General features: G+C 41.5%; 2 protein-coding genes across 5 annotated transcripts; both read right to left on the bottom strand.

Annotated features, from left to right (window-relative positions):
* Nucleotides 1-5,506: 5,506 nt before the first annotated feature.
* On the bottom strand, nucleotides 5,507-39,742 carry radil (Ras association and DIL domains). The gene is made up of 18 exons (XM_036542838.1): nucleotides 39,557-39,742; nucleotides 38,027-38,143; nucleotides 36,426-36,991; nucleotides 29,299-29,415; nucleotides 28,472-28,761; nucleotides 26,069-26,773; nucleotides 24,343-24,380; nucleotides 23,674-23,831; nucleotides 19,077-19,189; nucleotides 16,630-16,870; nucleotides 12,260-12,432; nucleotides 10,573-10,723; nucleotides 9,896-10,086; nucleotides 8,583-8,620; nucleotides 8,266-8,525; nucleotides 6,995-7,131; nucleotides 6,113-6,252; nucleotides 5,507-5,839 (listed from the first exon to the last, which is right to left on the bottom strand). Exons 2-18 carry the CDS (start codon nucleotides 38,053-38,055, stop codon nucleotides 5,740-5,742), a joined length of 3,447 nt encoding a protein of 1,148 aa, XP_036398731.1. The 5' UTR covers nucleotides 38,056-38,143; nucleotides 39,557-39,742; the 3' UTR covers nucleotides 5,507-5,739.
* Nucleotides 39,743-41,847: 2,105 nt separating this feature from the next.
* On the bottom strand, nucleotides 41,848-63,807 carry LOC118780441 (monocyte to macrophage differentiation factor 2-like). Of its 4 annotated transcripts, XM_036532913.1 has the most exons (8): nucleotides 60,129-60,357; nucleotides 59,205-59,315; nucleotides 52,976-53,057; nucleotides 51,707-51,867; nucleotides 47,945-48,019; nucleotides 46,763-46,864; nucleotides 45,991-46,060; nucleotides 41,848-45,461 (listed from the first exon to the last, which is right to left on the bottom strand). In XM_036532913.1, exons 2-8 carry the CDS (start codon nucleotides 59,303-59,305, stop codon nucleotides 45,258-45,260), a joined length of 795 nt encoding a protein of 264 aa, XP_036388806.1. In that variant the 5' UTR covers nucleotides 59,306-59,315; nucleotides 60,129-60,357; the 3' UTR covers nucleotides 41,848-45,257. The 4 variants fall into 4 exon arrangements, with proteins under 4 accessions (XP_036388806.1, XP_036388824.1, XP_036388815.1 ...); XM_036532931.1 differs by lacking the exons at nucleotides 59,205-59,315; nucleotides 60,129-60,357 and adding an exon at nucleotides 63,491-63,807; XM_036532922.1 differs by lacking the exons at nucleotides 59,205-59,315; nucleotides 60,129-60,357 and adding an exon at nucleotides 62,745-63,041.
* Nucleotides 63,808-64,762: the final 955 nt, after the last annotated feature.

Below are 64,762 nucleotides of genomic sequence, written 5' to 3'. Positions count from 1 at the left end.
TTTATGGCAGCGAAGTCACACATCAGGGGTGAGCCACCTGCACCAACAGCCCTGGTACACTACTGCTGATCCAGTCAGCATGCCTCAAATCACATTGTATTGGGACATTAAGCTGGAAATGCAGAACTTTGGATGAGACAGGGGTCCAGTGATGGTCTTCTGTGTCCCACAGTGCCTTCTCACAACAGGAAAATCCAAACTGAGTGATGCTGGAGGAGTTCCTTTTACGGTAACATCACAGAGAGGCAGCTTGTATCAGGTGGGCAGTTTCCGATCACTGTCCTGTGGGTCCTAGAGATCCCTCCTTGACATGTATGAATCATCCAGCTGGTGCACTGAGGCAGAGAAGGGAGAATTCATTGACAGGCACTGCAAATGGAAAAGCAAAGCCCACTGAATTACTGAATTGAATTCATTTTTTTTGGCCAACCAGGGAAATTTTCTAATTCGTATTCATATTTTACTAAAGTAATTCAGGTTTTAATACCTTGGTAAATGGGACTGTGGGACTATGCTTGTCCTGGACATAAATTAGTTACAAGCCCAGCTTTTCAACCATTGTACCACTATGCCACCCTAGTGTAGTGAAAACCTGGCTGATATTTGAATGGAAGCAGAGGGACATGCGATGCTTGAGCATGTGCATAACCTGTTACACCAACTCCATTACTGCCCACATCATTGGTCAGGACAGATTAAAGGGGGGTCCGCATTATACCCGGGTGGCACGCATCTCTCTCACAGGGCACTCACGGACCCCCCCAGCATGCTGAATATTCAGTCTTCACCAACACAGACCAGGGTTAGGGTTGGGGTTGGGGTTGGGATTGGGGTTAGAACATTTCCATACTACAGTGATGTCTGACCTTCCTTCTGCCTACCTCCCCATGGAATGCACTGACAGCCAACATTTATATTAAATTCAACCTGACCCAATAGGCACCAGCACTGCTGTAATTTCTCGCTCTCCCAATAATGTAGATATTTGGCCCCACTGAAGTCCATGGTGATACGTTCTTCTGTGACTGTGAGAGCAGCAGCAAAATTTGTGGAGGAAATAGTAGTAAACTCTTTGCGTTTTACCCAAGTCAGCCCCCAGTTAAATACCATGACCATCCTTGGAGGTAAATGCTTTGGAGACGCCTAACCTTTTGCAGTGGTTTTGATTTTTAGGTCGAGTGCAATTCGTCCTGGTTGGGAAGGATTGCTGCACAGTGCACTCGAATGTCCCAGTGCTCCTGCAGGTCTTTTGTAACACCGTTGCCCAGGTAACGGCCTTTGCAGAGAACACAGCATTCACACACAGACACACACACACACACACATCTTATAATATGGAAAACACTGGGCTAAGCGATTGTCTTATGCCCCTGTTTACATGCAGCTACTGGCGAACAGCAGAATTATGATTTTGTATCCAATGTCAAAGGATCAATAGCTTGACTAGATAAAGATGAATTGTGCTGTCAATTCTCATAAGAAATATTCAAAATATCTTATTGATTTTTTGTCGTCATTTGATTTTCATTTGTTTGCAAAACAGTCATCATGAAAACAAAGGCTTGAGTGTCACCCACAATGGCCCAGGGCACAGAAACAGACAGGCAGACAGGCATCAGTCTGTGCTGAGAGATGCTGATATGAGGTGCAGAGCTTGCAGACAGTGATGCGTTACGCAGGTTTGAAAAACAGAAAACTGCACACTGTTTACTCCCAGTACCACTTCATTCTTCTGGTGCACACTAGCCATTTCCATCAACGTTTAGAGCTAGAGCTCCATCGGAACAAAAACTAAGCGCCTATATTAGTGGGTTTGACGCACCTGAAGCCAGTCACCAATCAGTTTAATTACTGACATGAGGACGATATTGTTATAACTCATTACACAGATTCACCTTCCAGTGACAAGCTAATGCTAATGGCATACATCTCCATTTGATTTATTTCCCACCGATGATATTTATTGCTGGAAAGTGTGAAACAATTCAGGTGCGTTTGTCAGAGTTAGTGTGCTTCCTGAAATATGCACTGGCACAATGCCGCAAGCTACTCAGGTATTCAACAAAGCGATTTGCAGGAATACATTGCAGCATGTTTATATATTAATCAATCTGTTCATTTAAAACACGCATGCACACACACACACACACACACACAGTTAATATGATGTTGCAAACAATAATTTAGTTAGTGGATTGATAACTCTTCACACACCAAATGCTGCGTATAGCACAAATACACAAATATTCTTATGAATAGTCTGGACTTCCTCCATGGTACACTTAATGTCAACACTACACCAGAAAGGAAGCACAGCACAGTTAACCTGGGACTCCTCATTTATTTCAGTCTAATAAATCCTCTCTTTCGACTGTATCCCGCTGTGGCCTAAAGGAGCCTCCAACAAGCCCAGACCGCATCACTTTACAGCAAGCTCTCTGAATAGAGGCTGAGCTATAAGGTGCTTTGGCCAATTAAACTAACTCCCTGCTGTCTTTGACCCTTGTTCAGTTTGCCAACAGATAGCTGATAAACCAGGTCCATAACACCGTAGTGCAGAAATCTGCTCTTTAACATGAAGAAATGTAAGACTGAGATGCAGGGAGAGGTCATTACTGTATAATTTGGCATTTTTGGGAGAATGCACTGAATTTACAGGTTACCTCAGTGTACAGTATGTCCTTCTGCTCTTTAAGAGAATCTTAAATCTTAAGAGAGAGGAGAAAAGAGCCTCTGAACTCACCCACAGGATAAGAAACTCACCATCTGTGTTCTTTGCATTGGTGTCCAAAATATTTATGGTCCTGAGGGGTTTACATGAGCTCCACCCTAAAACCAGTGTGTGTGTGTGTCAGTCTTGTAGGGTGGTGCTGCAGTTTCCTCCTCCAAGACCCTGCAGACAGTGCTATTTGAGATGGGACAGGTGTGGTGGTTGGACAGTCCCCACTGACTGAGGCTTGTCATGGTGCTCAAGGACACCTTGTCCAACCGGACCTCCATCATGCATGCAGCAGCATGCTCAGTGTCCAGAGAAAAGACTCTGTCCTTGGCTCTCTGCATTACATCACTGCCCTGTTGCATGTCTGCCGAAGGCAATGTTTGCATTATTTATTGAGGATGCTTAATTGTTCCTGGACTCCAGCTCAGCAATGCTGCCCAAGTATGATGGGACTGTAGAAACTGAAATGACTTTGAGGTAGTACCTTTGTGCTAATTGTGAGGTCTGGGCATAAGAATCATGTTACAGAAACATTGTACAGTACACAAATGTACACAGATGTGAACTCTTATTGAAAGATACTCTGATTTGCCTGAGATCCACACCCACGAGCTCATGAACCTGTACCAGCTGCCTAACACAGGCTAATTTGGTCTGGCTTGATTGGTACCAGCAACTACCCATCCTTCAGTAGCCGATAGCTGGTATATTCATTTAATTTACAAACTAATTTCAACTGTCCTATCTTACGAATTCTTGAAAATTGAAGAAAAAGTGAAAAACAACTTACCTGCATTTAATCAGAGGCTATAGTGACCAATTAGAGTAAACATCATTTATTGGCAAAGAGACACTCTTATCCATGGTAAATATCAATTAAGTGAAGACAGAAAATGATAGTTACAAAATGCCCCCCCCCCCCCAATATTATTTCCTCTATTTTGAGAATTCATAGGAACATGCACAGGCTCCATCCAGATGCTCAGAGTTCATAACAGCCAACATGGGCTGTATTAGCGTCCTCTAGTGGGCAATAACCCAACGTTCAGTATGCTGCATTGTTAGATATAGCTTTGGTGGATGCTCTTAATCTGCACAAAGGTATTCAGACTGTGAAAGACAAAACATAACCAACAATCCTCAGAGATAATGGGATCTTTGGAAAAAAAATAACAATTATGATCAGGCTTAGTTTTTTGAATGTCTCTGAACACAAAAGAAGTGAGTCTTTCCCCTCCAGCATATTGAGAGAACCGCAGAGCTGGCTTAGTAACCCAGGGGGCTAACTGCTGTCCCTGGTTTTGCATACTCTACAGATGACACACTTGTGGGCTCACTCCCACTTTATCTGGGCTTTCAAGAATACAAATTAACATTAACATTACACATTAACATTATTAACCCTTTCAGACCCACCACTAGAAATAGTTGTGCAGAGCAGTGTTGAGTCTGTAGCAGTAATACAACCATCCTTCATTTGGTAGTGCTCAAGTGATATGGAGAAAGATCTGAGGGATTTAGAATAAGCTGTTGCACATCACAAGTGTTCTGTGCACGTTTGCTTGTCAGATGAGTTTCAAAAAAATCCTCACAATTTTCCCAACAGCCTCTCACTTAAAGAAGGGAAAAATCAGGTGCCATTTCTGCTCTAAACTAATTTTAATTGCACAGTCAACTGATACTCATATGGTGAAAACATTTCCTCTGAACATAACAGAGAGAAAGAATATTTTACAAACCATTACATGCACAAAAAAGGAAAAAAAAACATTTTACACGTTATTTGTCAATATATGCAGGTTATATAACAATTGTTGCTTTATTATAAAGCTGAATCTCAACTTTAAATAATATTCTTCAATAGAACAATTAATAGATATACCAATCAGATTTCAGATTTCCCAAATAAGCTTGTTTTGGACCTATGTCCATATGCCATTATATGCATTAGTTATACATACACATATGTAGAGGTATATATAATCAATGATGAAGTATACAATCATTTCCTTCCCTCCGTTTTCATCAAATTTCTGAGTGGTTAGTAAGGAATACATTCATTAAATCAAATGTAAACACACTAATGACAACATTACAGAGTACTGAAGGAACAGAAACAGCTGCTTCTGAAGCTTTAGAAGACTGGGACCGATGCTCTGCCCCATAACAACACTGAGGGATTGATGCTAGGTCAGTTCCAGTACAGCTTATCTCATACTTGGAAAGTAGTTTACAAAGTTACACTGGTAAATCTACCTCTCCATGTACAATCTGAAATGTGCTTTACACCAGTGGGTGCTTTACCCTACATAACAAAACATTAATTGTGTACTGCAGCATTTATAGCTAGGTCATCTTTTTCAGTAGTCATGGTGCTGTAGTAGGTATCGGTGATTACTGATTGGAGCCAGCATACAGATGTTTGTGTACAGTACGAACCCTAATAGGGCATGACATGATTGGGTTCGCTGGCTTTCACCTAACGGAACTTCCTGAGTTGTTAACTGCATGAATGTTTTGGGGGTAATATGTGTTCACATTTCTTTTATTTTACTTTCATAAATGAAAATTGAGAATAACAAATGATTTTTCATAAAAGAAAAATAACATGAATGTTACAACATGAATGAATTTATATGTCATGTTAATCAGGATTAGAGTGTATTTTCAAGCATGATATGAATACTGATGTGACAAAATGCCTGCTGCCAATGATAAGGAATATGAATTCATAAAAGTCTACTTATGAATTTTGTGCAGCACCTATTTTAGTATAAATATTGTGTAACCTTGTAGCCCAGCCTGAGGTGAAGACGAAAGAAGAGCTCAATCTGACCTTGAGATGTGTGTGATGGAGGTCGAGAGTTTTGCTGGGAAGTGTTTGTGTCAGTGATGACTGTTTAAGGTAGTGAGGTCGTGACTGCCTGTGCTGTCGAGGGAGAGGGGGCCCGCGGCGGCTCGCTAGCTCCGGTGCCCCAGGTGAGCAGCGGCGGGACGTCCCGCGCCGCTCCTGTCAGCGCTCAGCAGGAAGAGGCGCTGATTTTCTCAGACACCTCCAGATCCGACTTGGCCACGAGGAAGCGCAGCCGCCCGCCTCCCAGCCGGATGAGGTCCACCGCACTGGGGAAAGAGAGATGCCGCTGTCAGAGGAATCTAATTTCTGCGATCTCAGCACAGGCCCAATTGACTGTGGAAACCCCCCCCCCCCTTTTGCTTTTACAAGAGAAAAAAAAAAAATCATTGATCTTTTTTTTTTCTTTACTGCTCAGTAACCCAGGTTTACTGATCTGTGACTAGAGAAATGCTCGTATCCCGTTCCCTGGGCCTTCCTGAGCAGAGGTGTTTAAATCGCTTGCCCGTGTGGCTCCCATGGACGGCTGACATTGCGCTGACCTCTGGTAGTCGGCTCCGATGAGGCTGGTCCCGTTCACAGCCAGGATCCTGTCCCCGATGCGGAGCCGTCCGTCAGACGCTGCTGGCCCGTCGGGGATCAGGGTCCTGATGTAGATCCCGGGAGCGTTGAGGGGGGTGTGCTGGAGACAGGAGAGAAACTCAGTACTGCACACCTCAGCACCCTCTGGCAGGTTCACCTGCTCACTTTCAATCCCAAGCTCCCCACACCATTCACTCTGGGATGCTGCATATCACTCGTAATACTCAGAAAACGAGTAGCATTCAATGGCACTCATTCTACTGCAACTCATTATTTTCATAGACTATGGATTAACAAGGAAATCAAAGTGGTACTGGAGCCATGTTATTGCTGCCCAGTAAAATGGAACTGTTGGAAGGCATATGGCCACATATTTTCCTGTTTAAATGTTCGTAAGTGTTATTCCGTGTAAGTGTTTCTTTGTGTTGCAGCTGGTGTCCTCATCTGTTATACTTGGCTGGGATCAACAGCAGACCTGAGACAGAGCAAAGCGGACTGACTCCTCAGATACCCGGTCAGCTGCTGTGTGAATATTGGAAATTTCACATGTAAACAGACATGTGACCTTTGCTGGATCCTGCTTTGTTTAGCTTAGCTCCCGGGGAGATTCATTTTCTCGTGTCTCGCTGGGTTAAAGAGGTCAGCTTTCATTTTCCCAGTTAATTAAGCTGAATTTATGATGCTGGCCTTTCTTCAAAGAATACAGTGGCATGCGTAGCCACACACGGTTAAACAGGGAGATCCCTCTCAATCGGAGGATGGCCTCGGGACGTGGGGCAGCATTCTCTGCAGAATAACCAGCCTCCCCCCCGAGTGGGCCAGGAAAGCCCTGTGTGACTCACCAGTCCATCGATGAGGCCCATTCCCAGTCCGAAGGGTCCCTTGTCCAGCTCCACTACAAACACGTAACAGAAATCATCAGAGGCTGAGCCGTTACTGGAGGGGACTGGGAAAGGGAAGTCAGACCCACTCATGTTGCCTGCAGGGGGACACAGACACACAGACGGCTGTGTTTGTCTCCCGCTGCGTCTTGCGCTCGCCCTCCCTACTGCTGAGACTTCAGAAAAAGTACCCGCGGTTTACACCAGGGCTGGGTTACATGGGGGCCAATCTTATGTTAGTCCACTTGCGCATGTTTGCATTTTACATATTTGAGTGTTTCATCAACAAATTTACCATTTCGATGAGGAACAGTGAAAAGCAGAGCAGCTAAGAGGGCAGGAAAGAGCAACAGAGTGGGTGGCAGACAGAAGCTCAGCTGCATGCATTCTGATGTGAGGGGCAGCGGACAAGATGGAGCGTGATGTGACATTAGAGATGAAAGGACATTGCTAACTGCCTCCCAGCTCTTCTCCACAACCGGGCATACACGGCACGGCCACGTGCCGTCACCATATGTTCAACGTTAAGACACCCATTCATTAAAGAGCAGATGACGGTTTCGTGGTTCAGTGCTTGGAGGAAACAGCCCAGGGGGAAAGAGGTATCATCACAGAGGTGCAGATTTAGAGAGCGGGTGACCAGGCTACGATTCACCTCCATGCTCCATTTCTCTCTAGCTCACTGTTCCCAGAACAGAGCAAGTGAAGGGGAAGGGGGGGGGGGGGGTAGAGGTCAGCCTGTCCGTCGAGCCTGCCCTCCCTTCTCCATTTCCCTCAGTGCCTCATTTAACGAGCCCCTCACAGCGGAAATGAGAAATGTTTTCACGAGGGGGCGAACGCCTGGGATTACAAGCAGCCTTCCTGGTGTGAGCGCTGACAGACTGAGTGTGAGAAATAGCTGAGTCTTTGGGGAAAAAAAAATGCAAGTGAGTGTGATGGTGACGGATGATTCTGCCATGTGCTCGAGAGAAGTGGTAGTTAGTGTAGGTAACCTAGCAGTTGAACTCGAGGCTGACTGAACAGCTGGCCAGCAGTAGTGTGGCTCCTGCCACAGCAAACCTTTACTACGTATTCACTGCAAGAACAGATCAGATTTCAGACAAATAAAAGAGAGAGGAGAAAATCAGTTTCATTACAGCATCGACACCATCATTCTCACTCTGATCATCGGAAGGAACGTTACTGTTAAAGACGAGGAAAACGCCCTGAGCAGCACGGCTCTGATATCGCACCTTCCATCCCGTTGGAGATCAGGCCGTTGATCTTTTTGATGTCGGGCGGGGTCCTGCTGCAGCCGTTGAGCTGGGGGCGCTCGGCCAGGCCCACGTCGGGGTAGAGCGGGGTGTTGGGCGGCGTGAGCAGGCAGGAGGGGTCCAGCGGCTGCATGCTGGGCCGCAGGGAGCCGTTCCTGCGCAGGCTGCCGTGCAGCTGCGTCTGCTGCAGCTTCTCTCTCAGGCGCTCCTCGGCGCCGTGCGCCTCCCGGGACCCCGCGCTGAGGTTGGACACCACCGACACCCTGCCGTCCACCTCCCCCTCCACGTGGGGCGGCGCCACTCTGGGGCTGCTGTGGCACTGCGGCTGCTCCCTCTGTAACAGCCAGCACACACACACGCGCGCTCGCACTCAAAGGCTTCCTGCTCGGCTCTTACTCTCGTCTCCTACAGTAAGCATGCGGTGGGGGACTCATTACAGTTGAGGGAATGCTCAAGGACGGGAGTAATGTACTTGATTAGATTAATGCACATAAGTTTGACCTTCCAGAGGGGGGATGCCAGTCAATACTGATAACATTTGTGGTCTGGGCCTTTGTCAGCTGATTGGATCTTAATATGATAATTGACAAGGGTTTTTTGGGGGGGGCAAAAAAAGACAGAGATGCCAAGGCATTACCGCTACTTGACCAGATTCCTTAGTGGCTCACTGCGACACAGCAATGAAAAATAAGAAAAACCCTGAGGTCTCTGCTTGCCTCACTCAATAATCACACAATAATGTGAGGCCTCCCAATCCACAACACCCGTGGGATGCTTGTCACCTTACTTAGGCAGAAGGCCAGCAGACACAGAACACTTGATTCTGAGTAAGATGAACAGTGGCTAGTGAAAAATGAAGGTTTTGAAAAGATATCATAATCCAAGCAGTCAAACTGCCTAATTGGACTGCTAAACCCTTAATAAGATTAGGAATGATTTTCATGTCTAGCAATTTGCTTGGTCCGAGAGCTAGGGGTTTCTTTTATCTGATGGATTATATCTACTGTTAAACCCCTACATCTGCTTCGAGCACATGGCTGGGATTACAGCAGATGAGCTGTGTTTAAATGATTTTAAGTTCCTGAAGAACTGGAAATGTAGGGTCCCGCGTGTCCTTGTGACAAAAAAGACTTCCAAACTGGAATCACAATGAATGTGTACTAATAGTAATTCATGAGCATTTAACTTTATCTGTGGCAAGATTTTAATTTTCATTGTCATTTGTTCTACATTTGCTTCTTGGAAAAAAATCAATTATAACACTAGAGGTGGCCATTGATTCAGCTTTAGCTTTTTGTTCTCTTATCTAAAACACATACAATGTCTGCATGTCCCAGTGCAGAGCTACGTCATATGAAAGACCTCAGTCTGATATGAGATTTTCCATAAAAGCGTGGCAATATCCGAAGTACTAGGCTCACATGAAATGCAAAGGAATGCTGTATCTGGGTAAATGAATATATTAAAAACACTGAATGGAGCCAGTACTTCATATTGTTAGAGACATCAGGGTCAGTGACATTCCACTTCACTATAAAGTTTACAAACCCCCCGTGGCAGCCGACAGAAAAAAGGTTGAGCCTCACTACATTTTCAGAGGCTGTGTTACCTGAAGCTCCTGCCAGTCGGCACTGCCATTGGTGGAGGGTGACCTGGTCCTCAGGCCCCACAAGAAGTGGCGAATGTACAGCAGCTGCCTGTAGATGTTGTCATCCACAGTCTCAGACTCCAGATCCACCTTGAAGCCACTACTGGGCAGCACAATGGGTGGGTGGTTCTCAAAACTCTCCAGCAGGTCCACTGATGAACAGCAGTAGGAGGTTATCAGTGAGCATCATATTGAATCACCATCTCAGCAAATCACATTTTATTTCATATCATCCTAGCTCTCAGGAGTCCTCCCTCCTTCTCTCTCAAATCTACTTGTTCTGCATCTGCCACACAAACCAACAAAAGTGAATCTATAAATTGATTGCCGGGCATAAATGAAACTGGGTCCATGCCATACTTCTGCTCTACTTCAGAGGAGATAAAGAAGGTGCAAAGTAACTGCAGTGGCATTGCAGAGGTATGGGAGAAAGGAAATGCATTCAGTACAGCAATTTGTGTGGGTCCTTTATCAAAACAGCCATATTGGTACATCCTAAAAATCCTTTCTAGGTAATACTAGTAATGGAGCTATAGATATGACAACTCACCTTTCCTCAAGCAATAGGCCATGCATTGAGGTGTTTGAGAGTGAAATGCCAGAACAGTATTTGCAGGAAATGGACAGAGTGAGCTGACCTGTTCTGTAGATCTGAGCCTCCTCCTCATGGCTGGGCTGCCACAAGGCCACGGGTCCCAGCTCTGCAGCCAGCTGGTACTGTGTCAGGATGCGATGGAGCTGCACGGGTCTGAGAGTGGGGTGATCCACTGACAGAGCCCTCCAGCTGATCTGGGAGAAGACAGAGAAACACATCATCCTTCAGTTACACAGTTACATACACATCAGCACTGAACATCTCTGAGAGTTTCCTAACATTCCACTACCTGTTGTACCTCATGTAAAGAGCAGAGGTATATGCATGTGTGTGTGTATACATATACACACACAGTATTTATGTGTGCACTAGTTGGTGTGACAGGAGACAGAAATCCAATTAAAAATCACAACAGCCTTTTTTCCCCCTGAATGTGTTTTGCCACCTCTGTGACTTACGTGCAAAAACAGCAATTACCACGGTCTGAGGCGTCTCTGCATGTGTCCTTAGCAAGAATATAAATAACGCTGCAGGGATCTTTATGCACAGAAAGTGGGTCACAAGAAATTAGATTTGTTGAGGTGACATGAATAAGAGTCAAGAATCAACTTGAGTCATGGAGTCATGAGTCATTCTCAAAAACAAAATTCAGAAATACGAATGCACACCGACCAGCAATACGCCAGGTTTTACCTACTGATACTCAAAACAAATAATAGACAATTGAGGCTTTCGTGTCACTGGTAGTAGTCAAAGGAATCACAGACCACCCAAGTACACACTAGACAAGAGATTTTTATTGGAATGCCCCTGCTGGGTACTCTGAGTGAAGACATCAACACATGCACAATAAATGGATGCCCGAGTCTTGATTTATAACTTCCAGATGAAATTGAAGATTTGCCTTTGTAAAATCATAGAAGCCTCAGTCTGATACCTAAATTAAGTTCAATTACATATGTTATCAGCAGTCATAAGGCTTGAATCCACTTCAGTGCCAAGGTCTTGGGTGAGAATTCTCCTACCCTGACTTAAATGAGCAAAATGCCAATGGTGTAAAAAAAAAAAATCCTTTGCAATGGTTTCATGAATCCATGATGCAGTGGCCCAGCCAGGTAAATGCACTTCCAGGCAATGTCATGGGAAGCATAAAGGGAGGCCTAGCCTCTGGGTGTCTCAGATTTAATGAGCACTACTTAATTAATCAAGCTAAGTAAAATGACAGTAATAACAAAGGAGCAATGTAAATTTCCACCAGCAGCCTCTGCCTATGATAGAAGAATAACAGCTGGTAGGACAATAGAAAATAAAGGCTTTAATTACTCAACAGTAAGCTGGGTTTTTCAGTGGCTGGAACAGTTACAGCTGTGGCATGAACAACAGAGAACTGAAAGGATTCCAGATCCCCAGGGGAAGGCTGCAGTGTTTGGACGCTCATGTAAAAATGTATTACGAATCGCTTAATATTTCATGGATAGGGCCGATCCTGTACTGCATTGCCCTGCACGCACGCTGCATGGTGTGTTTCAATGCTGCATGGAATATTAGCATGCTGTATGGAGTTTCTGTATGCTTTATGGAGAATCAGTATGCTGTATGAAGTGTTTGTAGGCTGTGTGGATTATTTGTATACTGTGTGGAGTCTTTGCATGCTGTATGGAGTGTCTGTATGCTATGTGGAGTGTCTGTATGGAGTGTTTGTATGCTGAGAGAGAACAAAGGAATGATACCTGCACAAGCTGCTGGGTGGGCGTGGCCAAGATGCGGATGGTGCTGCAGAGTTTGGCAAAGAACTTGTCAGCCAGGTGAGCCAGGCCCATCTTCCCCGCCCAGTCCAGCACCATTCTGAGGCAGGTCTGGATCTGCACCACTCGCGAGCGCTGGAACCAGCCTCTTGCAGGGCCTAAATACACACACATACACACACAATATTTTACAAATGTTAGCCTGTAATTCACTGTATAATCTAAGGTGTTAAAAACTGCAGAAATATCCAGACACATATTGCGAAAAAAGAGGCTGAGTATAAAACCTGACCCTTTCCCTCTCAACTACCTCATACCTACCTCAGATTGAAAAAATCTCAAGCATTTTAAAATTACACAATCTCTAGAAATGTAGTATAAAGAAATCACTTCTGTATGTTTACTTTGCTTTTAGAACGTGGATTGGCTGCTAAATACAATACAGACTCATTGCATTATGATTTTATTATTATTTCAGTTTCAATTATCAAACCAAATATGCTACAAGGATTGACCTGGTCTCCAAACACAAGTACAAGCATAAAGCTGATTTCCTGAAGGTGCTATGAAGATTACTTTTCTCATAAAATCCAGAAAGCAGTAAAGTCATGTTGAGTCTTTGTGGGAATTAGGGGATCAGAGGCAGGAATATAAACACTTGAGTCTTCTGCTTTGCTGGGAAAATCTACAAGACCTGAGCACTCAGCCCAAACCACTGTACACATACAGCAGCACAGTGTCCGCCTGCACCATCTCCTCTTTATACCATCTACCACCTGCTTTCATGTGCACTGCACTCTCTCTCGTGCTCACTTCCTCACACACACAATCCATCTCCTCTTTTCAGAATGCCAATGCTTTCATATGTACTAGATACACTGCATTGAGGTTTATTTTCATGCAACAGAACATCACTTTGAAGTATATTCCTTATATAATCGATTGCTGGAAAAAAAACCCAGTTCAAAGCAATATAGTTAATTGTAATTCTATTATATCTGTGTTGCCAGCAGACCTCTTTTAAATGTCTCGCTTATTAGGTTAAACCTGTTTTATAGTCATCTCTGAGACAGGAGACATGATGTAACCATTAATGTAAACATGGATACTGCATACCATGCAACTAGGCACTTCATATAAAGCTGGGTTACATAATGGATTCATAATGGATATGAATCATTATACTTCATACTTTTCAAAATGGTGCATGATCATGTTTTAGTGTGGTCTCCCTGATCAAGAATTGTGTTTAGTTGTAACATCCTGAGACAGCAGTCTGTAAGCACCCAAGACAGTGAAACAGTGTGCTATCTCCAGAGTAGTCTTAGCATGAAGAAACCCTTCTTCCACTGTTTTTCTATTTGTATTCACCAGCCTTGACATTCAACAAGTTAACCCACCTCATGACCTGTGCCAAATCATCACCTCTGGGTAATCAGCTGAAGTAATGCTTACATAGCAGTTGGTTTTTTGAGCATTTAACATTCAGTCATTAATTGAATGATCAATTTATCAGACTGATGCCAAACATATCTCAATATACTCTATGAGCTATGTCAGTCAAGTTAGCTGCATGTAGTATGTATATATTCTGTATGCTTTACAAAGGTATACAGTGTAAGGCACTATGAAACATATTGCAGGTAAATAATCTGTTAAGAGATAAGACAATCAGTTGAGGCAAACAACAAAAATATCAAGCCCCTCCACCATACAGTATGTTTTGCAGCTACACTAATGCGCTTTGTCTTGTTTTCGTGACGGTACATGTCAGACCTGACAAAATAATAGGATTATCCCATGTCTGGAGTAATAATCTCCACCTGTTTTCTGTTATAAAGAGAAATTGATTTGTGTACAGTTTAGAATACAATAGCAGTCTCACACAAACCACAAACCAAAACCTTTGAAATTGTCAGATTGAAAGAATGTTTCTGGAATTTCAAATCACTTATTCTGCTGTGCACCACAGTTGGTTTTTCAAAATTATTTAAAAATAACTGAGGAAGATTATGAGAACTGTGTTTTCCCCCAGTCTCAAAGGAAACCAGTTTTGAACTGAAAATGTGACTGACAAGATGCAAAATAATGTCCTTCTGCTTTGAAAAACAGCCAATGAGAAGTCAACGTCCCCAAGCTTTAAGAAGCCTTATATGAGAAGTGTTGCTCTGCTAGCGTCACTGTTAGTGAGAACCTGCAGGTGCTGAGAAAGTGATATAGGTGGCAAGGTCTGACAAGGGAAAGCAGAGTGGGGCATAGGAAAGGTTTCTATTTTCCATTTTATCTGCTGTAATGCATCATTAGCTGTCTTGCTGCTGCCCCCCCTGGCCTGGTTGCCATGGCTGCTGGAGTAGTGTCTGTACAGTGTGGCAAGAGGCCCACTCGCAGACATCAGATCCCCATGCCAGGGCACCACTGCTTTAATAATGAACACCAGACACAGTTCACACCATCTGCATAACAGCCCAATACATCACCACACAAGGACTCAGCCACAATTAAGACCGCTTCCTCTAGAACTAAAGGTGAGACCAGCAGGGTGTGCCAAGATTACAGGCTACTGTCTTGGGGGGGGGGGGGGGGGGTGTTGTGGCAAATCCAGCCTAACAGACACAAAGAGCTCTTTACATGTTAATGTTGTACTGTATTTCTACAGCTCGCCTTCGGCTTATCTTTTTCATTCAACTGAGGAAATGAATTTGAAAGTTTAACATTCTGTAAACGGTTGTCATTACTCTGTAAAGCGTCGGGGGTGAGCGTGGCAGTGTGTGAAGGGACAGAGGGCTGTGGCTGTAGCACCACTCGGCGCGCTCACGGAGCAGCCTGGTCTCCCTGTCTGGCAGCTCATTAAGACGGAGAGAGATGGCTTCCAGCAGCAGCGGCGGCATGTCGCTTTGAGGCCAGGCCAGCCGGAGACCCCCCTTCTGCACAGGAGATGATTCCTGTCCCCGGTAATGAAGACGCATGGCAGCGAACACGGGCCTCATCCAGGCGGTTTGTCGACACACTGTCTGCGCCCATCGCGCACAGGCTGAACCTGCACATACGTGCTGCTCCAGACACAGATTGCTGTCCCATGGCCTACATTGAATCGCTTTAACTGAATATGAGAATGTGCTGCATATAAATATGATGAGGCTATAATTTATGCCTCAACATCTGTTAACCTTCCTGGAATCTCTTGAAACCATTTTAGGATCATTTTGAGTTTTAATGAAAACAGCTTCCTCCCCAAAAAAATGTTTAGTCCACTTACAGCAACTGATATGGTAGTAGCTACTGAAACTTGTTGCAGAAGTAGGCTGTAAGTACAAAGAAATGCGCTGCTAACATTTGCCTTGTTTTTGACTTCACACCTTTGACCCCATCTATATTACATATACATTTATTCACATTTGGCAGAACAACGTGCAAACAGCATATTCAATAGTTATGCATGTAGCCATATAGACATCCCATCTTTTCAGTATTTTCTCTTCTATGTTTATTCTACCTAAACCTTCTAAACCTTTTCCAACCCTATGTCTATTTCTATCATGTATTTCCAATCCTTCCTCATACTTTAAATTATACCATGACTGTGCTGTCTGATTATTTGTAATAGTTGTACCAGGAGGATTTCACTGACAACCTGAACATTTGTTACAGCCTTTCTTGGCAATAGTAGAGAGGTGTGGTGATAGCTCAGATAATATGTAGAACCCGACTCTCAGAAGAGGCCCTTACTCACCAAACCGGTGATTAGAGTCATTCAGGCGGAGCTGGGTTATTACAGTGTTTCCAGTCCATAGATTTACTGCCTACAGAGGAGCTAGCAGAAGTGAGAAAATTGCGTTGAGAGAGCGGGAGGATATGCAAACCTCCTGCAGAACAAATCAATGGGGCCAATTGAGCTTATGAGTTTTCAGATCTTGGGAGACAAATAATAAATATATGGCCAAATGTGACAGTCTCCATGTACCAATAACTTGATTTGATAAATTCAGATAAAAACAGCATTGAGGTAAAAATCATGCAAACCTCATATAAAATGCTATCTCATGTCTATGCCCTTTGTTGTAATCTCTGTAAATACAACTATACATAAGTAAAGAGGAGAGTGCATAAAGATTTGGCTTGGTTTCCATTGCGTTAGTTAACCTGTGGTTGGGCTTGAATGGTGTTACGCTCACACTCACTGGACTGTGAGTGTTGTTAGCCTGATCTATCACTCTTGCTCATTTAACTTGAATGAATGCTGAATGGTGGAAACTGCTCTGGATAAGAGTGTGCTAAATGCATGTAATGTAATGTAAGAAACAGAGTGAAAGATGGCAGCTGTATGGCATGTAGGCCCTTCCATGGACACAGCTCACCTTTGTCCAGTAGCTGATTGAAGAGAGACACGTTGGAGAAGAAAAAGAGGTAAGCAAACATCTGGGACTGGATTTCGTGATGGACCTCGTACTGCTGCAGCAGGTCCTGCGTGGTCTGGAACACCTGCAGAACCTTTCGAACTGGCTCCGGAGGCGACCCCAGACCCCTCCAGCAGGGGTCACTGTTCTCCCCCTGGAAGGGGTTGCAGTCTAGAAGTCCAGGAAGGACCACATACAGAGACTAGAGTACAGAGAGAAAGAGAGAGAGAGAGAGAGAGAGAGAGAGAGAGAGAGAGAGAGATGTCATTGTGTTGTACTGTTTGGAAAGAAGTTGCTTGACAACAATCTGCACTTCATCACTGGTCATTGCTCGTCCATCACCCATTTCCCATCTGAAAGGAGCTGACACTGTTCACTGTTCCTACTGTGCAGCATTGGTTTTATCACTTCAAACCTATACTGTAATACATGTAAAACATGTACATACATTTAAAAACCAGGCATGAAATTTACTCTTCTGAAAGTTAAGTTCAACAGCTAACCATATGGTGCGAGGTAAAGGCTCACACCCATGAGGATATGCTGTAAAGATACCAGAACGACATACACACAAAGAGGTGCACTGGTAACACATCTAAATCCCTTCACCTCCTCTGTAGAAAACAACCCCATTTTATAGCCCTTCTGCTCTAACCTAGATTCAGTCTCCTTCAGAACTTGACAGATAACTCTATGGCAACCCCCCTCTGGCACTGCAGTAAATAATGCTCACATTACAAGTTCAAATTTCAGTCTTTAATCGCTTTGTGTCTTCTCCCTGATGGAATTTGACAGAGAGACCCAGGTTGAAATTGTACAGAGGACCACAGAAAGGAAAAGGCGGCGATACAAGCTCCTTGTCCAGTAAGCTACTCTAATGGCTGGGCAACACGTGACCTGAGTAATTATCTTGACTTAATTGATGATAGTGTGGCTTATCCCTCACAGAGAGAGCGCACCAATAATGAAATTACAATGGCACCTCTCAGCACCTGCGGGACCCCATTGATTTCAAGCTAGTGTCAGAGGGATGAAGCATCCTGGTACCAGCGGGACCGGTTTCAGCGTGTGCAGAGACGCACCACCTTCTCCAGCCCCATGCCTGCCTTGGCAGGTGCAAATTGGTGATGCTCGTGCACTGGTCAGAGGGATTTAGTGGCGGGCAGGTGGGCCCAGAAGGCTGGAGTTTTCTCCCTGTCACACCCTTGCATCCACGCGCTAAAACCCACCCGCAGACGGGCAGACTGGCGCAAGGACTCTATCTGTCTGCGCACGGCCAGAGCGGAGGTATAAACGTCTTTCCCCAGCAGGTGGTCTACCATGCATAAGAGGGCTGATTAGGGAGGTCATCTGGTGTCAGAATGAGCTGAAGTGTGACTCTGCGGGCCGACAGGCCAACGGCCATCTGCTCCACATGGGCCTCTGACTCTACACTACTGCTAAGGAGATTTCATTCTCTGAAGGGATTACGCCATTTACTCTGTGCACAGACATCCCTGTTCTTACAAACATCTGAGTTTTCGTCACCAGATTCGAGCGCTTTAAATTCCAGTTTTAAACACTGCAAAATTATAACTGTATGGTCAGAAGGCAATCCCTCCAGTTTATGCATGATGACAAACGAATCCCACAATGCGCTGCACAGTATTTTTCTAAGCATATCCCTGCTATTCCTGTTCCCAGATGTTCTGTCTTTTTTGAATGCCAAGGTGGTGATTTATTGAAGGATCACTGGACGTTTTTTAAAAGTAAAAGGTTAAATAAAAATCATTATTGCCAAAGAGGAACAAAGGCCTGTGTTTACACCCATTGCTCCGCTGCTCCCGCTCCTATTAATAGAGTTGTTGTGATGCACTCATTCTCTTGTCCTCCCATGTGCCCTTTCCAACCCTGGCACATTTACGAGGTGTGCTTTTATTAATAGAGCCAAGGTGACGCAAGGCTGGCCGCTGCCCAGCACACTGACGAGCGCCACACCCTACAGCACCGCCCTGGCCTTGCAGAAGTACAGTACAGAGCAGCGTATTGTACAGTAACTCCTGCTCCAAACTGTCCATCACCATTACTGCTCCTCCTCCTTAATCAATGTGTAGTAGTAAAAGCTGACTAGTTATAACTCACCATCAGACAAATTAATTGCCTCCTGATGCTGCAGCCCAGAATGGCCACAGTATACAGCAGATGTAATTAACTTAGACAGGAAACATCTTAGAGGAGCCACAGTGCAGGAGATGTACAATAATCTCAGCAATGGTCTCCAAGAAACAATTTATCAACCCCCCGCAGGACATTCATTGACCTTCACTGTCCTGGTAAGAAGCTGATACAATAGTTATTGATCAGACACAACAGTCAAAGCTTCTGGGTAACCAGATAATTTAATTATAAAGAGTGGATGGTGGTCTCACCTTGGTTATGTAGTAAACACACTGCTGAAATGTGTACATGATCACTTCCTCTAGTATTGTCATGGCTTCTTCATTGGCTGATATTGTAGCTGAGAGCAATGACTCCTTTGAACCTAAAATAATAAGGAAAATAACATAGAGTTTATGTGAAAAAGTAGCAATATTAAATGACACCAGAATAATAAGGACAACAACTGTATAGTTTGAGCACAAAGTAATTTATGTCATTGAACATGAAAATAAACTGAGGTGTAAAGCTACAAAACACAACATCAGTTCAGATCTACATATCAACCTGCCTTGTGTCCTTTTGCTGAATGAATTCATTTTAAATCTCCATAACAGGCGATTCTAACATCTTCTGTTTGTTTCAGAACAATTTCAGACATTGCCCTCCTCAATTAAACACTCTCCTCCAGTCTACCATCAACCTGACAACGAGGAAACACTGCAGGGATTCTCAAAATGCCACAGCTTTCCACAAACTCAATACATCCTGTCAGGATAATATTTGTGATTCAATAACAATTTGTTATAAGAATAACTGATTATATTGCAAATGACAATTACTTCGGTCAATTCTGAATGACTCTTAAAAGAAATGACAGAGAGAAGATGGACACCAGTGAATGGAACAAATGGACCCTCATCTCTTCAACGGAAAATTAAACTACATTTGCACCTCTAGGGAAAATGGCTGTAACATGGTCACACCAATGTTTCCAGTGGCTGAGCACAACATGTCTGTTCATCCAAAAATAGTCACTACATTTTTGTGTAAAAGTGTATTGGCCCTGTTCCCAGATGAAATTCCAACACTGTCAGAATAACAGCTGCTTCTTTCAAAAACAACAAAGCACATAATAATTATTGATGGTTCTCAGACATTTCTCCCTCTACATTTCTTTTCTTTTCTTCTAAGACTTACTCCTTTTACAATTTTTTCTACCCTTTTGATGTTTGACAGTATCTCAATGAGCTCTACGGGCAAGTGGACTTTTCTTCCGGCTCTCTAGATTTGATTGACACATGTTTTTTTGCCTCTGTTTTTTGTTTCCTCACCTAAAGGTTGAACATGTTCATCTGTCTCTGATAGATTCATAGAGAAGATGAACAGAGACCCTGCTATGTTCCACAGGTCATTCACATTGCCATTATCTTAATCATCATATTACATACTGAGTAATTTGGGCTATAAATTCTGGGTTTATACGATGTTTGCAAACATTTCCGTGGGTCATTTCACAAAAAAGCATCCAGAGACCATTGCCATGGTAACAGTTCCTGTTGTTGTAGCCTTACTGTGTTGTGGTAAAGGAGCAAGCAGTGGGAATATTTCCAGAGCGATAATCTCAAAGACCTCTGCATACTGTTGCTTGGCAAGCTCTGGCTGTGAGCTAGCATTCAGGAAGGGAATAAATTGGACAGGGTTTTCTCAGAGGGCCTTGCTCCCAGCCAACCACAGGCTTTTACTGTAATGGCATTCTCACTCCACGGCTTACCACTGCCGCAGATTGTTTTCTAGTGAGGAGAAAATGTGCTGACAGTAAAAAGTCTCATATAAAGCACGTTAAAAAGGTAATATAACCTACTGTACAGAGTGAAGCTAGTTCACGCAAGGAACACATTGGGTGGGTAGGCACAGGAGGCATCATTGCTGTCACTGTCTGCATTTCCAGTCATATGAAGTCAAGCATTGTGACACTCCAATGGTTCATTTATGACAGTCTAAACTCACCCAGCTAGTACTGAAAGGCGTTACACCTTCTGTGCTTGTATCTCCCTCCTCCACCAAAGCCTTCAGCTTCACCTGACAGGGGAGAGGCAGCTGTTCTAGCCCCTGCCCTTAGCTTGCTTCTGAATGTGTGTATGTTTTGATTAACTGGCCTGCAATAATGTCATCACAAGGAACAAGCTTTAGCAGCAGCCATAGTGCTGAGTAAAATGGCTGAAGTTAGTCCTGATGGAAACCACAGCTGTGCCAGATGCAATGCTGTAACTCCCTCCCTATTGGCCCAGTTGAAACTGTACCATAGCTGTAGCTACCTTGTCTGAAACAAGGTTATTATTTGAGGAGATTTTGATTCTTATGTGCATAAGGTTTTCAAGGATTACCAAAAGATGATCAGGCAGCAAAGTTAAGGAAGGAGAGCAATAACCTCAAATGTTCTAAGTCTGGAAGTGACTTTGGTGAAATTTATCTATGAGGCAATAAGAGTATTTTTCAGATTTGCATTAATCCAAATACAAACTATGGATTTTCTTCAGACAAATTTGTCATTAAAATAAATGATGAGATTAAACTCAGTGATTATTTCTTGTAGTATATCATGCAATTGAGACATCTTTAAAACACATCTCTCTTCCAAAACTTCAAGTTACAAAGTCCTTGACCATTTTTTTAATCTGCATGTTTACAATGTGTCTGACACATTGTTGCAACGTAACATTCTACTTCATCTTTTCCACAAATATACTTCATGAACCCCTCCAATAAATAAATAAAAGGCTGTATTTGAAATATGCTGCAGAATGTCCAAACAACAGATATGCCAGTTGGGAAAAAGCTCTAGGGAACCCTGTGAGACCTGCACTTACATTGCAGTTCTGTTTATATTGGCTAGAGTTAAACAACTGTAAGCAACAAGGCTTCCCATCTCAAATATCTAAAAGCAAAACATTCACCAGTGGTGTGACGAACTCCATACTTCCTCTGAACTGAGGTGTTTAAATCTCTGTTTCCCTACACCCATTTCCCAGGCACAATAATAAATCACCGGACACAACACCAGTTCTCTACAGAGGGAGAACACAACCCATCCAAACCACAACTTCACTTTGGCTGGAGCACACAGTCATTGTAAGATGTGCATGAGGCTGACACTTTGAAATAGTTAAACACAGTTACCACCAACATAGGTGTGGATATTGCCTTCGGTTGTTTATCCAAACCTTTCGCTCCCAAACAAGCATTCATCAACCAAAAGGAAGCCAAGCATTGCTATTCAGGTCCTTAGCAAATTGGAAGAGGCGCCCTTTTATGTTTTACAGCTAGGTATTCACAAAGGCAGAACTAATCAAATGTCCAAGTGAAGAAATAAATGGCTATATCAAACATCATTATCAACACATCTTACATCCATAGTAGATAAAAAAGGACTTAATCAATCTCCAGGTCCAGGAATATTATTGGTCAAATAAACACATATTTGATGACAATACATATGTCATATACTTGTGTTACAAATAAGGGGATTTATGAATACATGCAACAAATCCTTGCTTCATGATGTAATAAAAATTCAAAGGCAAATGCAAACAACAATTCACTATACAGTCTAATTGTTTAATTTACCTCTTGGAGGAATACATGTTAGAAAGTTAATGGTTTTTTGCTTTCTTGCATTTGTTGAATGCTGTATTTTTTGAATGAAGGCTTATCCAAATAACAATGGAGCTGTAACCCAAACACCACATGCAGGTTTTAGGTCTTTTTACGTACCTTTCCCAACAGTGCAATGCAAAAGTCAAGTATAGTATAGAAAACAGCGAGGTATTAGCATGACATATTGTTCTATTCAGAGTTCATTAAATGTGCTTGCATTATCTACTAAGCAGAGGATGAAATGTGCTCAGCAGTTATTGAGTCAGACTGGCATACATACACATACCAAACAAACAACAAACAAACTGCCTTAAGCAAAGTATTTTCACTAATTGTTCCTTGGCTGTAGTCAAGGGCTAGAGTAACTCCTATGAGTGGAGAAGGAGCTGTTTTTAGTATTAAATAGTACAAAAGACTCCAAACCATTTTAAGCACGTGTGTATGAGGACTAACTGCTGTGCTCAGAAATCAGTGAATCAGTAAGAAGAGGCCGCCTTTAGCCAGAGCAAAGAGAGTGACCTGTGCTGTCGTGGGCTGACTTTGTCTGGAATGGAGGCCTGACACAAGGACACAGGGAGGATGAATCCCGGCTAATCTTATGGGAGATAATAGCATTTCCAAGGCTGGAAGCTGTCACTGTTAATTACCTCCTAACCATCATTTGGTAACAAAAGCAGCCACAGGTCACTGCCACCTGCCCAAGCGAGAGCAGAAAAGACAGAGCTGGTCAGTCGCTCTTCTTCACAGATCTAACACCTTTACTGTATGCAACCCAGACTCCTCAAATAATTTCAGCCAAATGCAGCCTGAACAGATTTTACTTTGTTTCCTGCTAACACTTCAATTCCTCACATGTTTTCTGCATTATTCTAATTAATCACAATGGAAGAGGCTCTTTGAGAGACATCAACTCTTCATATACAACTCCACATTCCATAAGATATGTATGACAAATGACTCTTGAATCCTGCACTCCCTCAACTCTTAGTTAGTGCTTTTGCACTTTGCCAGCCCACATTCATCATGAGTGCTAGAATGAAAGGTCTTCACTGAAGATTCTCACCCTGTATTTAAATGTTAAGCTCTGTTGTCCTCATTGGGAAGCTCACTGTGGCTTCTCTGAAATACAGTGAACAGCCTTTTCCTCTAATTGGTATCCCAGAGAGACATCCTTCATTCCAGTGCACCAAATGGCAGGGGAAAGAGGCATACCTTTAGGATCCAGCTTCTCAATACCCTGCATGTAGGTTGGGGATTTCTGCTGGATGAAGTATAGAATCTCAATGGCGTTGGACATCCAGAAGAAGATAAGCTGTAGGTCAGGAACCAGGTCTGAGATGCTGAGGAGAGAGAGGGATGCAGGGTCCTGGCTGGAGAGAGAGAGAGGGGGCAGGAGGCAAAGCTGCTTTTACAGCCCGCTCATTCCATGCTCGTTCTGAGAAATCTGTGACCAAACATGGCTTGGGAACCTACACAGCTAACATAGTATCGACTGGCATCGTTTTTTCCCCAGGAGCAGCTGAAACAAGGCACATGCAGTAGGCTTTTAAACAACTTCTAATATTAAGCCCTCTGTGAAGGGAAACTTCAAATAAATCAGGCAACATATTTCAAACAGCCAGATGTTGCTCTTGTGTATGATGCACAATACATTACTGTCTGTAACTGGCTGCTGCACTACACGTCTCTGCAGAGGGCACATTCTGTTTTCAGAAAATGTGACATAAAAGAAAAATGTATCCACTTCTCCAAATATCTCAGCCTCAGGAGGATCTCAGCATCACTATAAAAGGCATGAGATCTCCGCAGAACACGGCTGCTTCCCCTCCAGTCATGTGGGAGCAGGAGATACACTCCTGCAAGGTGGAACATGATACTCACTGCTGAGCCTGCTTCAGTGCCAATTCCTTTGTCTTCTCCTGTGAGAGACACATGACACAATTAGGGATTCATAAAACTTTAAACACGGCAGGAGGGCCTAACCTTTAGATGCCTTCCCTGGGAATAAATTAGTCATAAAAGAACCGAGAAGAGGGAGAAGCAACACCCTTTGTTTATGGATTCCAATAGGGGAAAATTAGAGCTGACCTCTCATAATTGGATTTGAATAATTGATCAGAGTTAACAGTTTGAAACTGACCTCAACGTTCAATTAAAGTGTTTGGCCTTCATGAAGCGGACAGCTTTTGTGAAAACAAAATTCAGATAGGGTTTCTCTGATGGTGAATTATCACTTGAGCTGTCGTAACATAATTTATAATGACATTTGTGTTGACAATTTTTCCACACGGCAACTCATTTACTGTCATCTTTGGGCAGAAAATTCAAAGTGAGGGAAGTAAGGAACCAGATAACAGTGCAGCCTACTGTGAACAATCTGAAACAGTATGAATGTAGACAGTGACAGAATAGCAGAAAAGCCAGATGGCTCACAGAAATAGTGGTGTTTGTTGCAATGCAAAGAGCAATGAATCACAGTTCGTGAGCGCAGAGTGCTATTACCTCTTTAAACTACAATCTGAAGTGTACATCATTAGTATTTCTTTGCATTACTTACAGTAGTAAAACCAACATATTGCAGCTGAACATACGTTTATGTCAATATTCACTATAAATAAAAAAACAGTGATCATAATCCATAGCACAAGGATTGTGCATTCCATTGCACTGTGCACTGCATCAGATGTATTATTAGTATGCAATATTTATGTGCTGAATGCAACACAGTGCTCAATCGCTGGGTATATTTTATCCAAAAGTGTGTTTTGCATATAACTATAGGAAAACAAACTGGCAATGTCCCTCCTAGGCGCTTTACAAATGGGAACACACTGAATGAGTTCTTCATCGAGTGATGCAGATATCTCTTGGCCCAGACACAGATAATGATATAGGAAACCTGCCAGGTTCTTTGACCAGAGCTGCAGGAAAAAGCTGGTTCATATCGCTCAGGGAAATAAAAAAATCTGCTCAGCTGAAAATGTCCTTGGGACTCTACGCTGAGGATTTTCTCTCAGTGAGGATACCACCTTCAAAATCTCTCACTCAAGAGTGAGAAACCAGCTACATTTATCTTCAATTGCAAACCTCACTCAAGGGTCGGTAGGACACCAGCAATCACATTTAGATGCTACCTGTGTCCTTGAGGCTATCAGACTTACTGTATCTAAAAATGGGATTTAAAAAAACTATATATGGGACCTATTGTCGTATAGTGATATGTAGTTAAATGTCCATACATTCCCCCAGCACAATATTCCACTTGATAAGGAGAATCTCATTAATTCTTGAAAATGCCTCTGTAATTACAGTCATCAGCCTCCACAGAAAACTCTTTACAGAACACCACACTTATCTGCACTGAATCTGCAATTAAATGTCAGGTCATGAGAAATCTGCTGCAGCTTGAGGAATATAATTATGAATGTTGGGAAAAGGAGCTGGCTGCACACAAACTCCTGCTCTGGGGACCGGAGCTGCTTAAACTGCTGCAGTAAAACTGTATAAGGTGAGGGGAAAGAGAAAGGAAGGAAAGAAGAAAGAAACACCACAAAACAAGACAGAAACTTTCACCCCACTGCTTTTTTTAGGGAAAAGCAACACTAACCCAAGCTATAGACTGTATCCTTTTGACAATCTTTAGGAGAAGCTTCCCAAAGCTCCCTGGCTCAAAAGCTGTGGCTGAGTGCTTGATGCACAGGCAGAGGAGGAAGGCCGGGGTCAGTTTGTGGTCATCCCCACCTGGCTCGATGAGGGACATAATTCGGGTGATCAGCTCATCCTCGTGCGCTTTCTCGAAGTCCAGCTGCAGCTTCCTCTTCTGCAGGCTGCGGGTTTTGACCAGGTGGGGTTTGAAGCTGCGGCGTCCCGACATTTTGTCCCTGACCAGAGAGCCGCACAGGCGGCAGGCCTGTCCGCCTGCCCCGCCGCCTGCCACAGCCTCGCTCTCCGCCTCATACAGCTGGCCGAGAGTCCGCAAGCGGGCCAGAGTCTGGGCGGGGAGGGGCTTGGCGCTGACAGGGTCCTTGTAGAGGAAGATGTAGTGCGCGCCGAAAGACAGCAGGTCGCCGTGCCGCAGGCGCGTGCTGCGCTCCGCCCGGGAGAAGTTGACAAGGACACTGGCCTGCGGCACCGGCTCCACCACCAGCCGCTCCTCCACGGCGGAGCTGAAGCGCCGCATCACCTGGATCTTCTTGATCTTGCAGTGCAGCGGCAGGATGTCCGGGGACGACAGGCAGATGTTGGGCCTCGCCGAGGCTGTCTCCTGGCCCACCGTGTGCTGGTCCCGGTTCAACAGGTACACCAGGCAGTCCTGCCAACATGGAAACCATGCGGTTAAATGCCTGCTTGTCCTCTCTGATGCTTTCAGTATTAAGTAAAAATGAAGCATCCTCTTAAAGACACAAGGTGGTGTTCCCTCATAAACAACCGTTTTTTGGTAATGTAAACCAAAACTGCTATTGCATTACCAAGAGTTTTGCTGAATCAATGACCGACCATCACTGTTATTTCCCAAATGTCTGGTGCAAAGCAAGTCAGGCTTGGCCAAGTGGTATTTGCCTGTTAACGGAAAGCAATGGCTAAACCAGAACTCTCCCATATTCAGTTCAACTGAAATACCATCATCTCTAAGGGCACATCTGTGTTAAATAACATTTACAGACAACAATCAACACTTTAAATTGCACATCTATGAATTACTTTGATGTCTGTAGACATAATCCAGATGATGCCCCTCATGGGCCAGTGTGGTCTGCTTAATCATCATAATGCATTAATGTAAACCTTTTCCTTTTATAAACTGTTAAAAACATTGCTCCAAAATGATTAATTGAACCAATTTGTTATAAACCACTAACTTTTGTGCTAGACCCACCATTAAGATGCACTGCAAGTAGAACACATTTGATTAGTCACTTTGAAGCAAAAACCAATGGGCCATCTGTACAGAGAACAGGCTTATACCTTAAGAGGCAGCACCTTGCAGGGATGAGCTGAACAAACAGAACTTGACCAAAAACTCACAAAAATACCTGCCTCTAACCCTGACACATTCTGACTCTGAAAATAATCAGAACAAGAAGTATATCTTCAGTAGAAAACAACTAGGTGTCAGCCACTATGGTTTAATCAGGCCTAATTACTGACAGACATTGGTAGTAAAAAATCATAAAATAATAAAAATGGTATATATGCAATAAGAATAACATGCTGAAACACAAAGAGACAATTATTTATGGCAACCGCTATTTGTTAAATGATTGCGTCTTGAATAGATTTTTACAGTGTACATGGTGAGTGTTTTGAAGCAAAATCTTCCACCCCAAATTATCAATTATGCCTTTACTGACAAGACAGGACAGTGTGTCTAGAGGCGATTAACCATTGGCCTTCCTTTTCAGTGTAAGGGAAACTGAGAGAAAACACTCTGGGACTCAAACAGCAGTCTGTGATGTAGGACTTGTGCAAGAAAAGACTTCTCATAGATGGATGAGGTCCATTTTGATGACAGTCCTCTGTGGAATTCAACATACTGATTAAGGCACAGACATTGTTAGCCAGTGCTCAGTGGTGCAGGCAACCTTGCCGGTAAGCTGCAGCCTTACACTGGGCTCAGCACTGACTCCACATTATTCCTGAGCTCGCACATTTCTCTCACTCCCTTTGTCTTGCAGATAACAGGGGGTGATGTCCCTGTTCCACATGAAACATTAATCAAACTACTATTGTGTACTATGAAAGACTATATGAGTGTGCCGTTTAAACCCAGTTCTTTCAACATGTCTAAACAGCATAGAATCCAAACACAACGCCACAATGCCAATAAAGGATTACAGATTGCTTTGTCTGTTTATTATGGAGCCAAGTGTACCTCTAATTTTAATTTTAATGCCTAATTTCTTTCAAATTATGAGAAAGTAAAAGTTACACTGACTGTCTTTAAAATTACGTTGACTGAGATGTTTTCAAAGACAAATAACGTGTAATGTATGGATGAGCCCTTTGGTACCTGTCTGTTGTATCCTTGTAGGAGCAGGAGATGTGGGGACTGGTAGAGTGAGTGTCGCACTCCGCCGCTCTCTCTCTCGTCCTTCCTGCGCCCCACCTGCAGCTCCCTGCCACTCCGCCCTCTTAGGGGCCCAGGCAGGGTGGAGTAGTATCTCTTGGGCTCCTCCCCAGGGCCACCCACCAGGTTCAGGCTTGTCTCGCTTAGGCTGCGGCAGAACGTGGCCCCAGGGTTCAGGGTCATGGTCCCCTTGGCCCGGTTCCTCTGAAGCTTCCTGGCCTGGGCATTGATATCTGAGGAGAGGAGCGAGGATTAGCAATGCTAATTTGCCATTAGCAATGCTGCTGGAACACAACAATCTAAACACTGAAAATGGGAGTCTCAACCACCATGAAGAATGTCTTATGAGCTTGCATACACAGGGATGTTGATGTTATTGTGAGGTACACACGGCTTTGCTGACAAAAATATGCACAACATGCAATGATGTCCTCATTTGCTGACAGTAACGGAACATTTCTGGTCATCAGGGATTCAGACCTATGTCCATATATTTCTGCATTCTTTCTGGCGAGTTGGTAAATATTGTCTAGTGGTCAAGGAAATCCAGCATGAGGCTCTTTATCTTACTTGGTCTTCAAAAACTTTACACCCAAGAAGCCACAAGAAGCCACAAGAAGCCACAGCCACATAAAATGGATGAGATAACAAATACCTTGAATTGGCTGGTTTCAACTAGCAGCTGTAGTCTGAACCCTGAGGATGCACATGGAGGTGATGGCATGGCAAATGGGTATGGGAAAGACACCATACCTTAGGACAGTCCCCACCTTTAATACTAGCAGTGGAGGGCTGTACCGAGCGCGGGCAGTGGGGTGAATTCCGCGCTTTAATATACCCAGCTCTACCCATAGGAGGCGCTAGGATGTGGGAGTTTTTGTAGGCTCCTACAACAAGGAAGGGCACACTCTCAACCACTGGCGCTGATGAGACTGATGACATGTACATATATAAACGAACAGTAATTTGTATCTGAATAAACAGTGTAACTGCATAACAGCGGGGTTGAAGAGCATGAGCAGGCAAATTGTTTAATACTGAGCCATGATGTCCTTCACAACAGATTTATTCCAAATTCAACCTTCAGCAGGAGGAAAGTTTTAGTTACAACTCTCATTGAGTAATCAGTTATTACTGAAGCCATCTTTTATTAAGGGAAGCAATTACTACAAATTACTCCATTCATTAAGAATTCCAGAGACAGAGAGAGAGAGAAAGAGAGAGAGAGTGTGTGTCTCTGAAATTACATGCAAATATCAACTGAGTACAGCAGGCCTGAAAGAGAGCACTGTAAAAGTCACTGCAAATGATTAAACAGAGGAGACACACACTGTTTTCAGTCATTGCTTCACTTGTCACAGATGGTGCTTTACCTTATTGCATGGTCCTGTGGCAGGTATAACAATGTTGGATTTCATTACACAACTGTTAGCAAAATCATCCATCAAACACTCCTCATCTTCTCCTTCTTAACAGTCTCATGAAATGTACCGCATTCTGCCACCAGGAAAAAAATGCTTCGCATCCAAATTGCAAACGCTGGGAGCTCTGCCATCAGACAGGATGCGTGCATCTACTTATTATCAATCTTAATCACTGCACGGCGCTTTGCATGTATATTTAATCACTCAGCTGTGACTTTGCCCTTTCAGGTCTTTTCATAACATTGTAAACATCAATGTAACCGTAATTAAAACAAAGGAAAAAACACTGCTGCATTGCAGGTGCTTAGAGTAGACTATTGTACTGCACAGCTGACAATAAAATATCTATTGCTTTTACACAGGTAGACAGGAGTCAGCACACTCCAGCCAAAACCAATGATGGACTCATATATTGTATATAATAGATGGTTTTGCTGTGGATGTGTCAATGTTTCAATTGAATAATATAAATCTGCACACACCATATTGACCCTGATTCTGTCCCCGCAGAGTATTTTGCAATCTACTGCATTTTAGGAACGGTCTTGATTTTAAGGACTGACACACAGCATAGGGAAGAGGGAGAACCCACACTTCAACCTGAGGTACCCAACGAACATTAACATGTATTGCATACGAAATGTGATTTATTTTCAAAATGGAGCGGCTTACAAAGGGCAATTATATGGAAACAAACATTTCACCCAACTCCATGTGGAGCTCGTCATTGTGAAAGCATGGCCACTAGTACAGAGAGGTGCACTGTAGCATTTCTGATGATGCAGACGATCAAGTCCCCCGAACATGGCTGTTGACAGCTAGCCAGGTGCACCCATTAATTATGAATTTTAGCCCTTTGGGCAGACTTATGCCGGTTTAATTAACCTGAGCTCATTCAAATGCTCCACCAACCTCACAGAGCAGCTGCCACTTAGACCATTCCGGTGGGGGAACTCAGAGCACTGAGCACTTCCCTCAGTTAACAGGGGCCAATGCAAAATAAAAAAGTCATCAGCATTATTAATATTGTATATTCATCCCTATCTCCCACTTTACTGCTGACAGAGCATTTCGTGACCATTTACCACTGATGCCACCCTTGAGTCATTCATTCCTCTTTTCACTAAATGGCAGCTGAATACGCCATAAAATAATCTGTATGACCAAGACTTTAAGAGCTAGTATGTTTGATGTGTACCACCAAGAATCTCCCCTAACAGTGAGGTGCTTCTCATCTTCACGTCTCCCCTCTAGAGTGTCACTTAGCCACTGCTGCGACTTCATGGAAATCTCTGAGCTCATTTATTTAAAAGGTGGTATCCTGCTTTCACCTTGATTACCTAATAACACTTCTATGTACTCATCCAAAAGCACTTTATCTTTTCAGGCACCACACGAGAAAGGGAAGCAAGAGTATGCCACTGACATACCTATGTAGATAACTGAAAATAAAACACAAGTAGTGAACGTAAACAGTCATTACGGAATGGCCCAGCTAAAACAGACATACAACAACTATACCTAGTTAATAATAAAAGAACCCACAGTATTGAGTGTCAGGACTGGATCCTCTGAGATCAATGCCCAGGCTGCTTGCACTTAAGCAATGTCCATCCTGACACTGACCATTCTGGGCCCAGACACTTTAAAGAAGACAGCCAGGCCTTAAAGTGTTAGCACTGGCACTGCTGATTAACAGTGTTACCTGTCTGTGACTTGACTACATGTTTTCATTGGAATACCTCTCACGTAAGCTGCAACAGGTAGAAAACCTGAACATATCAAAGGGCCTCCACCCAACCTTTAGAAATGTTTTCCTTTACAAACTTGCCAAATATACTGACATATTACCATCTGGATATTTGTTAAAAAAATAGACAGTAGATGTAGGCTGTATGCCAAAGAAAATGAACTTGAAAAATGGAAGGAAAATGTTAAAAGATACATTTTCAATTGCTTTAAGCAACAACGTAGGTAAACAAATACTGCAACCAGGATTAAGCCTTCACCCTTTTTGACCTTTCAGGAATGGTCTGCAACCATATGAATTATAGTATTATTGTGCCCATATACATTTATACAGTTATATATGTGCACATACTCTACACTGTGTTGTTCCACATTTTGTAAGGACCTGAACTTCAAACTATTTGAAAACCTTGAAAAAGTAAAATGACCCACATTTGCATAAGTTATATCATCACAAATATGAGACAAATGAAATAAAATTGCTACCAGCCTACATACAGATTATAGTGGAGATGAATATGCTCATTCTCTCCACTGGGATATATGGACCGGAGGCTCCTCCAGATTGAGTATTGTGGTCACACACAGTGGCAGGAAGGCTTTATGATGGGCACCGGTCTGTAATGATGCTCAGATGAGAGACCCATCAGTCTGTCACGGTAACAGATTGAGAGGGATCCAGTGTGTCGCCTCTGTATAATCCATCAACACTCTCACTCTATACTTATTTGCTGTTGCATGCCAGAGCTGCAAAAGGACAAAGGACTCCCATTGACATTCCCATTGTTTCTAATCAGATAACTGCATCTTGCAATTTGAATAAATTTCTATTAATGGCTTTATCCCGATATGCACCTCAGCCATCTAAAAAGGTATACATATCTCTTTATTGAGGCATACTAAGAGCCAATAATCCCTCATTCGCTTATTTAAACAATATGAAAGATTTATTCAGAAACAGGGTTATTCTGAAACAATATTAAAGTTGAGAAAACTGCACATTTGAAAGGTAGCCTATATAAATCTCTTCAGGCAGGGTGGATGTTAACAGGTATCAATCAAAATACTATATTTGTTTCAGTCCACCTGACAATTCTGAATTCATACAGTATGGTCTATGATGAGCAACCTTATTTTAAAGTATTGATAATGAGGACTGTGTTGAGACAATCACTTTCCTTTTTGACCAGAAATTCTATTGTTTTAAAATACTCAAAAATACTTTCAACTCCAATGGAAATTACAGGAGTCATGCTGGTGAAAGGATGAAATCAAAATGTCAGTGATTAAATATGTGTGACAAGCCATTACAAATATTTTCACTAGCTAATGATGCTCCATTTAATGAGGTGTTTTTCATGTTGTGAAATCACTACATCACACCAATTCAAGATGTACTAGCCAGCAAAAGGGTGTTATTCATAACCAACATGGTTAGTGAGCTAATTTGCGACATCAGGAGCAAAAAACAAAGTCTTTCCAAATGATACATTCAATGTTTCCTTTGTTTTCACCAAGAATCTCCTAAAATCCCCAATAATGAGCAGGAAACTGACAAAACTGATGTTGTGAACATATTGTAGACAGACTTAAGTACTGCATCCTAGCTGTTGATAACTAAGTTCTTGATAGAATTTAGCAAGATATGTATTTGTCTAGCCTGGTGGGTTCAGTGTATCTGAAGACCTCCCATAAAAAATGGAAAATTAAAAATATAAAAATAAAAAATTCGGTTCCATTGATGCGGAGCCTATATAACAGTAAGGGAACACATCTCGAGGGTGAGCCACAGAGTCAAATGCTGGCTTCATTTTTCAGCCAACAAAGCAACCAATTCAATCAATCAATCATCTTCCTGAAAAATTCACACCACGGTGAATCTCTAATCTCAATCATTAATTTTTCAGTAAGAGAACAAAGCTAATCGACAGTGTGGCACGTACATGATGCCTAAAGAATTAAGTAGCAGGACCATTGACACAAATGAAGAGAACGTATGTTCCGATCAGATTCAAATCTATGGCCAGATTGACATTCACACAGATGAGGAGGACATAGAGAGATATCTCACAATTACAGAGAGTAATCTGAAATGCATGCCTCATTGTGCCCAGATCCTAACCCATGGATCAGGTGGAGAATAAATGATTCAATAAAGTTGTTAGTTATATTGATTTTTTTTCCTCTTGGGTGTTTTGGCTCAGCATACAGCCTTGTTGAAACAGTAATTTAGCACTAGAGAAGAAACACTTTTGTGGACCACACAAGAAGAATCTTCACAGATCCTGTTTTTGGAATGAACTATTATTTCTTCTGTCCTTCCCAAGAAAAGAATGACAAACCCACAGAGTGTTACTGTGTCATTAGCCAGTACTGGAGCCATCCCTCCTCTGGCTTAATGGATCGTTATTTGTGTTCAATAAACCTGAACACACCTACTATATCACTTTTACCACAAGGATATAATGCCATTAAATGTCAATGTTGACTGGTTGAAATTCACCAAAAATGCAAAACACCTACAGGCCCTCAATATCTAGCAGATCTGTTCCTCTATCTTACCAGACCACTTTGCATGCCCAACAATATATTTTGCAATCCTAACCAAAAGAGATATATATGATTTTTTATTGTCCTACAGTGCGTAGACGCCATAGAAATTAATGACTGATGTGTTTGTGCTGAGGCATGGCATTTGCCAAAGGGCACTGAGAGGGAGACAGAATGCATTATAAAGCACACCAATTGTAATGGGAAAAATGCACATTGTTATCATTCCTGGGATAAACCCGCTCCCATAGCCCATCATTTCACTGCCTCCCTTCAAGCCCTGGATCAAGCCAGACAGTAAAACATTCCCATAGGAACACTTTCAGCTTTACTTTACAAAGCTTAGTACGTAGTGTATCTTAGTGTTGAAAAAGGAACATTGCAGTGAACAGAATGTGGACATAATTGCTGAGAAACAAAGGCCTTGTTATTGGGAATATTAGAAATATAGCACTCTGGAGTACAAGAAAGTAAGAGATTTCCCCTAGACTTTACAGGCGTCACACTTTTATGAGGATGCATGCATTTCCAAACATACACTGAAAAGATAACATTACGTAATTATATAATAAAGGACTTTAACTAAACAACAAGCAAAATCAAAGTAAAGTATGTTTTTTCATAGGTTTGGACAAGCACTGCCACCTATCCATTGGAATATCTGGCTAAAAAAACCTGAATTATCCTGATTAATCATGATTATAATTTCAGGTTTTTCACCCATTCAGTCTTCAGCCATCTTTGACTCTTTCACAACTGGAATGCGTTTCCGCCTTTGACTAGGTCATTAATCAGAAAAGCCCACCAGCTAACAGGAAAATTTCATAGAAACTTCAAAAAATCCACAAAAAACCTTCCAACTACAAACTCAAAAGGACACAAGTGCCTCTACGTTCTTGCAACTTCAATGTATCATGATGGTTACCCATAGAGTTTTTACCTACAACGACTCCAGTATCAAATCCAGCTCTCAAGAACAGAGGTAACCAGCTCATGCTACATCACATAACAACTAATGTTATTTATCAGTCCATAGATCAGCCAGCCTTTTGGCAGCCGTGTCAGTCCATCCTTAAATGTCTTTGGGACAGCAGGAAAATCCGTTTACAGACTTAAGTAACACAGAGGAGAAGGTGTCTGCTTAAAGGCAGACTTACCTACCTAGCTGATTCTGCTGAATACTCTGCCGCCATTGATTGGGAAAGGCTACCTATGGGGTCAAGTTCTGTCATTCTAGTGGACCCTTCCGATGGTGAGTGGCGCAATTAACGGCACATTTGAAATCCTATATTACCTGTCTTAATATGACAGCTGCTTACATTATATAAAGGTTACACATTCAGAGATTGTGGCTCAGAGCCTGCTGATGATGCTGTCAGTGTGGTTGACAATGACAACAAGGAGAAAATGATGCCATTGTGGATAAAGAATGATTATTGCCCAAGGAGTATAAACCATTAAAATTTTACCAGCGTTAAAATCCTCCTGGTAGTCCTTATAACTGTTCCATGTTTGGACACATTTTAATATGAACACCACTCCCAAGGCAGGAATGGGGGTAGCTGAGGTAACAGTATTTGCAGAAAGGTGACACTAACCCCTCTGGTGTAATGATTATGCAGAATTTATGTGAGAGCCTCGATAGGCCTTGGGGGTGGTATGGCAAAATGAAGTGGGAGCTGTTCAAAAAATAACAGATACCAACTCACACATTTCAATTTGTCATAGAGGTTTGCCCTTCTCAAGAAGTCGTGATTGACCATCCATCAATTCACACCTTAATTTAAAAAGTTCAGTGATTTACTGTTAAGCTGCACTGAAAACATAAACAATTTGCAGGTGGTTTTCACTCAAGAACTAGCTTAGTGACGAGTGATTGTAATGATACAGGAGGTTATGATCACAGCAGCTCTACTTCGTTCTGTAATTAAAGACATTTGGAAAAGGTATGAATTTCTTAAAATCGTGACGGTCTTTTCTTGAGCCGGACAAAGATTGCTGACAGAGGTAGGATTGTGCAACAACAGAAAACGTGCAGCCCTACGTGTACAGTACAAACAACAGAATGGACTGAACAGTGCAGCATGAGAGAAGGAGGTTTCACCTCAAAGCTGGTTAAAGTCTTCAGGCACAACAACGAGCAAAGAGAATAACAGAGGCGGCATGGCGCTCACCTGCGGTGACTGTGTCCTTCTCCTTGGCAGCCAGCTCCTCCACCTCCGCCCTCCTGCGCAGTTCGAACCTCCGGGCGAAGCCCTCCTTGGGCTTCCACAGGTCCTGTAGCAGAAGCGGCTTCTCGTTGTCCCCCAGGGCCCTGAGGCACTCTGTCCGCCAGCGCTTCTCCGGCCCCTCAAACTTACCAATGACGTCACAGAGCACGTAACTGCTGGCAGAGGTCTTGTTGAGGGAGTAGCGCTCCAGGGCCTCCTTGATGAGCTCCTGGGCGCTGGAGCGGGGCGTGGCCAGCACGCTCTTGTAGTTGGCCCCGGCACAGATCTCATCCCCGAAAATCTTGAGCACCCCTGGGGCGGACGTCTGTGTGGAGAGCTCGGCCGGGTCATCGGTCACCTGCTCAGGCAGATCGGTGACGGAGCGGCGGTCCCTGTAGCTCAGGGTGCGGTACAGCACCTGGGTGAAGGTTCGGCTCTGTCTCTTCAGCTTGCTCTTGGAGGGCAGAGACATGCTGGCTGAGGACCCATAAAACATCACGCTCGGGCTCACGCTACACCGCAATCTAGAACTGTAAGAGCAGAGACGAACAATACTCTGAAGTCACTCAGAAGCAGTCCATGACAGCTCCACGTATACAGCAGACAGAGCTTACTAAACATGCCTTTTACTGAAGCTGATCATATATAACATAGCAAGTAAACTTTAGGGACTCTTTATTTTACCTAATTCCCCTAACAAATCCCTTTATCATCATCAGCAGGCAACCGTCAGTGACAGCTGTGAAAAGAAACTGCCTCTGTCTCCTGTCAGCACCCCACAGACCCTACTGTGGACAGGATGGGCCTGGACCATTTATCTCAGTAAAGCAAACACAGGCGTGTACAAATACAATATAGAGGAAAGATTGTTTAAAAAAAATAGTCCCTGGGGATAAAAAAACTCAGTGGCACTTTATTAGATTAGGACCGTGGAATAATTTCTGACATATTACCAAACAATCACCAGTTAATATGTTGAACACCTGAGCAAAAAAAAACAGTATTCTTAATCTGCTTTTGCAACACAGCTGTAGGCTCTGAGGGTTGATAAAATATGCTTGTATTGCAGTTAATGTTTTAAGAGCCACACTCCACCTGCCTTGATAAACAGCAACAGCATCTTTATTCTGGGCACTCTTGTGGGCTTATGGAACTAGGAGGGACTACTTCAGGATCTCAGTGAAAAAAAACCATATAATGGAAGTGCTATAGTAAGAAAGTAATCCCTCTGCAGCATATGAATTCATGGAGTTTTGTATGGAGTATGATGATTGAATTGCAATGACTAAATCAAAGGAATAAATTGCACTGCCCAGAGGATATTCTGAAGACAGGCTTGGAAAAAAAAACTACACCCAGCTGTAGTCTTGCATCAAAAGCCGCTCCTGTGCCATTTGCAAGTGGGGGGGGGGGGGGGGGGAGGTGTGTATGTGGTGAGGGGTGAACATGTCCTTTTTTTGTAGCCGTTGTTTTAACTGGTTTGCTGGTAGGTCCTGTGGTGGTGCAGTGGTATCTTTCAGCTGCAGACAGAGTGAGGGAGCGTGCTTCAGTGTGTGCTTAGCTACCTTACTGCAGAGTGCCTTCTCCCCTGCATCCAGCCAGCGCGGGGTGTGCAGCGTATGACAGAGGTAAAGCGCTGTCTCCCTGCAGCTCCCCTTCATCGCAGACGCCCTCCACTCAAGCTGCAAAAGGACAAAGGGGATAACGGCATTGGCTGAACAGAATGCACATGGACTCTGAGGCAGGCATGGTGCCCAGACTCTAAAAATGATGGTATTACATTAATGTTCCATGTCCCCCTTTTCCACTAAAACCTTTCTGCTCCCTTTTGTGTGGAGGATACAATAGTGGGGTGCAGAGAGGAGGAGGGCTCAGTGACACAGATACACCGGCAGACCTGAATCTCTGAAGGGCTGGCGGCAGAGACAATCTAAATTAGTTCAGCAGCCATTGGCTACCCTTTGCTCTTTACCAGAATGTGCCATCCCTTGTTCTTTGCACATAGGGGACGTAACATTTTCACAGGGAGGCAAAGGAGACTGGTCATACCTGTGAATTATCTGCCACTTGACTACGCGTGTGACGGCACAGAAGCCCTGTGGACAGGGAGGGAGATGTAGGCAGCGTGCTGTATCGATTAAGACTCCAGGTGAGGGAGCCAACAAGGAGACATTAAAGCCTTAGAATCTAGCAACATATGGGTTATCTATCTGCTTGATTTCATTAGTTAAACACATGATGCATAAATGCTCCTTGTTACCCATGCTTGCAAAAAATCATATACAGCCAAGTTTGACAGCTGAAGAATCCTGTCATACCTGAGAATTCATAGGCTAAAAACCTGTCTGAAATGTTATTTTGTTTTCCATATTGTATCATTAAAAACCACTGCTTATCCTACATCAGGCTTTGTTGTGCAAACGGATGAGAAGGGCCAAGGATTCTGATTATTAACTCCTAGCATAAACAAAAGACTTAAAAATAATGTAACACTGAACACACAAAGCAGAGCTCAAGTAAAACCGGTTAAATTACTCAGATACCTTATCCTTATTGCAAAACAAAATCTTCCCCAGGAACGTCATGATAAAAGCGATACAAGACGTAATATTTTGAGATAAAAAAAATAATGCTGTTGAAACAAATTTGCTAGCTGAAAAATAAAATTGAATTTATTCAGAGGGAGCAGCCTTTGTGTAGTTCAGACAGTTAGGTCTCCAGTAGCAACCAACCGCCAACAGAAAAACACCTGCTAAACATTTAATTGTTCAAAACTCTGTTACAGGGTACCCTGAAATGTAATTAGTATTTCAAAACAAGTTGCTCTAGCGTTCACTATTATATCAATAAACTTCAGCAAGAGTTTTTTTTTTGGAAACAGTTATCAAATATTGACTTACAATCATTCAAGACCACCCTGTTAGCAAACATGTAGACTCATTTAGTAGCTGAAATGTGTTATCATTCTGATCTGAATTATGTATTTTTAAAAAAAACTACTTGAAAGCACTGCATCAGTATATAAATAGTATTATATTTTTTCTGTAATAAACACTCCAATATTGGCTACATGGACAGCAGGTACGAATACTCACGTTGTCTGCAGTGGCAGTACCCATGCTGTTGGCATTGTCATGATCTTCATGGTATTCTTGACGTTGTATGTTGAGCGAATCGTATCAAATATGTCCTCTTCCAATATATAGCGGTATTGCTATTTTCTTGTGCCCCAGAACTTGCTCGGTCTTCCACGCTCCCGTTTTCCTTTATTTGCGCGTCTCTCCGGGCTACCCTTTCAATCCACGGGCTTCTATATCTGCATTCTCTGGGACCGAGTCTCACCGGAGATATGCGAACTGTGAGTAAGCTTTCGGCTCGTGTTCAGGCAGCATTTAGGATATCGGCTACACCTCTCCACTAGAGGTTATGTCTCCATCTGCTGGACATTTTTGGAACCGTTTTTAATTCCGCTGTATAAAACATCGATTCAACCATATTTGTCTTTCCTTCATGATCCCCGTTTATTGAGAAATGAAAAGATTATAAACGTAACTACAATAGTTAAGCTGTCAAATCGTAGTGTATCGGAGAGCTAGAGTGCCACTTCTGAATGTAATTTAATTCACCTTGCACAGACAGGCTAGATTTACTAAAGTGGGTGTTAAGCGTTGCGCAGCGCAATAATATGCTGTTACACTGAGGTCGCAGTCAGCGTGAGGTCAACGATGAATTTAAACTGTTATGGAAAGCAACTATGTTGTCACAATAAAGAAACACCCGATTTGTCGCAGCTGACGGTGTGCATAGCCTATCACAGAAAAAAACTGTGCCCATTACCTGATCCTAGTGACACATCGACGTATTTTTTCCCTACTGCTGGCTAATAAATACTAATTGTTTCAACGCTGGAATATGAAATATGAATGAATGATTTGAAATTACATAATGTTGCACAGCATTAAAAAGGAGCAGCTGGACATATAAAGATGACGCAATGGCCAGGTGAGAACGGTCTTTTTCTGTAAATGCGGCGCGAGCAAAAATGCAGACGGTAGTGCACCTGGAGAAATGCCACTGTCAGTTGAATAGGCTAACAGGTGCACACGTAAGTGGAAACTAGCTACAGAGTCAGTGTCTCGTGAATGAAAAAAGCAGTGTACGAGTGACAATTTTAGTAACTACAACAAAGAAAAGAGTACCTGTGACCAGCACCCGTGCATGTGAATTGTTATGACACTTCACAAGCAATCCCAGCGTTCCTGTGAAAATCTAAGATTGGATGAGGCGTATGTTTCTGCTTTGTGTTTGGGAAAAAAAAAGTAAACCCAACCCCAAAAGTCACAGTGCACAGGAAATTGTTATAAATGATTGTTATTAAATAACAATAAAACATATAAAATACAAGAATTACCACGAAAATTACAGTCGTCGGTTTGAAAACGACACTCAAGATAACATTCGCAAACCTCACAGTAAAAGCCACCGGTTACAGCTTTAAGACCATGGCGAGCTCCACAGAATAGTACATTATAGTCACAGTATTAAAAACTACAGAGATACAAAGTCGCCATTCCTATGTACATTAGAAAAACATCATTTTGAAAGTTATAGGCAGTGTGGTTATGATAAAAAAAAACAGAACTAGGGGCATTGGGAGCACTATAGCTGAAGAGTGTTTTATCAGTGCAAGTGAACTGCCATCTATTTCACTTCACACCCCAGACCCATCACACACAGGAATATCAGGGGTGCTAATCTGCAAAAATTATGTTAACATCTTTAGGAAGTTCACTAGCACTTGGGTGTGCCCATAAAGAAAACAAACAAAAACTAATTAGGGGAGCACCTTGCACAAAGCAAAACCCCATTAGAACAGGATACACATTTGCAGAAAAACTTAACCATTGCATGCCTCACTGTAGTTTTTCCTCTGTTTTTCAGTTACATTAATTATAATCAATGAAGGCAAGTTTGTGGTGGATTTCAACTAGTCATTATAAATGAAGTATTATAGGTTTGGTCCAAAACACATCCAAACTGAGCCCAACCTGTCAGAATGATTTTTGTGAACTTTTCTAGAAGAATATGTAAATAAATCTCTGGATAGTTAACCTTTACCTCAGTAGTAATCTATTTAATTTAATTATATTAAGAGCTATGGCACCAAAAGCCTCAAATATAAATACACACAGTCTACATTCTGAGTTAAGGCCTGAATTTGTGGCAAAAGTCTGGGAAAACTTGAGCTTGCTTTTGGTGTAATATCAGCACACTTCAAAGTGTGGTGTCTGAAGATACTACACAAGTAATATATATATATATATTTTTTTTTTTTTTGTTTTTTTTTTTTGTGAAACACTGTCTTGTGGAAAATAATGAGGTCTAATCTAAGATTGCACCATTTTTGTAATAAGACTGACTTTGAAAGTTTTCATCTTGCAAGTGGTTAGAATTTTATTAAAATGGCCATATTTCATGTATATTTGCTCATTGCTCATGGTTTTGGAAATTTTAATACACCCTGTGGTGCTCTTGAAAAGTTGGAAATACTTACATATTAAAATCAACCTGAAAGAAGGATGGGTGCCTAATTATGAATGTAAAAATGCAATAATACATTAACATCTTGGTTTCCTTTTCAAAAGGGAATGTAGAACAATTCATAAATAATTAAATTTATGATGTAACATAAACAGATAAGGAAAAGAGGAAATTGCCATTGCTTTCCCATTCATTGTCCCTCTCATGACGACAAGGAATCAGTCTGGAATTTTATTTTTCAATGAGTGTTCTGTTTTGCTAGGAGAAGGAACTTCCCATGGTTCATTTCTGTTACAGCATTAGATGTAGGCATGTTGGTCATAAACTGATAAAATGTACGTTTGATTGAAATGCTTTGAGTAACATTCTGTGTAAGACTTAATTTTGTTTCCTCTTAATAAAGAGGAAAGCTCTTAACTTTCAGTGCAATTCTATTCAAACAATGAACTCCTAAGGCTGGTTCAACTTCATAGTTTGATGCATTCTAGAACTTACAGTATCATTTTATACTGCACTAGAAACCCCTTCACTAGGTAAACATACTACTGAAATCAAAGAACTAAAGCAGTGCTGTTTCTTAAGCATCCTTAAATTGACAGATGAGTTCAAATAGTTGGTGAACATTTAGTAAAAATCAGCCTTACATTAGAAAAGCAGTCTAGAACTGTTAAACATAAATTATGCTCTGTTATGAATCAGTATAAATACATTGTGGAATTTCCTCTGCATTCTTAATGAGACAGTAATACTATTCTAGTCATGTGAGAAAACAATGGAATGCAGCCAAAATGTTACACAGTGAAGCCATTCGTGTGAGACCACCAATTTCAAAGGAAAATTTAAGAAAGGTCTAACTCCACACCATTTTCATTTTGACATTTCCAGATCACATGAAGTGTACTGTGCAATGCCATTTCTGTGGCTAAGGAGGTATGGGATGTTTTCATCAGGGTTGCTGAAAGAACTCATTGGAATTTAAAAATTAAAAACTCAGTTTTTACATTCATATATTTCTGCTTTCTTTCGATCATTGTGAATGTAAATGTAGCTTCTCTTTTTGAAGCTTGGCAGTGTATTGTTCAGTTAATGGAAGTATTCAGAAGATCTGACTTATCTATACCACTATCCTGTTGAGGACCTTCTGTCATGAATTATTTGAACCCTGTGAGATCAATCCAATGAAGACATTGTCATGCAGCGAGTAAGCAAATTAATGAAACGATTAGTACACAAAACAGAAAACAAAAACAATTGAATGTTGATTCAATGTGCGTGCTGCACCACAGACATTAGAAAATGACAAGTAAGTGACATGCAGTACATCATTTCAGAGTGAGCACTGTGAACATACAAGATGGGCACTTCAATGAACATGGAACATGTTCATTTCTGGAGGGAAATTAGAAACCCACCATAGTGTACAGGCTATTCATGACCACAATACCTAGAAAAGGTCCACTTTCAGTTAACTGTCTGAACAAGGTCTTATTCTACCATAGCCATAACAGAAATAATACTTTAAATGCAGAAACTAAGCAAAATGAACTTACATGGTGCTTATAAGCATATAGATGTTTTTGTAGCTAAGACCAAAAATGTAAGCCGAAGGAGAGAACAGAGCACCCAGACTTACAGGAATGTATACAGTACTGTTAGTGGCTAGCATGAGCTCCAGTGCCTGCAGGCCTAATAGGGCCTTGGAATGATTTCAAGTTTTCAAAGGATTTTTCATCACTGTCACAATAGGCTCCCTACAACATATAGTTCTTGGGTTCTTGGCCATATCATACCCAATGCAGTTCAACTCACACTTGTAGTTTAAAATGAACAAACAAAGAAGTGTCAATCCTTTTACCTCAGTGTGTTACTATCACTTTGCACACAGCTGAGAGTGTACAATGCATGCTACTCTTTAAGGTTAAAGTCCCTTTGATATACCTCTTTGATGTGCTGACACACCTGACAAAAAGACAATACTCATCTGTTACTTCAGAGTGTTACACTGTAGAACAGACACTACGGTGGATATCTGAGCAGCTCTGTGTTTTGCTGAGGTTTGTCAGGTTCATGTTTGCATGTACACATTCAGAAACCAAGTGACAGAGCAAAACATTATCTGGGAAAAAAACCCAAAAAGGAACAGTACACGGCACGTCTGTAACTGACATTTGTGGGTTCATGTACTCGAATAATTTTCAAACAAAAAAAGAAAAAATACTTCTGACATGAATACTTTTTGAATTTCAAAAACACAGATCGCATCCAATTGTTGTTCATTAATAAACAAAAGAGGATTTCACGTTTCAAGCAGACGTTCAGAAGATGTTAGGTGATTCAGCGCTGTTAAATTAAAATCTTTCAGCTTCTTCAATCTTCAATCCGCATTGAACATATGTAGTCATAAGGGGGAACTCCAACAAAACCAAAAGACCTCACATTAGCGGATGTGCTACTTTGTATACTTCACCCAGATACCAACTATACATTACTGCATTCTGATCATGTCACAGCCTTTTGGTCTACAGTACAATAAATCCTTTTGGAATTCGAGCCCAGACTACCAAAATAATCCATCTTTTAGCGAGGCAAGGCCGAAACTTGAAATCTGTGCCCACAAAATACTGATGTCAGAAAATTCACAATTACCAGTTTCCCCCTAACTGGAATGAGTAACAAATCTTAAGTGATTCTACATGTTATCTGAAAGATTTTGGATGTAATTCCCCTTTACATTAAGTGGCACCTAGGATTCAACAGAATCACAAATTAAAATAAACACAATGATACTTTGCAAGACTCGGTTTGTCTTGCATAAATCTTAGTTGTAAACACTGCAGACTATAGAGAGCATCACAAGTAGAACACTATTTCTGCTCTTGGAAATGCTTTAGTAACCTCTAACTTGTTTTTCAATGCTCCAAGGTAAACCCTTTAATATCAAAAAGGAAGATTGAAATATGATGGACACCACCTTTGCTGAATAATAGATCAAAACATCAATATGCAAGGCAACCTCATTTCTTTTCTGTTTTGAAATATTGTTTCAGCCTGCTGTATGCCCAATACTGACTGAAACTGTTCAGCGACATTCTGCAAGCAGACATGACATCATCATGAGAAGAAAAATGAATGAATGGGTGTAACGAGACCAGTTGGAGACACTTCTCAAGAGACCCTTCTCTCTTTCTCTCTCTCAGCCTGGTGTTTGAGGGGCTCAGAGAGGGGCTATAGTCAGGGTCATGTGGTCCTTGTGTGTCATCTGGACGTCTTCATCTCACTGGTCCCCGTTGTGTAGAGATACCTCCAGATAGCATAGTAATGGATGCCGGCTCCTATGGCCACAAAGAGGTGCCAGATGGCATGGGCAAACGGGATGAGGCCGTCGCTCTTGAAGAACAACATGCCCAGGCAGTAGAACATGCCACCCACAATCAGCTCAAATAGGCCATCTCTGTCCGCCTGTAACAGTCACAGAGCAACACCGCGTGTTAACACTTGCATTTAACACCACTACTGGGAATCGCTCTTCTCTCCTCTTATTAGAACTGTTCCCAGAGGCAACATAAGCACAATCTCCTTTTTCCACATCAATGATCTTTTAAAAAATGGGGAAAATACTGGGACTGCAAGAAACACAGTCTCACATTTACCCTTTGTTTTCAGTTTAATTCAAATTTATGGTCAGTCACATTTTAACTATTATAAAATAATGAGTACAATATTCATTTTTTCACAACTACAGCTCCAATAGCTTTAATTCTATGTCCCAGTGTATTTTAGTGCCTTCACCATTATCATACTATGAAGGTGTTGCTGTTCTACAGCAGTGCTGGCAGCTTTGATGACAGCCATCTTGCTGTCTGCCAATTACAGCTCCAAGACAAGCTGCAGTGGGCTGCTTCTCTGCCTGTGGGGGTTTTCTCCAGCACACTGCTAAACACTGCTGAACACTATTGAGCACTGCTGAACACATGTCAGTGTTTCTTACCATTGAGAGGATCACTAATGCAGGAAAGACACCCATGACTGTGTAGCATATAAGCTCAACAATCTTGTACCTGAGAAATAACAAAGAAATCATGTTTAGATGCCAACTCACCTGCTGTGCTTTACACCCTTGATCAACCAATAGTACTGCCAGTCAGAATTTCACAAGTATTGGTGATAGTTTAAAAGGGTAAAAGACTAGGCTACTCAGAAAAATACAGATACAGATATTGTCTTTAGAAACCATTCAGATAAACCCCATGTTGTATTCATAAATACTGACTGTTGAAAGTGCTGTCAACATGAGCCCGAAAGATCTGTGATACACTGTATGCTTCCCAACATTCTGAATTAAATCAAATCTGATCCAACGGTATATTTCACAGACACATTTATTCTAAGACTTCCTAATTTGCGGTAAGTTCCATCACCACCAGGGGGCATGTTTTATGTGCATTACAGATACTAGGCGATGAATTATGCATTTCCTACATGTTGGATGCAATAGCGGAAACTGGTGTCCTTTACGCTCTCTCTCTCTCATTCATAAAGAAATCAATACATTGAAATAAATGTCTCTTCATATGCCACAGGACATGCATATGTAATTGACCTGCTTATGCCATGCCCTGTTTCCTGTTGTTTAAAGATGGTAAAACATAAGGGTCCCCTGAGGACATCCTGACCAGACAAAGGTCTGAAGTCTGGGTGTGCTGGCTGCTGACGTGCACATGGGTGTGACCCCAGAGCGGAGCCCTTGATCCAGCACGTACCTCTCGTGGAAGAAGAACACGTACGCAGTGCCCACGCTCGCCATGATCCAGATGATCCACCTCATGTGGCAGGCCCACGGCCCCAGCTCCCTCAGGTTCAGCCTGGGAAAGACACGTAGCTCTGCATTTTAGAAACGGTCATGCAGCAGAGAGCAAGACTGGGAACAGGAAGAAAACTGTAGTATTTTTAATATTGCAAATAATTAGTTTTATAACATAAATACAAAGCATGGGCATATTATGTCTTTCATGTCAGCAAGTGTTTCCTGGCAACACAGTGTGAAAAACTCTTGGAATGGTCACACTTTTAGTAAACAAAACTCTACAATGGATTAGAGCTCAAAATGTGTTAAAAATAGAGCAATATTTTTGTGCATTCCTTTTTAGTGGAGAGGCATTCTGGATCAAAGACTTCATTGATGGATCTTAAAAATATCAAACTCCAGCAACATGGAATAACTCAATTAATGGACCAACTTGTTTCAATATAATGGATAGGAAGAGCATAAAAGGATTTTTGACAATGTTTACAGTAATGAGTGATAAGATTAAATTTCTAAATATTGACTGCTGCTGGATAAAAAAGCATTCCTAAAAGAATTTTTCATTCCCAGCAGCAGTTCTGCTCAAATACAGACAATAATTGGAGTATTACATTCATGAATAATCCCAAAATCAATGTCATTAAAACTTCCATTTTATCCTGTTTTCTTAGAGACTCACTGGATCACAATGTGGATTGCAATAAATAACATTGTGGCCCGCTAACTACTTTATTTCAGGTTTCCTCAAAAGAAGCATTAAGTTGGTTCATCAGTGAAAGCCCTAAACATGGAAATTAAGAGTGAGAAAACAATGTTATCATGGTAAGGAGAAGCATGAGTTAAAACATTTGACCTAAAAAAATCACAATGCAATGCATGCTGTTTCAGTGTGCTATGATCTGTTTAACATGATTGTAAACGTCTGAAGGTCAGAATTGTGTGCTCCAGTTCCACATTTTCCAGCTATTGTCCCAGAAAAACCTTAGTGAATGTGGGAGGGAATGGTTTCAGACATGTGACTTCAGGTGAAAGTGATCTAAGCAGAGAGCATGCAAGGAGGCCACTCAGACAGACCGGGCTGTATTCATAGAGCTGTATATGGGTATTGTCCTCTGGCACACATACAGTCTGCACTCACCAGGGGGCGTAGGAGGCTGCAATGAAAAAGTAGATCACCATCCTGTCGCACATGTGGAAACAGTGCTCGACTGTCCTGTCACAATAAGAAAGAGAGAGAGAGAAAAGGCTGTCCAAGGCTCCAAAGAAGGACTGCTCCCAACTGCTCTACTGCTCTACCATTCCTGATGATTGCTTCGCTGACACCCTATAACCACACTGATCTTGACATTGACACAAACCCAGGTTTAAGCATGATTGGCTTCGTTCATTATAAGGTAACACTTTCTACACTTAAAACAACAACTAAATACAGTTGGCTTAATTTGCTGTCTAATCTGAGTGAACTGGGTGGATCCTGTGCCAACTCTGTGTCATTCACGACTTGTAACAGTTACTGCAATTATGTTCGCGATAAGGTTCCATTTGTCTGTCAGATGCCCTTAACCTTACCCAACCCCTGAGATACATTAACCATCTTAGGTGATGATATTACCTCTTTGTAGTTCTTGCTGGATATGCACTAAAGCAATGCAGGTTAAGAATTCATCAGCACTGTCCCATCAAGGATACAGTGAAGCAGCTGTCTGATAAGAGGTCCATCTTTCTAACTACTGTGGCTAATGGCAATAATTTCATTTTCCACTTAGATCATTTACCACATCATACACTTCAGGGTATGACAGCAATTTGCCTGATCAGCAACTGATGAATGGAAGCAACAGCAAACAATCGTGCAGCACAATCTGAAACCGACGCAGAGCACCAACCAGCGTCACCAAAGACTCCAAAAGACAGCCCTCGGTGGGGATAAATTTGATGAATTGTAAGGACACACAGAACTAATTATGCGTGGTTACAGAGATTGTCGTCATAGGGAAAAACGCTTGGCCGAGGACAGGCCAGTGCTCATTCCTCTGGGAGACTGAAGAGAAACACTGTGCACTGACAAGCTCAGAGACAGGCAAAATGACTGGCCTAATGACTGCACTTCCCACAATAAACTTAATCACAAGAGGAGAAACAGTGAGGTTCAGCCTAAAGTTCCATGCTAGACACACTTTAATCTACAACTACTTTGTACATTTTTTTTTAATGAGCTGGCTTTCATTAATTTACATTTGGATAATTGAGCTGTCAACTGAAGACTAATCTCAATCTGACATCCGTATTTGGGGAAATAAAGAGAACAGTCTTTCAAATATTTTTGTTAGTATCTGCCATTTTAAGATATTTATAGTAGCTACCTCAAATGATTTAAGTATAATTGGTCGTTCAACTCACTTTTCAATGTTTTGTAGTAAGGAACAGATAGAAAAAATGAAATCAGCTTTAATGAAATAAGTGTCACCTCCACCTATTACTAATTACTTTAACAGGTACAAACAAACAGAATGTAACTATGGAAATATTTCCATTCATGTCTTTGAGCACAAATGCCAACAACACATTTCTTCCACATGGATTTTACATAGTAACTATTAACTTTTGAAAACATGTCAAATCCCAGTCAGTGTGTGAATTTTATGGCGTATTAAAACAAAAAGCATTGATTCAGACAAACAGCATAGACAGATGAACCAATGACCATGTGTTCTGAAACTAAAATGAAAGTTATCAAAGTGTTAAAAGCATTACAAAAAAGGCTACGTATGAAATGCAAGTTACTGCAAAGATCCTACAAAAATACTCAGCTAATAATGGAATGACGCAAGAGACATCTGACACACTTGGAGCAAACTACAGTCTATAGTTTACGGCCTTTAGTCCCATTCATGATCGCTCTCTTGTGGTTCACTGTGAAGGTATGGGCTTGCCAAAACAAACAAAAGAAAAAGTAACGGTGGTAAATGTCATTTGCAGGGTTATCATAGAATTTTTAAATTGCCTATAGTCATTCATGTTAGATATTCATGTTGTACATCTGTGATATGTTTATAAAAATAAATAACATTTCTGTAGGCTTAGGTTCTGTGAGCAAGTGTTGCTTGATTTCCACACTGGATATCTGCTATATGCATGTAAAATGGAAGTGGTTAATGTCTGAACAACAGCAAAAATGTGGCCATGGTATTTAAAAAGATAGTAATAAGTTACACAACTTATATATACTGTATATAAATTAAAGATTTAGCAGATATGGAGTGAGACATACATGCTTTCACGTCATTCTTCCACTCCCTTCTCTCTCTCTCTCTCTCTCTCTCTCTGTCTCTCTCTCTCTCTCTCTCTGCTGCATGGAGGGGGAAAATAAACAGCTCCATAAATCCATACAAGCATCAGCACTCAGGAACCATAAGGGATCTCAAGAACTCTTACCACCATCACAGAATGGAAGCTCTTATTCAGAAAGCATCCTTTTCAGAGTGTCTTTGGTTTGTGACTGTCTATCCAAGGCTCACATGAAACATTTGTTTCACAAACTGAATGCATTCAGAAGTGATTTCTCCATTTGTATATGGTTTCATGACCTTATCCATAATGATAAGAAAGCATAAAGAGACACAGTATCTGGTAATGACGTTTAAGTTAAAATTATATGCAAAAGCCTATTTTTAGTGTTATGTCAATAATGAACCTCTGCCACCTGGGGCAGAGACAATATGTTATCTTAAAGTAACTTGTCAATAAATCAATGAAGCCTAACATTATAACACGGGGAAATTAGGAAAAAAAGCAGCTACATCCAAACACACATGTTAGGAGTTCTGCCTTGTCTAGTAAAAATGTTTGCCACTGGAGAGAAGAAATAAGTATTGCACTGATTCCTGATGAATGATGAGAAGCACCCAACTTTTCCACCAAAAAACTGACAGTTTGCATTAACATTTAAAATATGAGTTCCTTTCATAACAGGAGGCTTTTTAAACTATCAGATATGTTTTAATTGCAGTGGGAGTGAGTAACCAAGTAGAAGTGCAAATTTCTCCCTGAGGGAGGTGAAGCTGTTTTAATGAGATGGCCTATTAATGGACACTGTTGAGAGCTTCTAGCAAATACCTTCAAACAGGAGGCAAAGCAAGCAAAGTCTGTGTGTAGCACCCAGATTTCCGACACCAGGTTAGCATGCTGGGATCTGGCTACTATAAGATCCATTAGGGGGGTGCATATTTAAAGATACTGAGGGTATCTTTCTTTTTATTACTGGGAACTCGGTGCCAAAAACAATTATGCAACATGGCAATAGAGGGCTGTTGATATCAGAAACCTGAGACTGGAATAAACTGAAACTGTAAACCCAGCCACACAACATGAAATACAGGTCTGTATATCTAGGTTCACACAGATGTGTACTCAACTTCATTTAGTTTGATTCTAATATAGGAAAATGTAAACAAATATTCTGTTTATCGCTCCCAAACAATAGTCATTACTGCATTTTGTATACAAACGTCTGTCTGAAATGAGATCTAACTTAATTACACAATGCATTTAATATGTTATAAATGGAAGTGAATGAGATGCTAAGACGTTGACTAATATCATAATATCATAAATCCTTTTGAAAAAAAAGAACAGATGTATATTTGGAGTTACTGGGAACATTCATGAGTATGACCAAATGTCGTCACCCCAGCAGATTCATCCAAGCAATAAACTGACACAATTTTAAAGAAGGTGCACAGTCACAACGCAACTTACAACTTACAACGCAAGTAAGGTCAGTGTAACAGCACACATGCTAAACGGAGACAATTATACTGCAACTGACTACATCCATCTAGTCACACTGGTTTGAGGTAAAACACTCTGGCCGGTCCCTGTCCCCTTTGGAGATACCTACCGGAGATGACTCTTTTTCCAGGAGATTGTATGGAACACCGTAGACACGATGAAAAGGCCGGACAACCCGAAGCCATAGATCCAGGCGGAGATCGTCTCCCATTGGTCATCAGACAGGAAGTGCAGGAGGGAGCTGCCGATGATGCTGGGTATTATCCAGAGCTGTGTAACGGCAGAACATTGAACATTTACAGCAATTCAGAGGAACTCATGGTGAAAATGCTATATGTATCTACTATAGCTCATCTCACAATAGTCAAACACTTCCATAAACCCAGAAGTAAAGCATTAAATCTGCATTATGAGTGAAGTGGGGAAAAACAGGAATTTAATCTACAAATGTAGGTGATCCAATCTGAAAGCTCTCTGGCCCCCATAATCAAACAACACATTGCCTCCATACTCAGAGCTTCATTGATCATTGAATAGATTTGCTTCTTCTATGTATGTATTGTGCCTCATACTGATCAGTCTTCACAGCCACTTGTATTATAGTTCAAACTCAGAGGGGATTGACAGAATAAAATTCCCTAAAATTACTGGAACAGCACCATGTATGGTGACTGTCAATGGTCAGTGCCATACGATAAATGTCTTTTTTGTCTGCATTCTTCACATTACATGGTCGATTTCTATGACACACAGCAGTGATGCTCAGATATTAATCCCGACACCACAGAGGGTGTTGCTCATGGTCACGTTTCCACACTTCCACTCCTCCCCGCTGTTAAACAGCATACCAGATGTGCTTCAATAACACGCAGCGAGGTTCTGCACAGGATGTTATCTGACCAACAGCAGCACAGCAGGACACCCACAGGCAGACTCGTAAATAAGACGGCTGAGAAAGAATGTGACAAACTGCCCAAAGAGAGCAAGGACAAAAAAACAGCAGAAACTGGCTGAAAATGAATTTTAAAACAAAACAAAAATAACTCTTTTCAGGACTAAGATAATTATAGGATAAGACTTAAATGTGCAGCAAAGGAAAACTGTTTTTCTACACAGTTTGGAACTGTGAACCCACCATCTAAAGGAAGTCTCCCCACCCCCCTCGCCTCTAGGCTACCCTGACCCCCACACGGCACCACTTCCTTCCGCTCTTCTGTGTCTGTGTGCTTGAGCTATGTCTTTTCCCGTCTTTCTTGGTTGTGGTGTTTAAGTTACTGCAGACTCTGTGAGTGCAGCTGTACTGTAAACTTCAGTAGATTACAGACTGGATGAAATTCACCTGAAGTTAAAGGTGCAGGCTAAATAAGGGCGCACTCACCGCATGTGTGGCGCAGTTGGCTGCATGTTCGTACTCTGTTGGTTGATATCTTTTGTTGGGTGGAACTCTGTTATTCATAAATCTGAAAAGAAAATGCAAAAAAAGCATTCACGTTAATGTTCTCAAACATGTGTGGTTTCACATAAACTCTGCCTCACCTCTGGGGGGTTTGTGGCATCATAAACTGTGGTAACAAAGCATTTTCACTCTCAATCAGCAGGAAAGCCTGAGACAGTCGTCTACTGCTCCTTCTGCAGCTGCTTTTTCATGGCATGTGATTAAGGACAAACAGTTCAACATCTGCATTACACCCTACTAAAGGAACACATTTTAGGTGAAAATATTACCTCTTAACACTTGCATTAATTTTCCACAAAATATTAAGACGTTTTATCATATTCAGACTAAAGGATCTGTAATTTCAAAGAATCCGGAAAGTGTACAGTACAACAACAGATTGTTAAACCTATTTTCACCTCTATGCTGGCAAGTGACAGAAGCTAAATATGCCATTCATTCCTGAACAGCATGTTAACTGGACATTTGAAACACATTTCTTTCCATGCAATAAGGCAAAACTATTATGAAAACATGAGGGGAAAAAAAAAACATTACTGGGGTCTCACTTCTGCTTTGTTACACGACATTTACGTTGGTTCTCTCCCTTTCATTTTCCTTGCTATATACAGCCAACATTACTCCTACTTAGCAGGACAAGACAGATGGCAGTGGTGGCAATCTCAGAGACAAGCGGAGCACAGCCTTCCTGCCGCAATAACTCCCATGCAATATTTATGTGCAAACTGGAAATCAGTCAAATAACCCTGCTTGAAACAATGAGACACTTTACAAAGGATGTTAGCTTGCATGATGGCTTGAATCAACTGAGCAAATCTTCAAAGATCAGAGGTTTAATTCTGACAGTAAATGAGTATGTTTAGCTCCCCGACAAAATGATGTATTCCACCGAGTATGCATCTGCGTTTGGTCTGGCGGTCCATGTGTGACGCGATGCTGAGGGAAGAGTCAGGGGGGCAGTTTCCCCAACTGATCAGGCATCTACACAGAGAGCTGTCAGGTATTCCAATCAATCTAATGACTCTCTGACTCAACCTGCTCCCAACGGACCAACTGACAAACAAAGCCTTCTGATAAATCATTGAAGAACGACACAGGTGGGGGATGTGCACTGAAAATGACTGCCTCCTTTCATTTAAACATGGAGGCTAAATAAAGCACTGCAATAAAATGCGAATACACACGTTCAGCGCTACTGTGCATTTATTCAGTCCAAGCAACGTGATTTCATTTTTTCCCCCCAACACTGGCTTGTGTCATCTGAACACTGGAATTTATCCTGTACCTCTTGAAAGTCATTCTAATCCATATCACGTTATTGCATGTAGCTGTACTTTGTGGTTGCCTGGCAACAGCTGGCAACTACAACCCAATCCAGCCTGGAATCTGAGGTTTTTTACACCACATATATCCAGCAGCTGAAGCATAAGAGCTAGAGTGATGATGTCACTGTAGCCATGGCAACCTGAGGCTGGGGGATTGTGTTTTTCCACACCAAAACTCATTTTTTCTCTATGATCAAATTAAAACATTCATGTCAGGAAGATGCAGATGAACGTATACTGGACATGTCTTACATACACAAAATGTTCCCATTTAATACACAGACACACGCACACGCATAGACGCAGATATACATTTTATTCACTGCAGTATATTGATTGACACTATCAACACAGTCGATCTAGTAAAATGAGACATTCTGATCATCTACAAACCCACATCCCACTGGTCACATAAAAAGGAGCACATATATGGGTCTGTTATGACTTCATGTTTTGTAAGATTCCTCTCTTTCTTTACATAGCTCCATCAAATATCAAAATCAATATTGCTTTTATGGTGAGGTATGGATCATTTTATTTCACCTATTGTATTAAATTATGTACAAAACAAACTGCAATGCCATGTTAACAGCTATCACAGAAACATAAATGTATGTACGACACCCTGTTTATTCATTCCCCATAATAATGTTACTTGCAGATTTCACAATTATAAGGAGCACATGCTTTATGGCTGAAGAGAAGAACAGGGCGGGGCACCAGCAATCATGCCCATAAGAGGACAGCAGCAAGAAAACCTTTTAGAAATAAAAAACCCTTTTAACTACATCCCACCTGTAGGGGAAACAGGCACTGGACACAAGTGTTATTTTAACATATTTTTGAATAATAAAGGTAAATGTGCTGGCTTACACACAGCACTTCTATACACTAAGGGCATTATTTATAATAGGTAAAGCTCCAGGCTTTTAAAAGTTGCAGGACATGCCAGCTGATGCCAGTTGAGGAGGTGCGCGATGTAAATGTAAATTATGTAATGTAAATGATTCAGACAATACACTGAATCTGTGCTGACTGAAAAGCCTGAGCATAACAGGGTATTAAATAATAAAGCCTTAAAATGTGAGCGTCATTAAAGAATACATAGATCCAGGCTCCAGGTGTCCAAAGAGCAAAAACAATCATCCGTGTATTACACTAATTAAACAAAGCAAAGGCACTGGCGAGACTCGGGCAACAAACACAGCTTAATAAAGTGGTATAAACCAGCAGTGCATGTTTATCTTTTATTATATATAAATCTTGATGCATTGTTATTGTAATTATCCCACTGTCATTACTACAAATAGCAGTACTAGAAGCTGCAATAACAACAAACCAGCCCACCACTGCACTGCACACAGTAGTAACTGAAGCTGATATCCAGCACAAGAAAATCTTTGGGTGAACATATAAAAAGATTCACATGTATAGCACCTGCAGCTCTGAAATCTGCCAAGACCTCCTCAGTCTTTCTGAGGTAGCTGGGAACCCATTTGATTTGTGTGGCATTTTGCTCTGCTCTACAATGACTGAAGCGCTATGTGAACTTACAGTAATTACACAGTTTTGCCAATCCTCAATAGTTTTCTACTTCATTATAAACTAATTAAAAATAAATGACTGAGCTCATTACTTTTGTTCATCATATTACGGCACAATCCCCCATAATCATAAGTCCCCTAGCCAACAGAAACATTTCAAGTGAAAAAGACCAATTCTGACCCATTTAAACCTCAGTCCTTATTCTGAATACAGATGTATAGACTCAGAATGTAATCACAGCAATTAACAGTTATATGCAAAACAAATTACAGTGGAGCTATGCTCTAAGAGGTATTGAATAATTTTTATCCAGTGCTGTCTGGCTTAAATTTGTAACCTATAGCACCAGGCATGCTAGCTGTGTTCACTAAACTGGCACACAAAGAACTGGGCTGCAGCCCTCTCTTATTATAGTTGCACTTTTACTCAGATGTCCCTAATTTAACTGCTGACACCAATTCAGCTTTCTATTAATAGCAGGATACAAGAACTGCCCACATAAACCGAGAGTTGAGCTCTGAACAGCGCTGTTTGACAAGCTGCTTCAGGGGAGAGAAATTTCAGCTCCATCAGTCAGACCCTCAAAGCCTGCAGCACTGAACCTGAAGGTGTATGTTCACAGCTTTACGCAAAATAGAATCAGACAGATTAAGGGATGTTTCAATTAATCAAACAAGCTAGGGTGGGTCTAAGCCAAACAGAAATCCATTATTATCGATAAACCACTGACACTGGCCTGGGTAGTGAAAAGAAGAGGATCAAATCTTGAGCTTGCAATTGAAGGAAGTGACAGTGCATCTCACATCAGCATGTTCTGCTCAGCACGCCACAGAAAAGCGGTCCGTTACTGCCGACAGACAGTGATGATCTGGGCACGTGACCCCGGAGCTGTGCAGCGCCGGTACAGAAAGTCTGGCATGTTTTTCCTGCTCTTGGCAGCCCTTTGCGCTGAACTGGCTCCTCACGCTGGATTTGTTATGAAAGATGATTTCTAATCTAGGGCATCAACTGCACTGACTGAACAGTGTTTTAATGAGCGGTGATGCAAAGACCCAACACCCCAAGCATGTGTACACCCCACTACCCTGTGCGTATTTTCTTTTTTTTTTTTTAAGAGGGTGTTCTGTCAATGTTCAATGGCACCACTGGGCAAGAGGAAACTACAAAATGCCTTTAAAATCCTGTCCACCGCCTGATTACACACCAAGTGATTATGTGGACAAAAAAATACTCCTGTATGAATGATTCAATTGATCAAATCCAAACAGCCGCGTCACTTACATAAGATGCAAAATTGTGACGTTTGAAAGAAACTGTAAAGGAGACAGTCCGACTGAGACTGGACTGAGATTTACTCTGCCACTTTCATCACCGAGCACACTACATGGTCATTTAGCAATGACATCACAGAGGCCTTCCAATGGTCTAATATGTTCCTGAATGATTCACACTCACTTGAGCTTATTATCAGAGGTAAAATATTTCCAGAATAGGTCCCCCAGTGGTCTAGGGGGGGTAAAATGGCATCCTCTCCATCAGTTACTGGTCAATGATGAACTATTTTCCCACAAAACAGCCTGAATGAAGCATAAGAAGGTTGGCAGCTTCTCATATTGAGCCATATCGCTTTCGCCTGAAACTGGAAGCAGTATATTGCTTGTGTGACAGACTACTTAAATGAAGAACTATCAGGATGTTGCAGCGTTCTTCACCCTCCTCACAAAGCATTAGCAGCAGGATTCCTGATGTTGATCTAAGATTAATTACACATTTTTACGGTAGGGTGAGTACTAATGCATTCCAGTCAATACTTGCGCTGAATATCATACTTTTCTCAGACCATTTCCCACATTGTAACCCAAGCAAAACACTCCATATAAGGTAAAAAAAAAAAAGGTGAGGCTGCCATATGATTTACTGTCACTGCGTACACCATTTCTGCAGTAAAACAAAAGTGAAACAATGCACAAAAATACATTCAGCCCCCGGCTGGCTGATGAACCCATCGCCCCAGGGGCACCAGTATCCCAGGGGCCCTCATCAGCCTGTTCTGGCCTGGCACAACAGGCCTGCTCCCCCTGGAGCTGGCAATTACAGTTAATTATCTTATCAAGCTGTTTGCTAATCACGGATGACAGTGGCCAGGTTGCCCTGTCCAACTCAGCAGAGACTCTAATCAAAGTGTGCATTCAAACAGGGGCACATGCGTACTCTCACACTGTTCCAGCAAAACCGCAGCGTAACCCCTGTAATGGCCCTACTACACACAAGTAGATCCTGACTGCTGCACGATTATCCCTTCATTGCTTTCACACAACACCGAGACACCCTGACTCCCACTTAGCACCATACCACATCCAATCACAAATGAGGAGATAATCAAACACAAAAGGAGTTTATTAAGATAAGATGAAGGCAGTCGAACTAAAGCTTGCTGAACCTCAATAAAACAGCGAGATTAAACCATTGGCTTAAGTCAATTCTCTCTTAAGTCAACTTTTCTCTCCGACTGTGATGATCACACTGCCTAGAATTTTTTTTTTTTTGTTGTTGCTCCGAGGTCATACTAAAATAGATTATTATTTATAGCAGCTGAACTAGCTGCAAACATAACCACTGTATTCATCCACCTTTCCCTCTCTATGTCTCTTTGGCCCATTCATCAAAGCTTGTGTGCAGTTATTCTTAGAGGCAGCACAGAGACAGAGACAACCTTATTCAATCTAATTTCACATTAAAACAGGATATCGTGACATTAGAGCCCTAACTGTAGGGCATGGACAGGCATTACTCACATATTCAATGATATATTTTAAAATACCGGTATATCAAGTCAGGACACCTGAAACTACATGCATACATTGAAAAAGGCTGTTGTTTTAGTTCATAATACAATACACATAACAAGCACATTTTAATTGTTAACACAACAATGAGGAGAATGGAATTCATTTCAAATTATTAACTGGATAGAAAAAGTAAAAGTTGACATTTCAGCATAATGAAAGTGTCTGATTAAATGGTTATACAGACGGCTGTATTAAGTAGCTATCCAGCATACTTTCTGTCCTAACAACTGAGGTAGGATCAGTTTACCTCAACCACTTCATTATCTGAAAAATAAAAGGTGAAACTGATCCATGGTCAGTGCTTGGGGCCAGAATACCTCCTCTTGGTATCTCTAACCAGGGTTAAATACTTTCAGACAACATTTGCTGCCTTTTAATGTGAAGACTGATGAAAAGAGACAGGAAATGACTGCAGTGTGCTCCTGTCCTCACAGGCGTGCTGTGGCAAGCTGGTATGGAGTGGATGGCAGTAAAGACCGGCTCCCGACAGCAGAGGGGACAGCAAGTGTAGAACGCTCCCCCTCCGTCTGCATCTCATCCAGCCTGGGGACAGAGCCAAGAACAGTCTCACAAAGCACTGTCACACATCCAATGAGCGCTCACCATGGCTGTATGCACAACCTTTCTCTCCGAAAATAAAAGTGTTCCCTTTTGGTTGCGTTCATCGTTGCCAAGTTACAAAGCATTCCATCCCCATCACACCATGGCCAGTGAGGTAACATCTGACATGCATGGGAAAAAAGGGGTTTCTGTTTTATTTTTACTAACATGGACATCACACACACATACGATTACTGAGCTACTTCCCTAATGTGAAACCAAACCACTATTATACAAATATGAATTTGAAAGCATGCTGCAGTTCAACACTGCTTTTTGAAGGCATTTCCGGGCATCAACATAAATGATAGGTACTAACTGAGCAATCACTCCAAAGAATTGTGATAGTTCACGATTTAAAAAAATAAAAAAAAATAAAAACTCTAATTTCATTGAGGTGCAAAGGAAATTAAATATCCAAAAGGGGACAAATGTTTGCAGAGGGGCATTAGTGCGGCTGACTGCATCTGAGAGAGCTTCCAGAGCAGTTACATCAGAGGCCTTCTGTTTTAAATACTTTCACATGCTCACCCTATTGTCCAGCCCAGAGAGAACGTCTCTTTGGTTACAAAAACAAAGCCTGGCTTGTCTGAAGGAAAAATGGATGGCCAGTCTCACTACTCATTTTCCTTATTAAAATTCTTTTAATGTTGATACTCTCAAAAAGGTAAATGCATTTCCCTCTATCATTTTCAGTTACCAGTACAACACTTAATTTCACAACTCATATCAACAATTTGATGTTTCTCAGCTTACCACAGCTTAATTAGAGCCCCTCTTCATTAACAGAAAATCCCTGTTCAGGCTGTCATAAAATTTTTAAGTAACTTCCATAATGAAGAGACGACCCTCTTTTGCTCCTGACCGGTAGGCAAAGTAGTGCTGAGGGCCGGGTAAAATTTCTTCCATTTTTAAGAAATAAAAGTGATAAATGGCTATCTCAGCTTTTCTAAACCTCTCCACAGCAACTACAGCACGTCCTCCACAAAAGGACACACAGTTCTGATTGGTGATAAAAGTACAAACTTCAGTTCTCGGAAATGTCATCAGCTCCGTGCCAAAGTTCAGTAACTGTATTGGTGTAAATATGCAGAAGTCTCTGGCACCCCCACCTTTCAACTCCTCACTGTAAATCATGCACAGGTCAGAGATATACAGTATAACACTGCTTTGTTGTAGGTCCTTATTTCCTACTAAATCTCCAGATTCAAAAGCTGATCACCTTTGAACATGAGCTGATTGTTTTAAGGGAAAACAAGTGATGAAGGAAAATTCCACACATTAAGGTGCTTATACTTTGGTCATGTTATGTTATTGCATTCTCTCCACCTTCATCTCGAATGTGTAGATTATTGGAGCCTTTACGTTCCTCAGTTACATAGGTCATTTTAGTAAGCATTGAAAACTCGTGCTTCATTCATTCATTTGGATGCCTGTCACAGTTATACAAACAGCATACAATTTAATTTACAGTTCAGACAAAAGACATGCCACAAACAATGTTTGGAAGAGGGGGAAAAAAGTATGGGGGAGACTTAGAATAATGGGTTTTGACACATGAAATCTATGAAATTAAAAAAGACACATGAAATCTATGAAATTAAAAAAACTATGAAACTAAATTTAGATGCATTAATTGTGTGCCCACCCTGAAGACATCCCATCTGCCCAAAAATCAAATAATTTCTTCCTTTCCACTTTTTTTTCACAGCTAGTCAAACGAAAAAACAAAAAAGGTAGATCACATGACATATGCTTCAACTATCAGTGGTGGAGGCAGTACGAGTAGGGAAATGCTTGTGTAATGCAGTATGCCTTTAGGAGACAACAAAAAGTAATAAGAGACTGCATAGTCTTAATGTTGGCAGAAGATTCATTTCCAGCAGCTAGAGAAGAGAAAGAATAAGGACCGCCACTGAAGAGCAAAGAGATGTATAAGTTAGACGATGAACTCAAGAGATGAGAAAGGGTGCAGACGGAAATGACAGATAGTGATAAGTGGCAGATAGTAGTAAGCAAGAACTTGGGTTTTGAAGCTAATTTGAGCAGTAAGAGGAAGCTGGAGGAGCGAACAGCACACCAAAGCAGACTAGAGAAGAGCAGACAAGCAGTATTCTCTATTCTGAAGACAATGACCGTAAGAGAGGACAGGGAAGCAAGATTTACAGCAATCAAGACAAAACTGGATGGATGAGGAAATTTCTAGAACACATTTTGGGAAAGTAAGGAATCTATAGAGGGAGGTTACAGTATTGCATGAAGTTACAGTGGCAAGAGTGAGTCAAAGAGGCAGTATGTTGCCCCTGTGCCAGCTTATCCTTTATCCTTCTACTACCTTGCCCTACACTCAGTATGTATGCCCTGATCCCACTTAGTCACTGATGCATGCTCTATATACTATACATATATACATAACATATATATATATATATATGTGTGCGTGTGTGTATATTATATATATATATATATATATATATATATATATATATATATATATATATATATATATATATATGTATATATATATATGTGTGTGTGTGTGTGTGTTTTCAAACAAAATTAACGCCTATTAAATAAGTCTATTTTATGTGAGTAGAAATAATAAATTCATATTATGTTGACTGTACTTCATTTTTGCTTTGATTTGCCTTTTATTTTTAAAGGGGTCTTGTAAAAGTGTCACAGCCAAAGCATGACTTAAGTAATCTTTTTTTTAATACAGTGGTCATCTTTACAAATCAAAATGACTTACAAAAATAAGATGAGAACAGCATGAACATCATTCTATATACAGGTCAATGTTCCTATATACTACATTGCAATGCTAGTATTTTAAACAAAGAAAACATGCACAATGGAAATTAAAAGTAAAAAAGACCCTGAGACATGATGGCCCTAGAACAACATTAACCTTATCATTTTAAATAAGTCAACTCAAACACAGCAAACAGTAAAGCAAAAAAAGAATGTCTCAACAATCATACATTGCCAATCATGAAAAAAAGCAAAAATCAAACATGCAGGAAAAGGATATGCTCTTCAGGACTAAGTGAGAAACCCAAGGGGATACAATACAATTAAAGCGAATATTACAGACAATGAAATTAGGAAGCACAGGAAACAGTGTCCAAAAATATCTGTCCCAGATTTCAACTTTCCCTAAAAGCCCAGCAAATTCTCATATGATATTCTACAGACAATCACTACAGCATATGCATAATCTTCCATGTCAATCTTTCCCTTACAGATGTTGCCACATGTTTTACATGGTGAACTCTTCTTTCACTTTCTAGGTCTGGAGGTGTCAAGAACGTGGCATGTCACTATAAGCTCCTTTATATACAGTGCATTCTACTGTGATCCTTGCCATACCTTCCATACTTGGTCTTCTTAAAATCCATGTTGTAGACTTGTAGGCATTTAAACATCCAAAAGTCTTTGTGCGTTACGGTTCCCAACTCCGAATATCCCCATAATCTCCTAACACTAGGCTACGTAAAAGAGGTGATAATGAGACAGAAACTTCCATGTCGTCTGCCCCAGATTGTTTAGATTTAAAAACAGAACAGGAAAATCAAAGAAACCGTCACCAGTAACTATACTGTCGCGTATATCTCCAATATTTAACTCCTGAAAACGCAAGAAGTCTACAGTGCCGTTTTAAATCCCCTCCCAAACGCATAGCTAGTTATTCTGAGGGGAAAAAGGCTGCCCACTCAAACGAAGGTTTCCTAATGCTACAGATGGGCAGCACCTCATTATCGCTTCAATCACTGAAACACAGCTACACGCAACAGATAGGATGCATTTCAACGTAGTCTACGCTCATGCAAACAGAGTAATGCCTTACTCAAACAAAGAAAAAGAGAAGGGAACCGTCGTAATCTGTTGAATTGTTTTTCTCAATCATGTCAAACTCAAAATGATTTTGGTTGATATTCAGCTGGTTAGCTACGTGGTTTGTGATTGTATGCTGCTTTCACATGCATCCATAATGTTACATTCAGCACAGTTACGAAAGACACATTCATTTGATAAAACGAAACTGAATAAAATCATCTGAACAACGTTCAACACACTTTCACTCGTTTGGGGATGGAAAAGAGAAAAACACTTACCTTACAAGATTCATTTAAAAAAGTGCAATTGCAATGCAACAGTTAATGGTGATGACGATTACGAGAACGCGGGTAAGCTTGTACTCCTTGTATCTCGATTCGTGTAGGTCTGACTGCCTGTGCCTACAAAAGCTGGCCACAATAGATGATCATCGATTTAAAATCACTAAAAATACAGCAACAATCCGGAAGTCTATACGATATAGTCTTTCCCTCTGGTATCCGAGCTCTTCCTTTGATTACAAGAACATTGCACACCCAAGACTGAGGTCCTTCATATAAAAATTAAAACGCGATGAAAAGGAGGTAGAGGCATATTTTATGGTGGTTCTAAGTGAGTATCCGCCGCTGTCAACAGTCACTGTCGACAGGGGCTGCACTAGCTGTATTTTTGCATTGCCAAGTCAATGGTAACAAAGGGTGTGAAGCGCCCTACTTAACGATTTAGAATCCAGTAGAATTTGTTTTATTTGAAACTGTAATCCCACTGAGACTTACCCACAACGTACGAGAGAAATACACGTTTGGAAATTTGACCATATTCAGATAGAAAGTTAAAGTATCTGTGGACGTGTTAGCATTTGTCACAGTTTATGCACGTTTACGTATCATTACTATAAAGGCAGATTTTACTAGTTCAGTCAATTTAAAAAAATAATTGTAAAATGTAACCTGGTTGAAGAAAACATTTATCTTGGAGATGAACCTGCAAAGCTACCAGCCATGTTATGCACTACCTCCTAATTTCTTAGAATAATTTATACAGAAACCAAGCAATTTCCATACAGTGGTGTTATTTCAACAAACCCACTGGATTACAAAATGTATATTGTGGAAGATGTGCTTTGATGTGTAGATGCTGTCTACTTGCTGCTACCTAAATAATTTTTCCTTTTGTAATTCACTACAGGGATTTTGTTTGCCTAAGTAACTGCCAGAGAACTGAAACAACAAAATCAGAAGCTTGACTGACATTACAGCAGTTGAGGAGAAAGTCCTTTTGCATCGGATGAGTTAGAACATAAACATACTTTATGATCTCAACAGGTAACCAACAGAGTTATGGTCTGCATAAGGCATGCACACTCTCATTTCAGGTGATATACACTCACACCACTTATTGTTTTATTTTGGCATGCTATATGAAGACATCTTTGCTTCATAGGTAGGCTAGGGCCCTCTGTTCTTCTCGACCATGTGACCCGCAGGGATTTAAATTTGTATTTCAATTGCTGCCTTCCAGCAGTCACTGTAGGCACTCAATTATCAGTA

Source organism: Megalops cyprinoides, chromosome 1, assembly GCF_013368585.1.
Source record: "Megalops cyprinoides isolate fMegCyp1 chromosome 1, fMegCyp1.pri, whole genome shotgun sequence".
NCBI lineage: Eukaryota > Metazoa > Chordata > Actinopteri > Elopiformes > Megalopidae > Megalops > Megalops cyprinoides.
This window is presented reverse-complemented; position numbering and strand designations above follow the sequence as displayed.

Excerpts from the sequence above, each read along its gene's own strand:
- radil (XM_036542838.1), bottom strand. The coding sequence starts at position 38,055 with ATGCAGGGGAGAAGGCACTCTGCAGTAAG. Across the intron at positions 16,871-19,076 it reads GTGTTTACTACATAACCAAG|TCTCTGTATGTGGTCCTTCC; the intron begins GTGAGACCACCA and ends TCTGTACTCTAG. Across the intron at positions 7,132-8,265 it reads GATCTCCAACGGGATGGAAG|GCAACATGAGTGGGTCTGAC; the intron begins GTGCGATATCAG and ends GTCCCCCTGCAG.
- LOC118780441 (XM_036532913.1), bottom strand. The coding sequence starts at position 59,305 with ATGCAGACGGAGGGGGAGCGTTCTACACTTGCTGTCCCCTCTGCTGTC. Across the intron at positions 48,020-51,706 it reads TGGAAAAAGAGTCATCTCCG|GACAGTCGAGCACTGTTTCC; the intron begins GTAGGTATCTCC and ends TTATTGTGACAG. Across the intron at positions 46,061-46,762 it reads GTGTTCTTCTTCCACGAGAG|GTACAAGATTGTTGAGCTTA; the intron begins GTACGTGCTGGA and ends GTTATTTCTCAG.